At 37.2% G+C, this 72,089-nt stretch overlaps 2 protein-coding genes across 4 annotated transcripts; both read left to right on the top strand.

The window, feature by feature from the left end:
* Positions 1-13,802: 13,802 nt before the first annotated feature.
* Positions 13,803-40,161, top strand: ACMSD (aminocarboxymuconate semialdehyde decarboxylase). 2 transcript variants are annotated; one of them, XM_015812448.1, is made up of 10 exons: positions 13,803-13,859; positions 17,427-17,471; positions 27,026-27,122; positions 29,028-29,077; positions 32,774-33,010; positions 33,170-33,263; positions 34,169-34,264; positions 34,492-34,664; positions 38,356-38,454; positions 40,099-40,161. In XM_015812448.1, the coding sequence occupies exons 1-10, from the start codon at positions 13,803-13,805 to the stop codon at positions 40,159-40,161; spliced, it is 1,011 nt and encodes a 336-aa protein (XP_015667934.1). The 2 variants fall into 2 exon arrangements, with proteins under 2 accessions (XP_015667934.1, XP_015667935.1); XM_015812449.1 differs by lacking the exons at positions 13,803-13,859; positions 17,427-17,471; positions 29,028-29,077 and having other exon boundaries at positions 27,048-27,122.
* A 3,015-nt stretch (positions 40,162-43,176) lies between these two features.
* Positions 43,177-70,513, top strand: CCNT2 (cyclin T2). Of its 2 annotated transcripts, XM_015812445.2 has the most exons (10): positions 43,177-43,451; positions 47,452-47,533; positions 51,814-51,942; positions 55,862-55,922; positions 56,214-56,276; positions 61,389-61,434; positions 63,165-63,328; positions 66,990-67,060; positions 68,980-70,081; positions 70,180-70,277. In XM_015812445.2, exons 1-10 carry the CDS (start codon positions 43,177-43,179, stop codon positions 70,242-70,244), a joined length of 2,058 nt encoding a protein of 685 aa, XP_015667931.2. In that variant the 3' UTR covers positions 70,245-70,277. The 2 variants fall into 2 exon arrangements, with proteins under 2 accessions (XP_015667931.2, XP_015667930.2); XM_015812444.2 differs by having other exon boundaries at positions 68,980-70,513.
* The last annotated feature ends 1,576 nt before the right edge of the window (positions 70,514-72,089 follow it).

Here is a 72,089-nt window from a genome sequence, read left to right as displayed (position 1 = left end):
TGATTTACTTCATTTATTACCCAGCCATGGCTTATTTAACAATGGTCTATTAACTAAACCAGACTAGGGACAGATTGTTATAGAGAAAATGTATCTGTGTTATTGCTGAGAGTTGACACCAACTTAATGATACGTAATCAAAATTGATGAAACCACAGTTGGCTGGGTGAAATGATATAATGTCTAAAGTCTTTCACAATAGTTGAGAAAAAGCTGTACATATTTAGATGCTGATTTATAGTTTTAATCTGTGTTAGACTTAGTTTAACAGAAGTTAAACCATTATGTGTTTTGATTAATTTTGGCTAAATTAATGTATGAAATCAGCCTATTGAATACTATATTTTCAATAAACCCAATGCAAGTCTTGACTTAACAGAATGTATAAAACAATCACACACTTATACAGTAATTACATTCAAGCAATTTTCTTAGATTAAATTGATCATTTCTTCTGTTATATGCACTGAATCGAGCAATTTCTCTACCAAATGTTTAATCGTCCAATAGCACAAAGTTATCAAATCACAAATATATCAGGGTCCTTTTTTTCCTTTTTGGATAATCAAGCTGAAGAATGACTTCAATATTTATGACAGGAGGGTCACTTTAGAGTCTTATTGTATATTCACAAGAAGAATCTCCTAAATTCAACTTAAATCTCAGTGTTAACCTGCTGCCCAATTGGGTCCCAATCTCAAGTGCTGAAATAGGGAATCTTACAAATCAACTACAGCTTGGTAAAACTCCAAGCAATGATTTTATTAATGCTGAAATATTACATAATAATTCAAAATAGTTGACCCCAGTTCTTGCTTCCCGGTTTACTTATATCAATTGCACTGCACAAATCCAGAGGATTGGGATCTAGTCTTTGTAGTGTCTATTTATTAAAAGGGCACCTGCCTACTAATTAGCCTTTTAAGTATAACAAGCCAATCAGCCTTTTAAGTATAACAAGGCAAGCTCTATGCCAAACACTTATACCACAAATTAGTTGACTGGATCTACCTAAAGCAGGGGTCCCCAACCCCCGGTCCATAGACCAGCAAACAAGTGAAGCCCCATCCACGGGATGCAGGCTGCCTACAAAACCACACTCCCTCCGGGCCACAGAAAAATCTCTCTCCAAGGAACCAGTCCCTGGTGCCCAAAAGGTCGGGGGCCGCTGACCTAAAGCAGGGGTCCCCAACCCCTGGTCTGTGGACCAGCATCGGTCCGCAGCATGTCAGCAAGTGGACCACACAAACAAGCAAAGCTCCATCCTCAGGATGCAGGCAGTATTCAAAATCATACCCCCTCTGGTCCATGGAAAAACCTTTCTCCATGGCACCACCCCCTGGGGCCCAAAAGGTTGGGGACCTCTGATCTAAAGCATATACTGGCAGACGAACAAGCAGGCTTTAGGACTGGACATTCTATCTGTGGACATGCCCCTATACTTCAACCACATAAAAAGGAAAGGGACGTGAGAGTTATGGATGCAAACATTGGAATTCATATTCTGTACTTGGTGATTGCTCTGCTACTACCTTGTGGACCCCATCTCCGCCGAGGACCCCGCCATCACTACGGAGCTGGAGACGGTAGGTCCGCCATCACACGGGGGGCCTGGTGCTCTTGGTGGCTTTCTTGCAGATATTTCTTTATCAACATTCATTCTCTCTCTCTCTCTCTCTCTCTCTCTCTCTCTCTCTCTCTCTCTCTCTCTCTNGGCCTGAAGCCCGACTGGAGCGGGTCTAGATAGACCGTTTCCTCCAGGTGTCGGGGGAGCTGCCGCGCAACCACACTCTCCACAACCTTCGCCACAAAGCGAAGGTTGGAGACCGGACAATAGTTAGCTAATACATCTGGGTCCAGGGAAGGCTTCTTAAGGAGGGGCCTCACCACCGCTTCCTTCAAGGCTACGGGGAGGACACCCTCCCGCAATGAAGCGTTTATAATTCCCTGGAGCCAGGCTCGTGTACCCTCCCGGGCAGCCAGTACCAGCCAGGAGGGGCACGGATCCAGTAAACATGTGGTTGCATTCAGCCCCCTGAGAATCCTGTCCACATCCTCAGGAGCCACAGAGTCAAACTCTGCTACTACCTTGTGGAGCCCCCAATTCAAAGCCTCCATGCCTCAGTGCAACCGTTTGCTAAATTTGGATATGAATGAGTTAGGTGCATTTGATAATATTAGTCAGAATGTATTGTGAGCCTGGATTTAAACTTTTGAATGTTTAGGTGCAAAGCGTCTTATGGTTCCTTTCATTCTTTCAAAATCCTGAGGTTTAATCTTGTCTTCTTATAAATTGCACACATGGATCTGCTTCATAACAACCCTCTTTCATATGGGAATAGCAGCTAAAATCTTAAGGGAATGGGGGCATTTTTAAAAATATATATAAAAAGTATGCTATTTCTGACATGTGGTACAAGATGGTAATACTAATCAAATGCTGGTAGTCCTTGACATATGACTGGTCACTTAGCAACCATTCAAAGTTATGACAGAACCCTCAAAGGCTATTTACAACCTGGTTTTGAAGTTCCAATGTTGACCCTCCCCATGGTCATGTGACTACAGGTGACCCTCCCCAAGGTCATGTGACTGCTGTTTGCAGCACCTGCAATCCCATGGCTGCAATTGATTACTTTTGTCTGAAACCATTATTTATTTCTGGTTTCTAGCCAAAACCAGGCCATAGTGAATAGTTGGTTCATTTGATGATATAACGTCTGCTTTATGACCACAGCATTTTATTAACAACCATTGCAAAAAAGGTAATGATAATGATAACAATAACCTTTATTGTCATTTTTTCCCTGTGGGCACAATGGCACACATTAAAAATGAAATTTAGTTGCTTGCTCTCAAGTATACACATACATAACACACATTTAAAAACATACTATATATAACATATGTTTAGACCTACACCCTTACATATAAGTAACATATAAATATTAATCACTGTCCATCTTGAATACATAACAGAAGGAGGAAGCTTTAAGTTCACAAGGTTAATACTGTATGGTACAAAACTGTGACTGAATCTGGATGTTCTGCTTCGGATACCATGGAGCCTCCTCCCAGAAGGTAACAAAGAAAACAGGTCGTGAAGAGGGTGTGTAGTGTCCCAGACAATCTTGCAGACCCTGCTCAAGCAACGCTTCTGTGCTATGTCCTGGATGGAAGGGAGGGAACTGCAAATGATCTTTTCAGCCATCCTCACCACTCTCTGCACTGCCTTCCTGCCTGAGGCAGTGATGCTTCTAAACTAGACTGTGATGCTGTAGAAAGTGGTAAGGACAGGGGAAGGAAGATGTGCTTTTCTCAAGTGACGCAAAAAAAATGCAGGTGCTGCTGTGCCCACTTCATCAGTGTCTCGCTGTTGAATGACCAAGCCAGCCTATTAGTTAACTGCACACCCAGGAATTTGATGCTGGTAATTATCTCCACAGATGAATCATTAATGCACAGAGGAGTGTGGCTGTGCCTGCCTTTTCTGAAATCGACAATGATCTCTTTGATTTTTCCAGTATTTAAAACTAGGCTGTTTTCCTTATATCAGTTCACCAAACCATCAACCTCGTTGTGGTAAGCATCCTCACTGTCATCATGAATAAGGCCCACTACTGTTGTATCATCTGCAAACCTAGCAAACAGTCATGGGTCAATAGGGTGAATAGCAGCAGACTTAGGATGCAGCCTTGTGGAGAACCTGTGCTCAAGAAAATGGTGTTAGAAATATTTGTTCCAACTTGCACATATTGGAGCCTGTTAGTAAGAAAATCAAGAATCCAGTTGCACAAAGGAGTGTTTAAGCCTAAAAGTCCCAGTTTGTCTATTAGATGCTGGGGAATGACTGGGTTAAATGCTGAACTGAAGTCAACAAACAACAAACGCACGTGAGTATTTCTTTCCTCTAAGTGCCTCAAGCTCAGATGGAGAACCGAAGAAATAGCATCCTCCGTGGAGCGATTTGGTCGGTTGTAAAGTCATGTGACTGCTTTAAGAGATGCAAGGCTCAATTACAGTCATAAGTCCATTACTACTTGTAATAGCTTTCTTATTTCAAAATGAAATGTTCTATCTAACAATGTTAAAATATCAGATTCTTAATAATGTGGGGGGCCCTGGTGCTCTTGGTGGCTTTCTTGCAGATATTTCTTTATCAACATTCATTCTCTCTCTCTCTCTCTCTCTCTCTCTCTCTCTCTCTCTCTCTCTCTCTCTCTCTCTCTCTCTCACTGTGTGTGTGTGTGTGTGTGTGCACGTGTGTGTATATGGCTCAAACATGATTTCTTTGGATTGGCACAACAGATTTGTAAGCCCACCTCTAAATGTAGCTTATTAAAGAAAACAATGGCAAGCCATTTCCCATCTTGTTGGTAAGATGTATCCATAAAGTCACTAGGAGTTGAGTTCAACTTGAAGGAAACTTTACTTTGTAAAATTGAATATAGTATTCCATCAGTGGCTGGATTCACATAGTAGTTTATATCAAAAGATATGATTTACATACTATAATACCTGGGTTTATGCACCATGTTGTGGTAAAATTGAATTGCATAATGAATTAGCACAAGATAGGAAGCCGATGTTGTCTGATCGGGTACTTTTTTCCTCCTTAGATATATTTTTAATGGTGCACTAGGATCTCCTTGATTTAATGGCATTGACTTTGAAAACAAAATTAGTATATCATCTGTCTCTGAATATGTAGCTTCCTTTCTAACTCATTCTCTTGATTCTGTATTTCTTGTTTTGTCAAGCTGCCTGTTCTTTCCTCTCTTCCTCTTGGCATCACACTTTTTTAGAGCTGAAAAAAATAACAGCAGAAGTGCCACAAACACGGATTGTGTGACTTGGGCAGGCAACACTCACCCGCAAAACCTAATTTGCAAGAGATTAGTTGAGACCTAATTTGCATTTAATTTAATGTGAAAATATCATGTGATGTGTACCTGTGAGAGCATTTTTTAAATTAACAAGCTTTTTTTAAAAAATAAATTAAACAAGCTGGCACAGGACAATATCCCAAGGGTGAATTAAAATCAGGAATGAGGCAACTATTCTTAAATATGCTGTAGATGTTATTTATTTTAAATTAAGCAAATACATCTATGTCTTGGACTTCATCTCATTTTTTTCCTCTTTTTATTACTGATACCCCGTATATATTTTTAATGAATGTGTAATTAATCCCAGGAGAAATCTGCAGCAGCTGGATAATGCACTACTTGCCCTACATTATTACACTTAACAAATGCAGTGTATTTTTAAAAGTATCCAATGCTATCATTTACATCAGGGTGTCAAACCGCCGGCCTGGGGGCCAGATGCATCATGGCAAAACCACGCCCACCCCATTGCTGGCAATGGGGAAAAAATTGTGATACGTTGCAACATGTCATGTGACGTTGTAAATTTGACACCCCTGGTTTATATAGCAATCCTGTCTCCCATTTCAAAGCACTCAGACTTTACGGCTCAGAAACCTCCAGTACTCTCAGAGCTATTCCCACTTAGCAGGTGAAAATCAAGACAGAGGAAGGAAAGAGGATCTGGAAACTGTGGCACTTTATCTTGCAAACTACCATGAAAATGTGTGGAGTCAACCAAATGGGATGCTCAGTGGAATACCAAAGTAAAGGAGAAGAGAATTACAGTAATAAATCATAGTACTACCATTAAGAGAATTATAGTAATACATATAGTAATATAATAATAAAGATTAGAATAGTGCAAGCAATGGTGTTTCCTGTTATACTCTATGGAAGCTTGAACTGGACTTTGAAGAAGTGGGATAGAAAAAATATTGATGCTTTTGAACTTGGAAAAGAGTCCTGAAAATATTCTGGACATCCGAGAAAACAAACAAATGGATCATCAAAAAATCAACTCTAAGTTCTCACTCAAGGCACAAATGACCAGACTCAAATTATCCTATTCTGTATCCATTACTCAATTCACTGGAAAAGACTCTAATGTTGGGAAAGGTGGATGGAAAAAGAAGATGAGGATGACCAGCAGCAAAGTGGATGGATTTGGTAGCAATGAGTAGGACCAGGTCAAGGACAGATTGTCATGGAGAAAATATATCTATGTCAGAGGTCCCCAACCTTTTGGGCACCAGGGACCGGTTCTGTGGAGAGAGGTTTTTCCACAGACCGGAGGGTGCGTGGTTTTGTGTGCTGCCTGCATTCCATGGATGGGGCTTTGCTTGTTTGTGTGAACCGGTTGCTGGCATGCCGCAGCCCAGTACCGGTCCACGGACCGGGGGTTGGGGACCCCTGATCTATGTGATCACTAAGAGCTGACCCCAACACGATGGCACATAATCAGGAATAAAAATAAAGACGGGATAGAAATACAATATAATGTATATAGATAAAAGACTGTGGTCAAAGACTGCAAAGAGCAGTTAAAATTAAAAGTGGGAGAGAAAATGCAAAATGATCTTGATGGAAACAAAAGTGGTTTTAGAAGTGGACGAAGAGACCACAAAATGCAGCTTTCAACAGAGAGAATGGAATTAAAAATAAGAGCAATGGAATGATTTGGGATAAAATACAGTAAGGGAATACAGAAGAAATATGTTAGAGACTTCTTTGTGCAACATAATGTTACGTTATGTAAAAGATTTATGAAATTGAGAAAATGGTTATCAACATTCATTCCAAGAAAAAAAAACCATGATAAACCAAAAAGTCATAAGCATACTAGGAATATTGAAACCGCTAAGGCTGCTGGTATAGATGCTGAAGTTGGGAACCATTAGGATGCTATCAATTGAAAACATTTGGGAATTTCTGTGCTGGGCAAAAATAATCAAAATAAAAACCAAAAACAAACAGAAAGACCATGATTATTTAATTGTACATAATTAATATTTTGAATATTAATATATTTACACATACACATACACACTTCCTTTCAGAGTAAAATATCAGCGTGGTTAGTTTATGGAGTGGCTATGCAAACTTTCACGATTATTTAATGTATATGAGTATATGCCTCTACACCTGACAATTGAAGGCATGTTGGTTTGTTCCCCTATAAAGACAAGAGTAGCAGAAGCAAATATAACATCCACAGAGGAACCAGGATGGTACAGTATTTGTCTGTGGTGAATATACTACAAGAAATAGGGGGGAAAGTGAATAGATGCTGCATGAAGGTGGACTGAATAGAAGCACAATGAGGTAATTTATTTTAGAGAATATGGATGAAGATTAAATTGTAAAAACAAATATATGAAACAGGAGTAACCGGATCAAAATGAAGGGAAAGACCGAGAAAATCATGGTTGAATAGACTTGATGAGATCCTTCAGTAGTTGGGCATATGAAAATGTGTATAGATGAGATGGAAACAAAGATAGTCTGCGAGGATAAAAAAAGTCTGGAGGGAAATAATGAGCAGCGTTGACAAGAAGCAAATATAACTGTATTTCCTTTTTTATATCTCATTCCTTTCTTTGGCTTACTATTTCCTTGGCCTTTTCTGTGCTCTGCATAACATTGGTTACCCTGAAAGGAAGTGTGTGTGTGTGTGTGTGTGTGTGTATGTGTGTGTGTGTGTGAAAATATATTAATATTCAAAATATTAATGATATACAATGAACTAATCACGGTTTTTCCGTTTGTTTTTTGCTTTTTAGATGATTATTTTTCCCTAGCACAGAAATTCCCAAATGTTTTAAACTGATGGCATCCTAATGGTTCCCAACTGTGTGTTGTGGCACCCCGGAGCATCACACCAAAGTCACTAACAGTTTCATTTATTAAGTAGCAAAACATCCCATGGCAACCCTCAAGAGTTTACTAGGGTGTTGCAGCACACAGTTTGTGAACCGTGGCCACTTTTACAGATCTGAACAACAGGCAACTTTAAGCTAGAAGGACACTGAACTTGCAAAAATGTGTGGTGGTCCAATCTGTTAATATGCCAGACATAATCTGTAACTAGTCAGATTACAATTTTTTTACTCCTATTTTAATTATTTCATGTATTGCTATTGCATTACTGGAGGAAATGCCATTTGGAAGTGCCATTTGTCCAGCTAAATATCAAGGCAGAAATTTAATTACTGTTCATGCCACTAGATGGCATTGTCCATTAACCTTGAAGAAATTTTTGTGAATGGCCATTTTTTCATTACTGAAAACTTCAGAAGCAATAATAATGAAAACAGAGGGTTCTTCACTAGAATTTGATTGAAGACTGAATCATAATGAGAATAAATGTTAGTACTAATAGAACAAAGAATAGCCTATATCAGTTCTTGCCAAAAAGTTGAAATTCTACTCTCCCCCTCCAGAAACCCTTACAATCTCAAACCCTTGTTAAGTGTTAGAATAATTTAGTAACCCCCTCTTCCCATTGTTAGATTTTTTTTATTGTATCAAGGTATCAAGCTACTCTCTACATTTAGCAGGAATTACATACCTCGTTGACAAGGTATGGGTCCAAATATCATAAATAAGAGTTTTTCAACCGGATTCTTTCAAGGTTTTAGTCTTCATTACTATTACATTCTGTTCTCTCTTCCATAAAGTTATCTAATTAACTCCTAGATAATGTCCAATCAGCAGAGTTTATTTATCCCCTGGATAAAAAATAAAAGTATAATCAGAAGATAACTCCAGATGTAGACTAAATTCATAAACCACACTAATCTACAAATAAGTGAATCATATATTGGCTTTCTCTGTTGTGTGCGTCGAGCATGTTTGCAATTTACAATTTATGAAATAGCATATATGATGAATATTTATTTATTTATTTATTTTCTATATAATCTATCCATCTTCTCCAAACCAGTATATATCTTTCTTGTGAATAATCCTTCACATAGGCTGAAATCTTAGCCATTTCTGCTAAATTTGAAACTTTAAATGTCCAATCCTCTATAGTAGGCAAACGATCCGTTTTCCAACATTGAGCTATTAATAACCTCGCAGCAGTTATCAAATTCAACATCAATTCCATTTCTTTTTTATCCAAATTTTCCATAATACCCAGCAATGAATATTTATTTTTATCCCACCTTTATTATTTTTATAAATAACTCAAGGCAAAAAAGTGCGTAATACTCCTTCCTCCTCCTATTTTCAGCACAACAACCTTGTGAGGTAAGTTGGGTTGAGAAAAAGTGACTGGCCCAATGCCACTGAAACGGGGTTCATGCCTAAAGTGGGACAACAATTCACCATATCCTAGTTTCTAGCCTTATACTTTAACTGCTAAGAGAATTGAAGGGAAAAAAATATTATTCTTTATCTAATAACCTACTGCTAACAAACCATGGCTTAGTGCATGGGTCTCCAAACTTGGCCGCTTTAAGACTTGTGGACTTCAACTCCCAGAATTCCTCAGCCACCATGGATGGCTGAGAAATTCTGGGAATTGAAGTCCACAAGTCTTAAAGCAGCCAAGTTTGAAGACCCTTGGCTTAGTGCAATGTTTGTAGTTCCCGATGCCGATAGGAAAGAGTGGGCTTTTCCTGTCAGACGTAATAACTCTTTCTTTCCATACTAATACTAGTAGTAATCATAAATGCCCCATTCTATGCTGCCTTTCCTTCACAGCAGATAATCAATGTTATATATCCAAATATTTATCCAACACTCAGATTGAAAGTGAGCCATGAGTCATTGACCCACAAACCAATCCACTACATTTTTCTCAAGAGTGATGTGCAAATCCAGCCTATGTGGTTAGTTTATGGTGTGGTTGTGTGAATCCAGAACACTGGGCTGTTTTATAACATGTGATACTTTTAGGAATTAATGAATGTGGCAATGGGAATAGGATTGCACTCATCCTCAGATTATGAGTGTTGTCTAGTTTAAATCCTTAAAATGGATTTATAAAGTTCAGCTTCTACACTTCTCAGTCCTCTTACAATATTTCCAACTGCTAATGAACTAGATGAGGCATTTCAGTCTTATTTATTCTGAATCCATGCATAAACGTTCCTAAATTTTGGTGTTGTGGCTCTTAAGAGAGAGCTTTTCTACATCTGGGAATCAAGTACCAAGCAGAACGTTCTACAAGATTGATCTTCCAGGTCAGACCATTGCAGGTGTACCATGTTCTTTATGCACAGTGGGGCTTAAAAGTTTAGGAATCCTTTTTTAATCAACATTTCTGCATAAATATGATTTAAAATATCACCTGCTGTCCACACAAGTCCTAAAACTAAATAAAGAGAAGCCAGTTAAAAAATGAGTCAAAAATATTATACTGTACTTTTCATTGATTTATTGGGGAAATGGATTAAAGCTACACATTTGATTATTGCAAAACTATATGGGCAGCAATAACTGCAATTAAATGTTTCCAATGGCTGTTGATCAGTCCTGCACATTGGTTCGGAGGGAGGAAAATTTCTTTCATTCCCATTATTTTCCACAAAATCCCTAAGCCACAAAATTGCTGTTGGAGAATACAGTTAAGGGCAATCTGTTGTTTTCACCCTTAAGCTCAATCAAAAAAGGATAAAGATTTTTTTTTTCAGACCTGACCCTTCCAGTGATATCCTATGCAACCCTCTGGCTGATTGTGAAGTTGAATTGTAAGTCATCCACTGGTGTAGAGGCCAATGAATGGATAACTGAGATCCTTCTTGATGGACAGTTGCTAGCAGTATTTTTTCTCCTACATTATAATCCTTAACTTAGAACAGTTCATTTAGTGATGATTCAAAATTACAACAGCACTGAAAAAAGTGACTTATGACCGTTTTTCACTGTTATGACCTTTGCAGCATCCCCAAGAACTTATGATCAAAATTCAGATGCTTGGTTCATATTTATGACGGTTGCAGTGTCCCCTGGGTCCTGTGGTCACCTTTTGTGCCCTTCTGACAAGCTAGGTCAATGGGGAAGCCAGATTCACCTAACAACCAGGTTACTAGCTTATCAACTGCAGTAATTCACTTAACAATAGTGGAAAGAAAGATCGTAAAATGAAGAAAAACTCACCAAATATCTCGCTTAACTACAGAAATGTTGTGCTCGTTTGTGGTTGTAAGACAAGGACTACCTGTAAATCATTCCATTCCCCAACAGTCAGTTGGAACTAAAGAAGCTTCTTGGATGAGAAGTGAAATGTTTTCAGAAGAAAAAACCAACAAAAGTCCAGCTGCCTTTTGGGGGGGGGGGAAGCACCTTCGGGATTAAAATCAGTGGCTGTTCCTGGAAGGGCTTCTCCAAAATGATGGGATCAGTGATTGATAGCACTGATTTCACAACATCCATTGGATAAAAAAAATCAATATCCTCTCAGCCGCAGCACTGTTTTGTCAATGTTTTTGTATTCTTTCAATCCAGATTTGATTATAATTTGTTGAAAAATGTCTTTAGGCAGCACAGAGTCACCTTTTTTCTGATGTGAAGTCAAGAGGCTGAGGTTGTACAATGCTACTATCCTTGGCTTTTTCTCCATAGCAACAACATTTACCTAGCTTCTATCAGAAGATTCTTTTGTGCCTCCCTTCCGTGTTTTATCTTTCTCAGTTACAAGCTGGAGCTATTATGCCTGTACAGCAATTTGCCAGTATTTTTTTTCTATCTCTTAATTACTTCATTATTTTTCATTTGGCATTGTTCAACAATGAACAAAGGCCTCAGACTTTTCCCAAGACGAACCTGTGCTTATATTTGTGTTTGCTAAATAGAAGTCAGAGCTAGCAGTCTAGATTGGGATCATAGCTTGGGAAGGGAGAGGATTTAACCCTTCTCCAAATATATCTATGCACAGAGAAATATTTTATGTTAATAATTTTCTGTGGGCACATCCACATAGCTGTGTTTATATGGAGGTAGTCCTCAATTTACCACCATTCATTCAGTGGCCATTCAAAGTTACAACATCACTGAAAAAAGTGACATTACCATTTTTCACACAACTATTTCAGCATCTCTGCTGTCATGTGATCAAAACGCTTGGCAACTGGCATGCACTTATGACAGTTGCAGTGTCCCACTTTTTGCAGCCTTCTGACAAGCAAAATCAATGGGGAAGCCAGATTCGCTTAACAATCATGTTACTTAACAACAGCAGTGATTCACTTAACAACTATGACAAGAAAGGTTGGAAAATGGGGAAAAATTCCTTAACAACAGTCTTACTTAGCAGCAGAAATTTTGGGCTCAGTTGTGGTCATAAGTGGAAGATTACTTGCACTTTCCTTCCGTCCTTCATATGGGAAGAAAGCATGTCAGGATTAGGATTTTTGCCTCTAGAACCGACATTTTTGCAGCAACGCGAGTCTTGCTGCATAGAAAGTGAAGAAATCTTAGGTAGAAAGGGGAAGTCATGAAGGTATCATGAAGAGATTTCCTTTATTTGAGTAGGCTGATGCCTTTTGCTAATTTCAATCTTGGTGTTAAATTTGTTCAAATACAATGTCTGATCTTTTGCCCAGAAATTGGCTGAAAAGTCAGATGATGAGAGATGGGGAAGGAGTTGAATGGTGGAGGGTGTGATTTCCTTCCTACATATTAAAAGTGGTATATTTTTTGCCCACCTCTAACCCAAAGAAATGATCTTATTCAAGGATGGAGTCATACAAATTCTTTTTTTTTTATTTAAAATGCATGTCATTCTGCAAATGGACACTTTTAGAAAGTACAGACATTTAATTGGCTTTGGGCATGGGTTTTATTTATTTTATTATTATATATCATGTTTTATTTTGTGAAAAGTGTTCTTACTGTATAGGGCAGGGGTAGGCAACCTTGGCTCTTTTATGACTCGTGGACTTCAACTCCCAGAATTCCTGAGCCAGCATGGCTGGCTCAGGAATTCTGGGAGTTGAAGTCCACGAGTCATAAAAGAGCCAAGGTTGCCTACCCCTGGTATAGGGATTGTACAAAAGGGTATTCTTGTTATTAGCCTAATGACTGCCATCTTGCTTCTGTACACTGCTTGCGTTAGGGACGCCATTTTGTGAAGGCAGGAAGATCACATACACAGACCCAGAGACAGGGGAAAGAGCGGGAAAGTTATGAAAGATGATTGATTAATATTCAGTGTGCCAACAAGTGTCACCTTGTGATTGGTTGTTATCTGTATAGAAACAGAAGTGCCTAACTGACCACTGTGTGGCACTTCTGAACACAGCTGCCAGTGTTTCAGAGAGTGTTCCACCCAGCAACTTCACTTGGCCAAATAAAGTTCTGTTTGACTTGGAAGCCTCCGCTTGAGTCTCCTGATTTGCCCTCTTGGAACCTCAAGTTCTTCGGGTAGCTGCTGACCCTTACAACTGTTTGCTCTTGCGTCCAGAGTAGATTTTAAATCTATTTCACACTTCATAATTTTGTATTGTGTTTGTTATTTTAAACCACCTGAGATTTTTTTAAAAATGAGACGGGGCTTTAGATAAATTAGCAAAACCTAAGAGATTAGCAGCTAAAACCTCCTTATCAACTCTATGGAATTTATGCCATTGGTTTACAACTTTGTCTAAAGGCTGCCCAGCTTGTAAACTAAGTGTATACTACTTTGTCCCGCAGTTGAACCTCTCAGGCAGATTAATCTAAGGAAATTTATGCCTGCGTGGCTCAGTGTTGCATATAAAACTCCTTGGCTTTGCACACCCTTCAGCAGCTTGGTATTGCACAGTGCAGCTCTCCTGAAACTCTGCCTGATTGGTTCATTTAGGTAGCCACCCCAACAGGATGGTTGGAGGACCTGAGTAGCCACTTAGGTTAATCAACAAATACCACACAGGCATGAGTGAAGTTTAAAAAGTGAGGAAAAACATCTTTATTGCCATCTAATCCTCAGGTGAAACTGCAGAAATGAAAATTGACATTCATTGTCACATTCTGCCTAAGGAATGGCCTGATCTGAAAGAGGTAACAATGGAGCCTTTGGATATTTGGTACAAAAACTCTAGGAAGTCTTCTAGTTCCTGATTGTTCTTGATGGTTTCACTAGTACTTTATCTTAGCTAGTTCCAACTTTTAAATATTTCCTTATATATATATATATATTCCTTTAAGACTGAACTCCATTAAATGAGAAACTAGGGAGATATTCATTTCGAAATGCTTCTGGTACTTTAACACTCTATGTTCAATATTTCGAACGGTGGTGTACATTTGAATTTATTGAAAAAAGGCCTCCTACTAACTGCTTGGTAAAGCAGAAAGTTTGGGTTCATGTATGTATGTGCCAGCTCTTTGCTAGAAAGAAAAAGGGGAGTCAGAATATTTATTTACTTTCAGCAGTTACGTTCCACTATATTCAAATTGTGACCATTAATAATGTGTAGTTTTAGTTTTATTATGGCCAAAAGAAAATGATTTGGGATGAATGCTGAATTTGAATACTATACAAAGAGAGATTTTGCTAATGGAAAATCCTTAGAATTCTTTTTAAATTGCTCTGAGTATATAAACATCTTTTTTAGTTTTATTCAGAATCAGTGAAAAGCAATGAATTGCTGTGCAGTGCAATTGAAAGACAATTTATTTGCTGGATCATATAGTATATTTAGCATTGCAGCTAGCTTCAGTAAATTTAGATGGATTTAGTTTATCCGAATGATACATTGATATTAACAATATAAATAAAGCTTTGAGCATAATGTGATCTTTTTTAGAATAGATTGTGATGCATTCATGAATGGCAGCATCTGTGTAATTGCAAAAATGAAAAACCACTTTTTTCAAATTAACTCTATTTACTTATATCCCTCGTGTTTCAAATTGACAAGCTTTATTTTGTAAATCATGTCTTTTACAAAGCTTCAAATTGCTTTTGAACAATATTAACAACATTTTACACTGATTGAATTAGCCAAATAACCTCAAATAAAAATCATTTAATTGTGAGTTTGACATGCTGTATTGCAATCCTCTTATTTTTCATTTCAGTATTACAATTACCTTGAATCTTTTTTCTGCCATAGGAAATTATAAATGAGATTTGTAAAATATGCGGCAATTAAAACATTGGCTAATGGATTATTTGTCTTACATAGTTCAAAGCAACTGCATGAAAATATTTGATATTATGAAAGATGGACCATTTATTTGTCTGAAGTGGCCACTTTTTCTCAAAAGAAGTTATTTTAAAATGTACCCAAAGATGAAAACAAAAAAGTGTCCAAAGGAAGCAATAAAGAAATCTAAAAATTTAATCATTAATTAATAATATTATTATAGTATTCATTTAAGATTTTAAATATATATATTTAAAGTGGGAAAGATAAGAAGAAAAACCTTTGAAAACAGCTCAGTTAAAATGAACTTGTTTGGTGATTGTTGAGAAAATAACTATGAAGGGTGTTGGCTGTGGAATTGAATGGCCAGAACAAGAGGGGGGGGAGGCAGATGAGGAAATAGCTCTTGTCTTCATATCTTGCTGTAAATTTGTCAAAAATATTGCCTGCCATTCTGGTATAAGAATAGATCTCTAGGTTCTTCAGCAAACTCAAGTTCACCTCCCAAAATATTTGAATATGGAGCAATGATACTGGTCGTATAAAATTTCACAAGAGTGTTTGATAACTCAATGACCTGCTCTTATATTCACGCAGCTCAGTTAATGAACATGTCGCAGTTGCTAACATCTCACTTCTGCACCTTTTTAAGCCAAACTCAAATATAGATTGACGTCAATCGAAAAACCACATCGCAGGATTTATGCCAGGATGTTGTTACTGATTTCTTAAGATGCCTCTTTGTGAACCTTTTTATGCAGAAAGAAAAAAGGCTGAGTACTTTTTCTCTTTGTGATTATGAGATAGTTCAAGCTGAACGAAAGTGAAGTAAAGGAAAAACTGGCCTTATTCCTGCCGTGGTATTTTCTGCCATCAGAAGGGCTACAATCCTCTTTGGGAGAATGAGGAGATATTTTGCTTGTGTACTTGAAGCCTTTTGCTGCTCTTTAAATATTAATAGACAAAGGTGACCTTCATCCTTACTATTGAAACATCCAGGCCGAACAGCGGATCAATACGTGACTGCACTAATTATTAACAAATTCTGCTCAGCTGAGATTATAATTTCACTGTACCTTTATTTTACGTCTGGTTACATAATGAAGACTGTAAGGTGTTCAGAAAAATCTGCCCTTATTGAGAACTTCATTATATGAGGGTTGGGAAATCAAATAGTAAAAGATGTACCAGGGGAAGTAAATCTGTCCTTCAATTAAGTTATAACAAAATGATCTCAATCATTTTGTATCAGGAAACCAGAATATTGACAGTTTTTTTCCAAGACCACCTTATATAGAAATACACTGTACTTTAAAAATGAGATTCATTCCACTCCATTGATGAAAAAAGGAAAGAACCCAATTTTAAAATCAAAATGACACATAGGGTTGGGCATTCGATCATTGGTTTTGTATTAGCTTCCTTTTGGTTTCAATTCATTACATAGGTCAATATCAACTTTGAAAAAAAAAGTTAAATATCTTGATATGATATGAATATTCTATTATATTCTTCGAATATAAAATTTCTTATTAAATGAAGGTTCTATCAAACCTGGGGTGCATAGAAAAATATCATTTTACTTCTTTTTCTGTCAGGTTTATATTTCTTCTTTTTTAATCACATTTAATATATATATACATTTAAACAGCAAAATACCACAGTGTTGTTGTTTTTTTCTCTTCACTTCATATAACTTGTCATATTTCTCCTGGTGTATTTACAGTGCAAAACATTACAGTTTTGGTGTAATATAGTATTTGCTATTAAAAATAATTGGTTTTTAAAAAGGAGATATGAATAATTATATTCCATTTCAATATAATTAGAATAAATAGTTTTGTATTTAAGTATGCATGTGGAACTGATACTTACTTACAGTTTGACTTTAAGCAATGAAGAATGTTCTATAGCAACTTACTCATACCTAAGGATCATTCCAGTTAAAGTTAAATACATCGGGAGAATATGACACTGCTACAATACATGTAGTCCTCGACTTACAACAGTTTGTTTAGTGACCGTTCAAAGTTACAACGGCACTGAAAAAAGTGACATGACCATTTTTCAAGTGACCTTTGCAGCATTCCCATGGCCACCTGATTAAAATTCAGCTGCTTGGCTATTGACTCATATTTATGACAGTTACAGGGTCATGTGATCACCTCTTGCGACTGTCTGACAAGCAAAGTCAATGTGAAAGCCAGATTCACTTACTAACTTAACAACTGCAGTGATTCACTTAACAACTGTCGCAAGAAAGGTCGTAAAATGGGGCAAAACTCAGTTAACAAATATCTCAGCAACAGAAATTTTGGGGTCAATTTGGTCGTACATCAAGGACTACTTGTATATTATACAGTCTGAATATAAAAGAAATGATTTGCTTGGTTTTAAATTAACATGACTTATTTAGTGGATGATAACGTATGATTTACTTTATGTATATTTGTTAATTCTGTCTTCCTTTTCACAGAGATATGGCTATGGAGGATGGGTTCAATTGGAGAAAGACCATAAGGTAGGTTAAGTTTGTGACTGATGATAATATATTGCTAAGTAATAATTATTAAGATATATATTTGAATTTTGGAAAAAAATATTCTTTTAATCATGCTGAATCAGGCCAGAGGTCTACCTAATTCAGCATCAGATTTCCAATGCAGCACTTCTAGGGTTTCCAAGAAGACTATAAAATGGTATTAAATACAATATCAGTTCCCACCTCTAGAGATACTTAGTGGAAATAATAGCTTGGAACTATACTGATAGATACATTAAGATAATAGACACCAACAAGTCTGACACTAAATGTCACTACTATAATTAATTTAGTGCGAACAAGTACTTGTCTTCTGATATTCTGAATCTGATGACAATTAGCTGTATTTGAGTCACACTATGGTATTATAGAAGTTCCTTTGGCTGTTTAGATTTTGTTCTTGATAAATGTATTTATTAGGTAGGAGCAGTGAGGATCCCAGAGTAAGAAGGATCACTTTAACAGATTTGCTCACCTGTTGCACCATCCCCATGATCACATGATCCAAATTCGGACACTTGGCAGCTGGTTCATATTTATAACAGCTGCAGCGTTATAGGTTGTAATATGGGGCAAAACTCACTGAACAACTGTTTCATTTGACAACAGAAATTTTGGGCTCAATTGTAGCCATAAATTGAGGACTACCTGTAACATAAAATAATGTAATATAAAATATAATTTTATACGGTCTAAAATGTCTGAACTTTTTGTGATGGTTGTATTTGATTGTTCAATTTTAGCTGACATAATTTCTTTAATTGTTAACTAAAGTTGACTGAGAAATGTAGCTGAGAAAATATTCTTCACTGATATTGCCCAAGAGAAATATAAACAGCAGAACACATTGAACAAAAATTACAAACGCGTGACTGGTGTCATGAATATTAGTTACTTGTTATTCCAAAAACTAAAAAATTGGAGGGATTTTTTTTTAGAACCTGCCCAAACCTGGAAAAATGAATATGCATATAATTTAGGAGCACAACATTATTATAAAATTACATCTGTGACCTAAAAATTATACTTACTTTATCTTTTCATGGAAGCAATCATAAATATATTTGTGAGAACTCTTCTTTCTGTTCCCATAAACATACAATTGTATGTCAGAAAGCTGAATTTTCCTTTATAAGTATGCACTATTTATAGTTCTTTTCCCATTCCACAGACTGCCCAGCCTTGCTCTTAATGGACCAGAAAGCAAATAAATAAATAATCTATGGAGGGAGTATGACGGCTATTGATTGTTGATATTCTTCTCAATTTTCTCTAGCACTTATTCTCTAGAGGAGAAACAACAACCAATGTATGCATTTGAACAAATATTACATTGCAAATGCTAAGAAGCTTGTTCCCATGGCTTTTGTCCTCTGAATCTTTGAGCTATTGTAATACACGTCTTCATAACAACTCTTATTTGAATCTCATTTGCTGTAAGGTCATTTCCTCCTAGTCACTCATAGGATTTTTGAGAATCAACCAACAGTCTTTGTGCCACTAATGAGGAATAAGCTTTATATTACTTCACTGATGGTTCATGGTTGTGACTCAAAAAGCTGCTATAAATTATTTGCGGAAGGGGGGTGGTTTCACCTAAAAGACATGTCTGTACGAGCTGAAGAAATGTATTTGCAACATTCAGTAGAATATAGTTTAGAACATGCCCTAGAGTTATGTTTGTCTATAAATGAAAGAAAATCAAAGATATATGAGTCTTATATAGGTTACATCAGTCTTGAAAAGTAGCAAAAACAGAGTTCTACTATTGACATCAGGAGTGTTTAGTGCAACTGGGGCATCTGTTTGGACTCACAATTCCTGCTTGAAGGACAGATGGCTGCTGTGGCCAAGAGACATTTGCCCAATTGCTTCTCCAAAGCAAATTATGAGTGTTCTTGGATCTGAAAACCCTTCTCACCATCATTCATGCCCATCTCCTCTCTGGATAATTGCAACTTGCTCTGTCATTGAAGACCATCTGGAAGCTTCAACTGATATGAAATACAGCTCCTCAAGCAGTTGTGGGAGTTCCAGAGTTTTTCATGTTAACTAGAGCTGCACTGGTTCCTGCTTCAGCTTCTGAGTGCAATTAAAGGTGCTAAATGTTACTTTAAAGCCATATATAAATCTCAGGGCATAGCTATCTATGGGATTGTCTATTCCTAGCAGCAGGGTAAGCTCACTGTGGCTTCCTTCCCATAGGACTGTCATCTACTGATGTCAAGCCTTTTTGTTGCCCCACTTGATTTGGAACAGCCTACCACCCAAGATCAGAGTAGCTTCTATCCTGTTTCATTTCAGGACAACTGTGGAAACTTTCCTAAATAAAGTCCTAGGAGGGGACCTAAGAAAAGTGGAATCTGATCTCTGGTCTATGGTTGGGTTATTTATTATTGATGGACTTTAATTCCTTCATCAGTAATGTCTGTTGTACTAAATGGCATGGAAATCCAAAATAAATAAACAAGGGAATAAATATTTTCTACAGCAAAAAACCCTAGAAGAATGTGCTGGATAAAGAAGGACCTGAACTGGTTAAATAGCAATGCTTATTGCATCCACATTTGTGCACAGAGAAATCTAATGTTGCTAGTATAATTATTTTCTCTGTTTCCCTCTGAAAACCAGAGTGACTTGCTGTGACCGAAGGTCTTTAAGGAACTTTTGGATTCTAGTGGTTTGTTATGCAATAAACAAGCAAATCATAACATTGTAGATAAAGAACAATTATAATTATATGGTACCTTCCTCAGCATTGAGGCCAGATTAGAAACATATAAAGTGATTAATGTGCTTGGCAATTTGGCAAACAGTTGATGGTGGATTAGATCCAAAGTTAAGTACAAACAAGCAAACAAAACCCCACAGATTTTATTTATAATGCATTCCCATCCAGAATGCAGTTTAGTAATTATTAATAAATAAGAACTAAACAGTAATTAAAAGAATATTTTGGAATAGGGTGGCCTTAAGAAATCTAATAAATAAATGCAAAAAGATAATAATATAAAATATCCATATATATCATTACAATCACAATAAAAATAATAATACAGGTAGTCCTTGATTTACAACCATTCATTTAGGGATCGTTCAAAGTTACAACAGCACTGAAAAAAGTGACTTATGGCTGTTTTTCACACTTACGATTGTTGTAGCATCCCGGTGGTCACATGAACAAAATTCGGACACTTGGCAACTGACATGTTTTTATGACGGTCGCAGTGTCCCAGGGTCAGGTGATCCCCTTTTGCGACCTTCTGACAAGTAAAGTCAGTGGGGAAACTGGATTAACTTAACAACCTTGTTACTATCTTAACAACTGCAGTGATTCACTTAACAACTGTGGCAAGAAAATGGGGCAAAACTCACTTAACAACTGTCATAAAATGGGGCAAAACTCATTTAACAACTGTCTCGCATAGCAGCAGACATTTTGGACTCAGATGTGCTCGTAAGTCGAGGACTCCCTGTGCTCAGTGATAAATGCCTTACAGAGAGCAAGGGAGCACTTATTTAATGGAGGTGTATTCTTCTGCCCTGAGCTGTGGTCTCAGTCCTACAGAGGTTCTGCTCTAAAACTAAAACTAAAATTCCATGAAGCAAAGTCAGGCGGGCCAAGAAAGGTACTGTACAGATTTTTTTTTTCTGGCAGACTAAATATTCAGAACTCACATAGCACTGAACAGCTTGGCGCAGCCCCGAGCTCACACTGATTTAGGGACAGACGATGCTGCCAGAAACCTAGTTTTAAACAGAAAGCAGCATGGTTCCATCATTTCTGGAGTTCAGAAATGTATTTATTTATTTATTTAAATCATTTATCTAGCCATCCATCTTTCAACCAACTCTGGGAAGGCTCCCAATCCAAAACTAACAGACATGTAAAATCATTTTGAAAACTATAAAGCTCCACCAGTTAAAACATGAAACATTAAAAAGAAAAATCTACTAAAACAAGTGTACCGTACTTCAATAATTGTCACTGGTTTCACTAGGAGTAAGAGGGAGAGTGCCTAGTATATTCTTTTACAGAGAGGCTAAGAATGATAACTGAAAACAAAGGTGAAATTCTTATTCAGAGAGTAATTCTTGATTATTATTGCCATTTTAGCCAAGAGATGCTTACAACTGGGTTAAGGCAGACTGTTGCATTATGAAGTGAGAAATGTTCCTATTCTTTAGTTGCCCCGTTAGTCCAGTGTTTCTCAACCCTGGCAGCTTTTAGAGGTTTGAACTTAATTCTTGGAACTCCCAGAATTACCTAGCCAGCTAGACTTATTTATTAAATAAGATTTATTAAATCAAAAGTTATTTGTATGAAATATATGAGAACCACTTTGGTTTAGTGGTTACAGAGAGAAAGCAGGAGACTGTGAATTCTAGTCCTGCCTTAGCCATGAAAGCCAGCTGGATGACTTTGGACCAGTTACTCTCTCTCAGCTCAGCCCACATCACAGGGTTGTTGTTGAAGAGAAAGTAGGAGCAAGAAAGTGTATTGTATTGCTATTATCCTTCTCATCTTCTCATCTTTTCTCATTCTCTCATCTTTCCTGCTATCTTCTATTGTTACCTTATGATTCATCACTTGTTGTTTATATCTCATGATTAATGATTTGTAACTATGATTTATATTCTATTACTTATCACTTATTTTTATGTACAGTGAGAGCTTCTGCACCAGAGACAAATTCCTTGTGTGTTCACATTTGGCCGATAAAGAATTTTAATTCTAAGCTATTTGTAAAAATAATAAAGGCAGGAATAAATAAATAAGTAAAATATGCTTTAAAAAATTCCATGAGCTTCAGTTTCCCAGCACCTAATTCTGAAATTGTTCTTCTTATTTCTTATTTTCTGTTCTGTTCTGATCAATGAAAGTAAAAACAATATTGGAACATGCTGCAGTAGAATTGCTGGGATATTAAATAAATGGATTTAGCTTCAAAAAGAAAATACCTTCATGGAAAACTCATAAATAGCTTGCAGTGCAAAATTAATTTTCTTGGATCCATTGATTCTGGCAAAGCTTTGAAAATTGGCCCCAAATTAACATTTAACTACAGATCTGACAAGTCAGTTTTTACTTTAAAATATCTGGATGATGAATTTCCATATTGAAGCTGATAGTATGAATATGATTTTTGCAACTTTCACAATAGGCAAAGCCCTGTCTGTGCTATTGATTCAAGCAGTTTGTTTGGGCATATACTCATTCTACTATTGCAGTGGTGGCAAACCTATGGCACGCGTGCCACAGGTGGCACGCAGAGCCCTCTCTGTGGGCACACGCACCGTCGCCCCAGTCCTAGGCCTTTAGCTGGGTTTTATAAAACCTTTTCACTTTAGGCCTCCACCGCCATCTGCAAAAAAAAAAAAAGATTCAATCAATTTCAACTTCTTGCGAGAAAAAAAAAAGATCTCGCAATGTTGGAATTGATTGATTGACTTTTTAGTCCCACCTAGTCTGCCGTTACCACTGCAGCCATGCCCACCCAATGGGCCACACCCACCCGGCACCCGACGATCCATAAGTGGTTTTTGGGTTGCAGTTTGGGCACTCGGTCTGTAAAAGGTTCGCCATCACTGTACTATTGTATGCTCATCAGGAAAGGTGTTTTGGCTCATTGGAGATTCCAACTCAAGGATAGCTCTGTTAAACATTAGAAAGACTACTGTTTATCTTGCTACAGCTGGCATTTATGTATGAAGGCTTAAGAGAATCCTTGGAGCAATTACAATCCTTTTAGCATTCAGCACTATAATGGTTCCATCTTAACAGCCTGCCTGAAAAATAACCGCATAGGTTATTGCACATATCAAAAATATTCTCATTGAGCTTAACAAAAATGAATCCTCAACATCTATTTTTATACAACCGAGTTATTTTGAATATCCTTTCCCCCCGTAAATACTTTCTCATCTATTGTTATGTAACAGTCAACAGAAAGCTCACATCCATTATTCATAGCCTGTAGAAATAGATGGTTAAAATTTGCTCTCCTTGCACTTTGGAAAATCAATTCTACAACAGTGTTTTGCCAGAGAACTTACATAATGGCTGTGTAATTATTTCCTGTGATATTTGGAACTATTTTCTTAAATCATGACAGTCACATTTAGGGAATGGGAAGGAGGATTTTGAGGTTCTAAAATGTATTAGTTATGAAAAATATATAAGCCCATAATACATTCAGTGTTAAATCCAGCTTTAGGATTAAGAATACTTAAGAATCCTATGCATCAAAATATGTAGAGATGTGCATTCAGACCCTTTAGTCCAACTGTCCTATTCTGATTCAGAAAACTATATAGCTAAAGAATTTCCTCTGCAAGTGATTATTTTTAACCTAAGAAATGAATTCAAGCTTATATTAAAAACTACTTTTTCTGATTTTCAGGGTATGCCTCTAAGGTCCAAATGCTACCTATAGGCACAGAATGAGACTGGAACTGGACTTATAAAAGAAATATCACTGCCTTCCCTGCCAAATTAAATGACTTCCTATTATTCATTTTAAATACTGTATACACTTTATACTAATACTGTATATTAGGCATGTTTCTTTTTTGCAGTTTTACGTGAACATCTCACATGGATTTTCTTAACTTTAGGCACCCTTTTGTAATATTTAGATAGTCATAAAACCATAAAATCCTATCCCTCCAAGGTTTAGAAAAGACTCTGAAGATCATCTAGTCTAATGCTTTGCCCAGTGCAGCAATCCTCTATTGAAACATTCTCAACAGATGGCCATCTAGTCAGAGGGTCTAGTCAGATAAAAAATCTCAAGCAAAGGAGAATATAACATTTTCCAAAGCACTCTGTTCCGTTATTAAATATCTCTTACTGTTAGATTTTTCCTGATGTTCATCTGAAATCCACTTCCTTCATATTTAAACCCATTGTTTCTTCTTTTCTGGAACAATTCTAAAACAACTCTACCTCATCTTCTACGTGGTAACCCTCAGATACTTAGAAAACTATCATTGTTTTCTGTATTCTTTTCTTCCCAGACTAAACACACTCAGCTTCTCCAGCCATTCCTCATAGATATTTTTTTCTGACTTTTATCATCCTGACTGCTGTCATTAAGACATGCTCCAGTTTGTTGGTGTCTTTCCTAAAAGGCAATGCTATATTCTAGATGTGGTTGGAACAGTGCAAAACTGAAAGGCATTATGACTTATTTATCCTATAAAGGAGGGGTCCTCCACCCCCAGTCCATGGACCAGTATCTGTCCATAGCCCATTGGGAATTGAGCTATGCAAGCAGCGGGCGAGTGCACAAAACTCTATTTGTGCAAGTGGCATGCATGTGCGCAAAATCATCCCCTCAGCCATCCAATAAGTTCTTCTCGCTTGGGTACAGTTTCAGCCTGTTTCACCCAATTGAGGCTGTCAAAGCCTCCAGACTCTGGGCAGATTGATAGTACCTTTTGTGTGGCCTGGAACTCGTGTAGTGTTATTCATCTGGGTGTCTTCCTTGTCCCGCAATCATCAATGGGAACTACCTACTGAGAGAGAAGGGCAAAACCATTGTAAAAAAAGTGTCTCCAAACAATACCTGCAGGTGGTCCTGCTGGATACCATGGTCGATGCTACAAGTCCTCTATCCATTGAGTTCATTTTACCAAGGACCAACTTTGTTCTCTTTTTATCCCTAGCTAAAAAACATGTTTAATTCCTTCAGATTTTTTTTAGTCATTAAGTGATTCCGCTTCTAATATTGTAAAACTTGCTTTATTATTTATCAGGCTTCATTTTTTTAAATTTAATTCAAAGCAATAAAAAGTAAAACAAGTGATTTTTCCTTAACATTAATAGAAAAATATCATTTTAATTATTCTAAAACCTCATGACATTTTTAGAAATGGACACTAATTAACTGAATCATTGATATTCTGGTGTGTGGGGCTACAGTGAAATTGCAAAATCTTCCTATCTTGGCTGCTTCTGCCAAACCAGTTTTTTTTTTTCCTACAAGATCACACAGCCAGATTTATTATTATTACTATGTTTTGTCACACAGTCAACCAGATGTTCAGACTGGATTTGGCATTTTTGTCCGCTTATCAAGGCCTTCCCAAGGACTTGAGATAGGCAATGTGGATGTTTGATGGTGCTACAGATATTGTTGCAGGATGACAGCTGTTCTGAGTAAAACTTCTTTGTGCAATTGATTGATGGTGAATTTGTTAATGCCAATTGTGTTCAAGTGGTGCTATAGCTGTGGTGGGATTGCACCTAAGGCATCTATTACTACTGGTACTACCTTTGCTTTTTTTAACCACAGTCATTCTATTTCCAAGGATCTGGGATAGGCAGATATTGTTGTTTGATGGTGTTAAAGGTATAGCAGAATGTAAGCTGCTCTAAGTAAAACTGCCTTTTGCAATTGACTAATGATGATTTTGTCCAGTGCTTTTTTTGTAAAAAAAAAAAAAAAGGTGCCGGAACTCACACACTTCATACAACCCGCCTTGCCTACCCTACAAGGTTCCATCCCAAAAAGATTTAAAGAACTCCATTCTGGGCGTTTTATGAGAAAAAAAGCTCTGATTTTGTCAATGCTGATGGTATTCAAGTGCTGCTCCAGATGTTCTGGGAGCACTAGTAATAATATCTTTGCTTAATTTTGCCATGTCATTCTACTATTGGGCAATTTTCTCCAGTTCTTTCTCTTTTGTTCTGCTGGCTTCAGGTGCTGCAACATTCACTATCCAGATGTTTTTGTCTTTCTTATCAACAAATATTATATACACAAAAATGTGAAATCCCAGCTGCCAGTTCTTTAGCTGGTGTTGGCCTTCATTTGCATCAAGTTCTTTAAGGTTGTCATGATGTAGTATATTTGTGGATCCGAGTAATGCAGCCTTTAGTAAATGACTGATGGAAATTTTATGAATGTGCAGATTTTCTAAGTGCCATTCAAGATTTTTTGCTATGCATTCAGTATGCCGAAAACCACTGGGGTCACTATGGTTGGTTTTTATGCCATAATCTTCCAATTTTGATTTTCATATCTTAAATTGTGACCTTCTCCAATTCTTTGTCTTCCATTCTACTATTTCCTGGTATTATTATTATTTTATCCTACATATACATACATACATACATACATACATACATACATACATATAATATATACATACATATATGCATAAGGTAAAGGTTTCCCTGTCCAGTTGTGTCCAACTCTATGGTCACTACCTTAACCATTACATGAAACTGGCTCATGTTATTATATAGTTTCAAAAATCTGTGGCCACATGGGAGAAGACCATACACATTAGGACAATATTACTGTAGCTTTACGGTAGATTTCTTATATGAGACACAATACCAGACAGGTATCTAATATTAGCTCAGTGTTACAGGAGAAAACTATGTTGCAAGAGCTCGCACACTTTTAGGAGAAAGTCAACAAAACCCTTTATGTGCTTTAAGACAATTTGTGAAATGTCTGAAGTAAATGAAAAAATGTGCTAACATATTGTGCCATACAATATATAAATGTATATTGCAGGGGGAAGCCAAATTGATGAAAGATGGAAAAGTTTTCAGAGTTATCCAAGAGAACTGTTGGGATCCAGAAGTTCGGATTAAACAGATGGACAAATCAGGTACCCTCAGCTTGAGTGTGTAGAATTTAGATACCAGTGTGCTATCAGCAGTTTTAATGAAACATTCCTAATTAACCTTTAAAATATATTTATGTCAAATCAGTTAAAGATTATCCACAAAGGACAACAAAATTATCTGCAACATCAAGAGGAGATTCTTTTTTTTAATGTCATGTCTGCTGAGGCTGATAATCAGGAATCCTCTTATACATGTTATCTGGGCATTGGTAACACTCAGCTCTATTTCTCCATTAACACCTATGCATGTTCTGAACCAGTCTCCAGTGGTATGATGGATAAGGGGCAATAAACTGAGGATGAATCCTGACCAAGACATATCAGGTAGATAGCTAGTTCTAGGTATAGATAGTTGGAAGATCGGCTGCATTTTTGTCCTCAGAAAGAAGAAAATAGTTGAAGGGAGGGAGAGGGGTTCTAGAGTATAAGAACATATGCCATACTCTCCTGGATCAGACCCCTGACTCTAACTAGTCTAGCTGTGTGTTCTCACTGGCCAGCCAAAGAAGGACCCTCCTCTCCCACCCAATGGCCTTGCAAGGCAGATCCACTTACAACAAGGCTAGCATAGACTGATCCCCATTTTTTAAAACTTTCCTGAGCAACATCTCCAATCAATTGCTTCAGCATATTTGAATGGGCACTATCAGGGATCCCGATTTAGAAGCATCTCTGTATTTATGGAGGAATAAGGTTGAAGATCAAATTCATAATGTTCTGAATTACAATTGGATAAAATTCCCAGAACTCAATTCATTTATATTTTTTGCTGCATTGGCACACCTGGGATTCTAGAAGTGAAGTATATTCTTTTTGTTGGCTGATTTGGATCACAAGATGTCCCAACAAGAGACAGGATATCCTGTGACATCAAGAAAGATTAGAGCCAGCAACAGAAAATGAATTATTTTAAATAATATCTTGCTTTGTCTATTTGTGTATTAAAAAGGTTGGTGAATATATTATTTGAAACTTTTATGAATTTTAACAATTGGGAATGTTTTTGCATTGATGAATTGATTTATTTAGTAAACTAATTGCACTGACTCTCTAAGGTATCTGAATGTTCCTTTTCCCCATAAATGTTATCTTCTTTTCCTCAAACGTTCTTATTGATAATACTTCTTCAAAAATTACATTTCAAGTATACAGCTCTTCTTGAATTTTATATCGGTTCATTTATTAAACCACAATTTAATTTATACTTCCTAATGGTGTTGCAATTTAGGTTAATTTAGGTTAATTTGGGTTGATCAACATTTGATCAGTTATACTGTGACTTTTCTATCCACACTGTAATATTCTCTGCTTAGAGTTTTTCCCTGATTTTGTAGGATAGTAGTTGGAGTGATTAAAGGATTCATGGTTTTTATTTTGGAGCTATTATTTTGTCTTTAACAACAAGTATAATATCTATTCAGAGTCTTTTCTGAGGATTCTGAGACTCTTAAATACATGCTATCTGTACTTACTCTGTGAAGGATGGCATTTGGTTCTTTCCTCCAAAAGTAACATTTTGCCTGCAAGTTTCACCTAACACCACCAAATTCCTGATTGCCCTGACAAGACGGTTGTGGAGGCTCTACAGATTTCCACACACTCCCTTCAAAAATGTAAGGATAAATAGTGAACAGGGTCCATTATTTTCTAAGTCAAAGAGATTTTTGTAACTTATACAACTGATGGCCATCAGTTGTTGGAAACTAAAAAATAACTTAATGTCTACCATTGACAAGATGTCTTTGGAAGCAATTCCTGTCACCATATATGGAAAAAACTGTAACAAAAAAGACATGGGTGCTGATTCAGCATTTTTAAGGCTCTCTCATTGCTAATGGATAAATCAGTTCATTATTTAAAGTCATGTATATCTTTTCTGTTCCATAGGAGTCTCCATTCAGGTACTTTCGACGGTTCCTGTCATGTTTAGCTATTGGGTAAGTCAATAGAAACAATTATTTTCATTTGTGCTGCAGCAGTCAAAAGCTACACGTGCAGAAAGAGAGGCAGTGGCTTTTGTAATCAGCCCCCTCTTCCAAACATCGGTTTGACACTCCCTCTCCCAAGTCTCTTCTGATACTGAAAAAGAAATACAGTGCTCAATGTCTTCAATAAATGGGGAAAAAATCCATGTTTTTGGAAGACTTGTAGCAGCTTGGCAGAACCTGCAGTATGGAAGGATGGAGTTTTCATTTTATTCTCCCAAAAGGCCTCATATCCTGCCCCACTTCTTGACCCTTGGAGTAGTGTCTTGTTATTACACATTGCCACCTCTTGTCTTGTAGGGGTGCCTCCCCAGGCACTTTTCCTTCTAACCCTGGCACATGAGGGAGAAAGGAGTACTTACCTTGGCAATTTACAAGACAGAAGTGAAAAATAAATAATTGCTCTAAGGCCAACTCTTGGCCATATAGTGTCAAAGTATATAAGACTAAGGATCTTAGCCCTTCTCCCTTTGGAAATAAATTAGTTTCAGAGTACTGTATAGACAAAATTATTATTATTTTTTAAAAAGACAAACTTATAGAAAAACTGTACTTAGTTTTACATTTTAGAAAGCAAGTAATCTATGCTGGAGAAGATATATGCAGTGGCGTAGCATGGGTTGTCAGCACCCGGGGCAAGGCAAGTAATTTGCGCCCCCCCCTCCACAGTGGGTGGTGACCCGGCGGCTCAGATCGGATTCGCACAGGCAGGGGCAGAGAGCTGCGAGTGCGAGCGCGCCCCCCCCAGATGTTGCGCCCGGTGCGGCCGGCCCCCCCTGCACCCCCCACGCTACGCCTCTGGATATATGAAGTACTTTTTTTCAGTCTGAAGATCTAGCAACTGCAAATAAATGGAACATAAAAAGAAACCAATGGAACATGTAAAAATAAATTTTGTACAAGATGATGCTGATTTGCTGCCAATTAGAGTAAGCTGACTTGCAATATATTAATGCCATAGGTTCCCCGAAGGTTTGGTTCCAGCTGACAGAAAAAGGCAATATTTTAAATTTATTATTCATTTTGAACTTTTTTTTGCCATAATGAACTGGATTTAGCTGCTTGGGCCATCCCAAAGATGGATCAGAATTAGGGATGTGCAAAATTCTTCATTCCATGGATAGAATGTTCTAGGCAACACTAGAACATTCTTTTTTTTTCCCCCAGACTATCATTTGCTCCATTTGTTCTGCAAATAAAAGGTTTGGAATCGTAAGTGGTTCATAATGTTCTGAATGAGAATAGTTTGCACACAATTATTCAGAAATATACAAAAGCCAATAGTACTAAGAGTTGTTGAATAGTGCCCCAGCAGCAGGAGGCATAGTGTATCTCTTAGCAAGTATTGCTTATAAGCAGCCAGTTCTTATTCAAAACCAGTCTTGAAGCTAAACTGGAATAATTGGTTCGATTCAAGAAATCTTGGAATTGGTTCACTAGTATTATGTATTCTAAATACCTCATCCAACCATACAATTTTGATATTGCCTGAGACTTGTTTCCAGAAGAAAGCAATGACAAGCATACTGTATTCTTTATTGTTCCAAACAAAACTACATGAGCATGAATTCACAAAAAGGAGATATCAGTACAATTTTCACAGGAGGGTACCATTGGTTAAAGTTTTAGGAAAATTCACCCTCCCTAGTTGTAGCTAATATTTCAACACCATGAAGAAATTTGTTCAAGCATGCAATTTTGATTTAGCAGAAATAACCTTTTTTCCTCCTTTTTTAACATGATGGACAAATGAAATGAATTAAAATCTTCCCACATTTAAATCCAGCTGACAATTAAAATTGGTATATACTCTTCCAACATAATTTTGTTGGAAATTACAGCCTCCCAAAATACATTTTAACTGTCATGGCGCCAATTCTACACATATTTACTCTTTAATTACTGTAGCTTCAGTCCTTAAGAGGCAGCAATGTGTTCAAGTATTAGCGCCGCCAGGAGAACTGAAATGATTGCAGAATTATAACTAGGACTGTAATCCCTTAGGTAAATTCTGCTCTTCCACTGTGCAATAGCTTTAACAGATATTGTTCCTGCAACAGGACTTTGCGTTAGAAATGTGTTTTTCAAGGGAATTGAATAAACGCTGCATCCATATTTTGTTATCCATGTTTTAGCCATTCAAAAGAGTAGTTATCAACAGTCTTACTTTGAAAGTATCAAACAGGGAAATGTCCAGGCATATTATCCCAGATTTATCTGCCACATTTGAAACAATTAATGAAAACCAATCAGGACTTTAGCAGAGATTCCCCCACCTGTTGGAGACATCTCTAACCCTTGAGTCACTCAAAGGCTGGCTAAGCAGTATGGAAAGAAATCATATTTTGGTTTGGATCCAAATATGCTACATGTTTGGATGTGTGTGTGTCATGGGAGAAAGCACAGAAAATAAAAGAAATACAATAATTGTTGTCTTAACCAATGAGCATATTCCAGTGGTTTTTTTTAAAAAAAATCTCAGAGCATCACCTGTGCCAATTTCTCAGGAAACTCTTCACTAAGAAACATTGCTGCTAATGGAAGTTACCATGCCAACAGTGTTCAGTTAGCAACATCAGTTGCAGCAAGCAATTCCTCTTGACGTCTAAAGCATCTACTTCTGTTCCTAAAGCCCAGCGATAAGTTAAAAATTACAAGAGAAAAAAATGTTAGCATGCGAAGGTGACTGTTCCAATAGGGATCTTTTACAGTATCATGTCTACCCAAAATAAAGTCATTATCTACATAATATTCCATGATGGATAATAGTTAACTGCACAGGTCATGGAGTTGGTGATGATGATTTGTTAGACTTTTGAATGTTTTTGCCTTGCTAGGAGAATCTAAGCGTGCTGCAGACATGATAGGACCATTAGTAGCTATTTCACATATTAAGTAAAGTGTCCCTTTCTCCCTGGATAGGCTAGCTACTTTCAAACATTTTGTATGATTCTGCTTGGCAGTCACAGTTTAAAACTAAAGCAAGAATGTACTAAAAGAGCAGAATTAATAGTGTCATATTCGGAAGTTTTTTTAATGAATTAAAACTTATTCCTTACTTCAAATTATTGTACTCCTGAATTACTGGTCTCTAGTAATTTTCCATACCAGCGTGCTGAAGACTGTGCCACCTATTAATTATCACAACAATATTTAACTTAGCAAAGAGACAGATAGCAAAAGCAGTTAAGTGAGTTTTGCCTCATTTTATGATCTTTCTTGTCACAGTTGTTCAGTGAATCACTGCCGTTGTTAAGTTAGTCGCTCGGTTGTAAAGTGAATCCCCATTGACTTTGCTTGTCAGAAGGTCATAAAAGGTGATCACTTGACCCCCAGGACATACAGGTCAATTGCCAAGTGTCCAAATTTTGATCACATGACCATGAAGATGCTGCAACAGTCGTATGAAAAACAGCCATAAGTCCCTTTTTTCAGTGTCGTCGTAACTGTTGCTAAAAAAAATGGTTGAAAGTTGAGGACTATCTTTACATGGGTTAATTGTTTCATCGAGTAAAAATACTTAGATCCTTTGGTTCTAATTAGGTATTATTTTCTAAAACTCTTTCTAGTTAAGGTTATTCATTCAGCCAATCCTTTCAACCTGAAAATGATGTTTTAATTACTCAGTCCTCTAATGATTCTTTCCAGGCAAAACCACAGGATACTCTAGACTTGTGTCAATTATTAAACAATGACTTAGCTGCTACAGTCAAGAGGCATCCCAAAAGATTCGTTGGACTTGGCACTATCCCCATGCAAGCTCCAGATCTGGCCGTGAAGGAACTGCACCGCTGTGTGAAGGAACTTGGATTTCCGGGGGTGCAGATAGGAACCCATATCAACAACTGGGAATTGAGTGCCCCAGAACTTGCTCCCATTTATGCTGTAAGTAAACATGTTCTGTCTCTCCTACCCCCCACAAGTCCTGTAATGAAAACGGTAAAAAAAAAATTCTATCTAAAAAACTTCAGTTTAAAGGCCTGAGATATCATCCCTGTTGTCCTCTATTTAATAATCTTTTAAATTCTCTCTTGGTGATTTAAGGCTGTTGAACAACTAAACTGCTGCCTCTTTGTGCATCCTTGGGACATGCAGATAGACAGAAGAATGTCTAAATACTGGTTTCCCTGGCTTGTAGGTAAGTAATTACTGTACAGGGTTGGCATTCTCTATGACAATTATTTATTTTATTTATTGATACTGGTGCAATCAAGAGACTTTTTTTTAAGTCACTTATGCAGACGGGAGGATTAGAAATATACAAGGATATTTTCTGACAGTCTCATTAAAGTAGGTACAAGAATTACATTTATGAAGAGGGATTAGTTACAGGTAGTCCTTGACTTACGACCACAACAGAGCCCAAAATTGCAGTGGCTAAGCGAGACAGTTAAGTGAGTTTTGCCCCATTTTACAACCTCTCTTCCACTGTTGTTAAGTGAATCTGGCTTTATTAAATTAGTAATACAATTGTAAACTGAATTTGTTTAAGTTAGTAATATGGTTGTAAAGTAAATCTGGCTTTCCCACTGACTTTGCTTGTCAGGAAGTTACAAAAGGTGATCACATGATCCTGAGATACTGCCACTGTCATAAATATGACCAGTTGCCAAGAGTGCGAATTTTAATCACAGAGTCAATGCACTTTTGGTAATATTTCACTTAAAGCTACATGGGACTGAGTACCTCTCTTATCACAGTTTGAAATACTGTATCCCACTGTGCTTTTCCAAGGAAGCTAGCACTCTCTGTCCTTTAGGACTCCAAGTAATGACACAAAGATTCTTATGGGTTGTATTGTGAACTCTCAGGGCTGACATCCATTGGTGCCATGTCAGCAGTTGTACAGCGTATTTCTGCTGTAATTCTAGAGCCCGAGTCCCCAGAGTTGAAATGGCCCAGAGTTTTCTTCTCTGCCCCTGCTCTTCTTCCTCTTCCTTGGTTGAAGATCTGTCCAAGAAAACTGCAAGAACTATATGGTATGATGCCATCATATTAGTACCAATCATTATTCCTGAATATGGAATTATTTCTTATTATTAGGCATGCCCACTGAAACAACCATTGCTATTTGCTCCATGATTATGGGAGGAACTTTTGAGCGCTTCCCCAATTTGAGAGTTTGCTTTGCCCATGGAGGTAAGTATCAGAGCCAAGGTAGTATTGTGATTATATTATTGGTGTAGAACTGCAAAATCTCTCAGCCATGACAATTCAGTTGATGATCAGTCCTATCTCTAAACCCAACTAACCACATGCTCTTGCTGTTGGAGGGACAATCATGGAGGGAAGAATATGCCACTTTGTACTCGTCCAGAAAAGGTAGAATATAAACTAACACATAAAACATATTTTACATTTTTTAGGTGGTTCCTTTCCTTACACAGTAGGACGTATCTCCCATGGATTCAAAGTGAGACCTGACTTGTGTGCAATCCATAACAACACTGATCCAAGGCAATACCTTGGTTCATTCTACACAGATTCATTGGTTCATGATGAGCATGCACTGAGGTTGCTGATAAACATAATAGGAAAGGTGAGTGAGAATCTACTACAAGATACTGTACATCCCTAGACTGTAAACACTATTCCACAAAAAAAGCCTTTGAGACTGCAGGCCAAATGAGACTTCATTCCATTCTTTCAATTAGCAATGGCATGAACATTTTCTTAAAAATGTAGCAGTAGTGGTATTTCTGATAGACTGACATCCTGATAGAAGTACAGAGCTTTAGTTCTGTTTTGTTTTGTTTTGTTTTGTTGGAGATTGAAACATTCTGTGTTTTATTCCTTAAAATAAGAATTTGACTACATCCTATCAGGAAAAGAGCAGGAGAACCAGTATTCTGTGCACGTGTGAATGGAAACAAAAGCAGAAGGATGTGACCTGAGATTGGCAATCCTTTTGACCAAAAGTACACAGGCTGATGTATTAAAAAAAGGAAGAGATACAGAACAAGTCCTTAACTCTTTATCTACCTACTGATCATCCTTATGATCTGTAGGTTATGAGGTGCTAAGAAACCTGTCCCCACAGGAGTTACACTTCCAACAGCTTTCACTTCCTACTGTGATTCCACTCCAGTTTCCTATGCCTGCAATTTGTTATGCTATGGCACCAGAGAACAGAGTTCCAAATCTAGATAAGGCTTGCAGTAATGGCAAAGAAGTGTAACATCCTACCCATCTTCAAATTCCCATACTAAGTTAGATATCGTAGCTTGCAGTTTACACTTAAACATATTCACAACATTGCTATGTGACTTATGGCTGGCGTAGCTTTTTGTTTTTGGTCAGTTACAGTTCCTTCTCTTGATTTATTCATTGGACAAAGATAAGCCAAAGATAAAACAAGTTGTCATCAGGAAGAGGCTGAATCTTCACCTCTCAGTGTTCTCTCCTTTCCCATTTTTTCTTTAATAGCAAGATAGTAGATAGCAGTCTAGTCTGGGTATTAAATAACTATTTAAAAAATATGTCCTTTCCACACAACAGCATAGCTAGCACACCAGTCTTAACCAGGTGCAAACCATTCCTGGCCATTAATGCTTCTCTAGATAGCTATAACACCATAACCTCTGGACAGCGAACACCTTGACCATTCTAGATGATAGCAAAAAATATTAAAAACTCTAGATCTTTTCTGCCATCTAATAGTGGCCTAGATTTTTGCAGCCCAAATATGTAGGTTTTGGCACAGGATCCTAGGAGTCCTGAATTATACATTTAGTTTTTCATATAAAACACAACACTGGTTAAAGTATAGTTACTGTACATGGGCTGCAAAAATTCAAATAACCTTTAGATGGCAGTAAAGATATATCTTTTTACCACTACCGTATTTAGTGTTCTTCCAGCTTTGTGCAGCCCAGATGTAGTAGCTCTAATTTACAGCCTGTTATGAATGCTCATATTCCTCAATACTTATGTCTATATTAAGTCTTTATTATCTTTATTCTTATTTGTTGTTATACAACAAATACAGTCTATAAGGACTGTTTCAAAACCGTCATAGTCTCCCTGGGACAATTGCATATTAATGACCCTTCAAGCCAAATATTTGGGTGATTTTCCCTATTCCCCTCCCAAATTGCAACATTAGAGCAGTGTAAATCAAATTTGCTGTAAAAAAGAATTCTATCTGAATATCTGCTATTGAAATGACTCACATTAGGGAACAAGCAGAAAGAAAGTTTGTAGCAATTGATGACCATAATGCAAAAATACTAGATAATTACAATAGTGTTCAATTATTCCTTGCATGAAATTTACAAGGGGAAAAAATTCACCATATCCTTTTTGGCAATTGCATCCTTCTCCCCCCCCCTCCTCCCCCTCCTCCTCCCGCTCTGCCTCTAGAACTGAAGTCCCCAACCTTTTGGGCACCAGGGACCGGTTCCATGGAGAGAGGTTTTTCCGCAGATCAGAGGGTGCATGGTTTTGTGTGCTTCCTGCATCCCACGGATGGGGCTTTGCTTGTTTGTACGGACCAGTTGCTGGCATGCTGTGGCCCGGTACTGGTTCACGGACCGGGGGTTGGGGACCCCTGCTCTAGAACACACCCATTAGTAAAGATTATGCATTACAAAGCCCCTCAGATCATATCCACGTTTGATTTTACAAATTAGTTTGCTTCAAGAAACTGCTTTAATAAATTTTGAAAAAGAATCACATTATGCATAAAGAGATGTAATAGTCTTCATCAGTCTTACCTGTCCTACTAGGTGCCACTATTCAAAATATTTCCCATCTTTTCTGATGTTTATTTCCATTTTGTTTGTTTTGTTTTACAATATCATCCCTCTACCACATACACACACACAAAAGCAGTCTAGCCTGAAGTAGGCATCTCTGTTATGACATAAAATAAAAGTGCTTAGATCGGAGGGTTTCTTTCAGAACCCTGTGGGGACCCCTACTGGAAATAGTATGCAATAGCAAAAAAGGAAATGTGCTTTCCTCCCTCTGCATCACCAATTGCAAGGACTGTAGAAAAACAAAATGTTTTTTTTTTACTCCCAGGTCCAATAAATTGGACTTTACTTCCAATAAATGAAACCCACATTTTTTTTTTACATTTTAGTCTATATGCCTAGGAAGTATTCTTCTCCAAGTTGCTCAGTATTCGTCTGTGTTAAAAGGCATACTTTATTCTCAGAAAACTCTGCATGATGGAATAGGATGAGAAGAAACACAGGAATTATTTATAATGAAGGAAAACATCAGTTCATTACTGATCATAATATAACTCATCTTCACTAATTTCTTCCTTTCGGGACAAGATATACTTTTAAAAATGAACAGGATTAAAATTGTAGATGGAACATAGATATCAAAACTATTTGTAGCCATTATTAGTGGCGAGATAGAAATATATATGAAAGGTTAAATTGATTGTCTTCAATCAATAAAGGTTTATCAAATTCTCCTTTTTTCCTTTGTATGTTACAGATATTCACTAAAATGCTCTAAAAGTAAACCAATCTTATTTTTTTTCAATTTCAGTATCAATTGAATGCAATTTCATTCAGGGGTATCTTGGGGGTTAAAAGTCAGCGATTGAAATCCTACTCCCTTTTTACGTGTGTTGCTTGTGTGATGCATGTAGAAAAACATGGTGGGCTACAGTCATGTGATCATGGCCACCATGTTGGACTTTGTCTCATCTCCTGCAGAAGCCTTTGGTTCAAATACTTTATTAATATTGGTCATCAACTGTATGCTGTCTTTCAAAACCAGATTCTATATTTTATTCAGAATTATTATCCTCATTATCATCTATCTTTTAGTAAATAAAAGTGAGAAATTCTTACTGAAATACATAAACTATTTACTTTTATCTGTAGAAAATAATGTAATTATATCAGAAATATCTTTCTCATCTTTTCTATTACTTTCTCCTATTGATATCTTATGATTATATCACTTTATTGTTGTATATACACTAAGAGCTTATGCACCAGAGAGAAATTCCTTGTGTGGCCAATCACATTTGGCCAATAAAGAATATTCTATTTCTAAATAAAGAGAATCCTTTAATAAGGAAAGAGATATTTATCTCTTCCAAGACTATTTAATGTAAGTTTGCAGAAAAGCTTACAAAAATTTAAAAAGTGCATATCTATTTATCCATCCAATTCCATAGTTTTATAATGATTCCTTAAGATGAAAAACAAACATCCCTTAAATGCCAACAGATCAATCAACCTACTTGTTTCTATTTTCAGGAGAATGTGATATTGGGAACAGATTATCCATTTCCACTTGGGGAACATGAGCCTGGAAAACTGATTGAATCAATGGAGGACTTTGATGAGCAATTAAAAGTATGTTATCTGATTTTGATTGTATGCTTTTATGTTTAATGTGGCTGTCAGTACTGTAATTTGTAGTTCATTGGCCTTTGTTTGAGGCTTATATGACATATCTATTATTTAAATGTAAGCTTTTAGTCAGACAGACTTCTTTTTAAGAAAAAAAAGTAGAATAAGAATAATGTAAATAAAAGTTTATGAGACAATTCTTTGCAAAAATTTACAATGGGGACAATTTTTACAAAATTTTGCTTTCAAGTTAGTTTTGATTCCTAGTTTCCATAGTTTCCATAATTTTTCTTGTTTGGAGGTAGTTTCTCATTGTTTTCTCCTAAGGTTGCAAAGGAATAACAAGCCCAAAATTACCCAGCTGGCTTCCATATCTAAGTCAGGCCTAGAATTCAGGTTTTACCACTCTTACTTCAGCACTTTAACTAATGGATCAAATTGATTCCCACACTGAATCATATTTTGAAATATTTTGAGATATTGGGAGTAAAGCTAATATGTGGTCATTTATATTTATAGGAAATCTGAAGGCAAGAATGGAAGAGTTTATAAAATGTTACTTTTTCATAATAACTAGTCCTCTGAATAAGTGAGAAATAGACTGTAATACCACCACCGATCCCAGTGCCGCAAATTAAAAAAAACTTAATAGGAAAGAACAGAAACTCCGTATAAAAATTCTAAGGTTATTATTTCAGTATTATGGCAGTGAGATTTTTAAAGTAGAATACCTGCCTCCAGAATAGAAGAAATGTTGCCTCTTTGGGCCATTTACAGTAAACCTGTTTTGCCCTACCATAAACTAGACATCCATTCAAAGCCTGGCAATGAGTCACCCTTTTTTTTATATCATCACCCACTGTCATTTTAAAAAACTGTAGGAAATTAATGTATTAAATTATTTTAATGTGTAGTGAATAACTGAGTAGAAAACTATCCAGAAATTCAAAAGCTATAAATGTGTTTGTTTGTTTTTATTTAATTTATATGCAGCCCATCTCACTATCAAGCAACATTTGACAATAGTATGTCAAGTTATGTCGGGAAGCTTTAAAAAAGTAATTAAAAGTTTCCGTGACAAAAAATTAAATGTTTATGATTCTGTGTTTGAAACAGTGGGCACTTTTTCATGAGGAGAAATTTAAATAGTAACCAGGAATCAACTATGATTCAATAGAGTTTTTACCTTATCTGTTAGAGAATCCATGCATTTTTTGCATCAATTTTACTTTTTGATATATGNTGTCCTTAACTTCCAGTCCAAGTTATCTCTCAGCATTAGTTGACAGAATAGGAAGGACTGAACATTTCAGTTGCAATGACACTGATATCTGATGATAATATATTGATAATCTGCTCTGCATCTGGAGTAGCATATAGTGATTAAAAATCAGATTAATCTGAGAATAAGATGAAGATACATTACATTTAGCAGATTTTTCAGGCATACTTATCTGTTTATCTATCTGTTCTCCCCACAACATTAGCATGTTCTGAGAGATTCTGAGAAGCAACTACTTAATGTGGTTCATTGTAATACATAATTAATTTATGAATTGATTTACAAACAGTAATTCATTGAGTATTTTGCACGTCTATGTAATATTTGTTCATGCTTTCTCAAAATCTTCATTCCTTTCGTTACAGGAGAAACTCAAATCTGGCAATGCATTTTCATTTTTGAATATTGACAGAAAACAATTTGAGTAATAGAAGAACTGCTGTAATTATAAATCAACACTTTTAGGTTCTGGAGGACAACCATAAACCTCATCTTCATATTTATGCAGTTTCATGCCAATTTCAGATAATATACATGTACTGAAAACGTGAATCCGGGTTATAATAAAAGCTTATAAAAGCTGTATGAGCCAAGAACTTTTTGAGAAGTTATATAGTTGTAAAAAAAAATTCTTGTTATATAGGGAATGGATCATTTCAACATGACATCAATGAATTATTATCACTTAAATTTAGAAGTCTGCCTGCCTTACACAAAGTTTACACTGTTACACAAAGAGTTGGAGGGTTTATTTATTTGTATCCTGCTTTTTTAATTTTAAAAATAACTCAACTTGATAAACATTTCCAACATACTTTCCTCCTCCTATTTTCCCCACAACTGAGAAATATTTACTGTAGTGGGTTGACCTCATACTGGGCAAACAGAACCCGTAGTAAGTGCTCCATAAATTACTGAAGACCTGAAAGTTTATATCTCAAGCTCACCTCTGACCTAATATCATTTCCCCTTTCCTTTCTCTCTCTGCCATGCACCTCCCCAAATCAGGCAAGACTGTTTAAGGAGTCTACAATCTATGACCACAATTGAGCCCAAAGTTTCTGTTGCTAAGCAAGACAGTTATTAGGTGACTTTGTCCTATTTTGCGACCTTTTTTGCCACAGTTCTTAAGTGACTCATGTAAGTTTTTAAGCTAGTTGGGAGAAGGGCGGGATATAAATCAAAATAAATCAAAATAAATAAAAAAATGGTGAATCTGGCTTCCCCACTGACTTTGCTTGTCAGTGGGTGATCACATGACCCTGGGACACTGCAACCGTCATAAATATGAACCAGTTGCCAAGCATCCAAAATTGGATCACATGACCATGGGGAGGCTGCAATGGTCATATGAAAACTGGTCATATGAAAAGTGGTCATAAATCACTTTTTTCAGTGCTGTTGTAACTTTGAACGGTCCTAAAAGAATAGTTGTACATAGAGGACTACAGGTAGTCTTCGAGACTTACAATGGTTCACTTAATGACCATTTAAAGTTACAATAGCACTGATAACAGTGGCTTATGACAGTTTTTCACACATCCGTTGCAGCATCCCCATGCTCACATGATCAAAATTCGGATGCTTGGCAACTAGTTCTCATTTATGACGGTTGCAGTGTCCCAGGGTCAAATGATTAGCTTTTGCAACCTTCCGAGAACCAAAGTCAATGGGGAAGCCAGATTCACTTAATAGGCGTGTTACTAATTTAACAACTGCAGTGATTCACTCAACAACTGTAGCAAGTAATGTCGTAAAATGGGGGGGAAAGCCACAACTTTCTTACTTAGCAACAGAATGTTTGGGCTCAATTGAGGTCATAAGTTGAGGACTACCTGTATCTGTTTTTATCCAAATGGCTGACTTACAGATTCTTTTAGGGATACATGTGCTTGCTTTGGCTTTCCATGTCCATTCAAAACGATGGAGACATATCCAGATTCAGCATTTTTCTGAAAATCAATGTTAGAACATTTTCCCCAAGTCATGACATTTAATTTGGCATTGTTGGAAGTCTTCATCATGGTTCATCAAGAAAAGTCTTCATCATGGTTCATCCAAGCTGGGAATAAACATGGCAACTGCTTTGGGAAGAAGGTTGTAATTTATTGGAGAGGAGAGCCAGACAGGAAGATGGTTCTGGCAGCAAGAGAAGTGAAAAAAGGACTGAGCACATGTAGGAAGTGGATTTTTATACTCTCTGGAGCCTTTTGTTTGGAGTTATTTCCTGTTCCTGTTTTGAGGCTATTTCCTGTGTCATGTATTCTGACCTGAGTTTGGGTGTGCCCTTTGGCCTTTGTGAGTTAATCCTACCATGTCCTGTCCCAGGTGGGGTATGCAGATTTTAGGTCTTTGTCCTCTTAATCTCCTAGCTCCCTGGATTTACATCTGCATCTCTATAGAGCTGGTTTCTGCTTGGGGGAGGCAGACTTGGGGCTATTAAGAAAAACTGGGCCTGCTTTTCTGTCTCTTTAAGATCCTTTGAGAAAATATATTTTTCTGCCCTTTTAATATTTCCTTCTCTGGGGGGCTGACTTCCCACAGCATTATGGGACTTTTGAATTTAGAGAGTTTTACAAAGCAGTTGAAATGAAAAATACCCACAAGGCTACTCTATGTAAGACAAGTCTGTAATAGGGTGATGAATGAGGAGGACATTTTACCATTATTTTGAAAGATAATCTAATGCAAGTTACAGGGGGAATGGTTTTTCAACAGAAGCACCCATCTAGCAAGAAACAAATGAGATAGATTAAATCAAACTGGGATCCCTTTCTGTTAATATTGAATTACACTGCTTTCAGCAAGACATTTAAATATTTTAATGCTACTAAAATGCACCGTGCACATAGACCAAAGCTAAGATGAAGTCCCCTATTTACTATTATGGCCGAGTGGACTCGCAACCATTCACTAATAACACCTTTTTTAATGGACTATTATTTTTGACCCGAGAAAAATCTATGGAGAGAACAAAAATTCCGAAGAAATCAGGACTCTTCTTCTGTATGCACGAAGCAACCGAGTTCCCGTCTCTTGAGTTTCTATTATACCAGGGGTCCTCAACCTTGGCAACTTTAAGACTTGTGGACTTCAACTCCCAGAATTCCTCAGCCAGCAAAGCTGGCTGAGGAATTCTGGGAGTTGAAGTCCACAAGTCTTAAAGTTGCCAAGGTTGAGGACCCCTGTATTATACTGATAAACAGCCTAAGAAAAAACTTCGGCGCACCCTCTAACGGAGAAAAAAAAACAGTGTTAGGGGGGAACGTCCTCCGAGTCGATAGGGGCACTATTTTAAAACTGCACTACGGTAGTCCTTCGCCAGCCTTTTCCTTTCGCTCCAACCCCCCCAGCTTGCAACTCTATGATTTATTAAAGCCAGAGTATTGCCGAGAGAGCCGGTTTGGCCGCGCTTTGTCCGAACTCTCGCGAGAGGCGCCGCCATGGAAGAGGAGGAGTCGGGCGCGCCGGCGGCGGGTGTTGCTTCGGGAGGAGGAGGAGGAAGTGTCATGGCGGCGGCGTTGGGTTCCGGACCTGGCGCGAGTTCGGGGTCGCGCGGACCTGGCGGAGGCGGCCTAGGAAGTTCGCGCTGGTTTTTCAGCCGGGAGCGGTTGGAGAACACGCCGTCGCGCCACTGCGGCGTCGAGGCCGACAAAGAGCTCTCCTACCGGCAGCAGGCGGCCAATCTCATCCAGGATATGGGCCAGCGCCTCAACGTGTATCCTTAAGCGGCGGGCGGCGGGCTCCGGGACGGGGCCGGGAGTGACGTCGGCGGGTGAGGGTGCTCGGAAGGGAGCCTTTCGGGGTGACGACGCCCGGTCCCGGGTCTTTTGGAAGGCCGGCGCGATGGCGAGCCTGGGAGGGCCTCGCCTGCTGTGGCTCCACCCCTCGGCCTGCGCTCCTGTCTGCAGGGGGAGAGTCGGGAAGGCGCCACAGGCTCCCCCGGGAGTGGAGGAGAAGAAGCGAGGCCGAGTTCGGCGCCTGTTGGCCTCCCTCGTGCTCCGGGGTGGTTTTAAATAAAGTTTTCCACGCAGACACGCGAGTTGTCTTGTGTAGCCCCGCTCTCTCGCTTGCACGGGTTGGCGTTGTAGCAAAGGGCTTTTACGACTGATTGCAAAGGATCGCGGTTGTATAATGGCTGCTAAGCACGGTTTCGGTATAATCTCAGACTTGTTCCGTCAGTATTATTTTATTTCAGTTTATTGTATTTCAGTTTATTGTATTTATATCCCGCCCTTCTCCAGGTGGACTCAAGGGCGGCTTACAGCCAGTTAAAAAACAGAGCAGTTGATACAAATATACAAAATTTAAAATAAATTAAAAGATATATTTAAATAGGCCTTTTCTTATTTTAAAAGTTGATTAAAATCCAATTTAAAATATCCCTAGGCCAGTCCTGCCAGCTGAAACAGCCATGTTTCTCTTTCAACCGGTTGCTGCTGGGTTTTTTTAAATTGCGATTTAACAGGGACTGTATTAATACATCTTGTTGGTTAAGCGAAGTTTCCCCCAAATGCTCTCTATATATCAGTTAGTCAAGCGTAAGAGATTTGATGCTTTTTCTTCATGTGGTGGGTAAAAAGTTTGGTGACAGAGTTAAGGAATAGACGGCAGTTTTTTTCCCCCACTCACTGGCAAATACCGTTTTTAGACATTGAATGTAATCGGTGGAAAAGAAATTTCATCCAGGATTTTTTTTTTAAAAAAATGGGAAATGTTTTGAATAAGAGTAAAATGTTTTAAATAAGAGTAAAACAATCTAGGGAAGTTAAACGTCATATAAATAAGGTTATTAAGTAGAACTTTTGATATTTTAGAGTAATGAAATTGAAAACAGCCTCTCCTGGTATTCTCAACAGTTTTTCAGGAGTTTTGAAGTAAGGAGGAATGACTGCTATCATAATTTCTGTAGTTCTGAATGCAGACTGAATTAATACCAAATACCAGAACATATTTAAGGAAATGTAATGACGATATCAGAGTACTTTCTGAGCTAATATCAAATCTAATGTAGATCAACATTTTGCTGAAAGAAGTATTAGCTGATAGCTGCTCTTTATCATAAAAGTAATCCCACTACTGATTTTTTATTCAATTTCTATAGATGTCCATTTCAATCTAGTTGACTCTAGTAAGCTTATCTCAAAAAGTTAAGCAGATTAGGATCTGGTTATTACTTGGATGACACTCTGCCAGAAAATCCAGAGTACTATTCTAGATTAGCAAGTAATAAATTCCCAGCAGAAGGCAGTGGCAAACCACTTTCATATTGCTGCCAAGAAAATTGCATGGACGTGTGTCCATGAAATCATCAAAGTTGCTTCAACTTGAGAGATTTCTTATTTCATAGAATCGGAGTTCTTACGGGTCATGTAATGCAAAACTGCACAGTGCAGATCCATTAGAGCATTTTTAGAAATAAACTTGTTATTTGACAATTCACATATTGTTTGTGAAATCTGTGAAAGTAGTAACAACTGAAAAAGAAAATGGACTTATTTCAATAAACATTGTGAATACTTAATGTTTAAAGTTAACACATGTTCTAGCTTTTATAACTCTGATGATAGTTTCTATAGTTATTTTAGTTTCTGGTACAAAAGATGTTTGCAGATTACTTCTGCGCCACATCTTGACTTAGCATGAATGCTGAATTTTAAAAGCCAACTTTTTGTAACAGACACTGAAGTTGTTAGCCTTTGAAGTGAAATAACCTGAGTTCTTAAACTAAACTAAACATTTGTTAGAAAATTATTTTTTCAATAGTGCCATTTTCAAAGACATTATTCTATAACCTGAGTACTAAAACTCAGATTATAGAATAATGTCTTTGAAAATGGCACTATTGAAAAAATAATTTTCTAAAAAATATTGGTAGTGTTTTAGTATGTAACATTAGCACAAACTGCATCTGCCTTTTAGTGGAGAGCAGCTGGCCCTTTAAATCACAAACCAGCCTTATCTGCCCAGAGGGAATTGCCTGATCCCTAAAAGCCAATAAAGGAAAAGGGAGTTCTGTCAGGTTTTCAGTAGGAAAAGGACTGGCACCTTTTGAGAGAGTTGGCTGGACTTACTCAGACAATGATTGGAAATTGAGTTGTTTGGCTGCAGCTAGAATTGTATTAGAATTAGGGCTTTAAATATTTGACTGTGTCTAGTATCTGTGGAATCTTATCTTCTTTTGGCACCTATAATAAAGTGGATTTATAGTTAAATCTTGAAGTTGTCTGCCTGCCTTCTATGGCCCACCTCAGCTTGGCTGAACTATTAATTCCCTGAAATTTCATTTGTTTTCCCTTTTGGTAGTTTAGCCAACCCCAAGATATGGTGAGGTTTTCCCCTTAAGTCCTCTCCTGGTTCACCCGAGGACTAGTGTGGAAGGATGAATCTGGTTTATAACAAAGACATGGTGGCAGGAACTTTTCCGGTCCTGTTCATCTCCAGGCATAGGTGACTAAGAACTGAAAGTGCTTGAAGGGAGGCCTAATCCAGTGATGGCGAACCTTTTAGAGACCAACCGAGTGCCCAAAAACTGGCCCCGCCCCTGCCCCACCCCCACCTGCCCGCAGGGCCACTCACTGCCTCCAGGGCCCACCGCAGATCGCCCAGGCAGCCCAGCAGCGCCATGGTGGCCACGCCCCACAACATCAACTGCATGATGGGGCGTGAGGGCAGAGTCTTGTCTACGCTGCCTGGCTGCCATGTCCTTGGCTGTGCTGCTCCACGTGGGCCACGCTTGTGGGACTCTCCTCCAGTGGGCTGCTGGTGAGGGAGTTGCAGGGGGAGTCAAGGCTGGAGCAATGGCACATGTGCCTGCAGAGAGGGCTCCAAGTGCCACCTCTGGGACCCGTGCCATAGGTTCGGCACCACTGGCCTAATCCAACCCCGAGGTTACTTTCCTGTTGTAGCCTGATTTTCTACAATTGTATCACCACTGTAACTTTCCATTACTTATTTCAAGAATTTATCGGACACCTTTTTATTCTCTAAATGGATTTTTCAGTTGGTGCATAGAAGACAGAGATTTTACTTGTGTGACTAAATATAACCATTAAATTGGATCCAGCTTTTATTTTGCCAATGTGGGCAGCATAGAGTTCCTCTCAGAATGTTCTTACTGTAGACGAGGAATACTGTAATGTTTGCATAATACTGTATACACCATTTTGGAAGTTCCCTCCCAAACCTCAAAGCAGATTTTCTGTGGACATAGGGCTCTACCTGGGGCAACAATGAGGAAGATTGCTGTCCTTTATTTTTGTCCAAACTTTGTGCTAATTCAGCAGTCCCCAACCTTTCCATCTTGGTGGCTCGGTGTGGGGGGGGGGAAGAGGGTAGATGCTTGCTTGCATCTCCATTTGCACAAGCAGCAGGTGCTGCCTGCGTGGCCCGGTTCTGAGTGGCCTGCGGCCCACTAGTGAGCCACGGCCCGGGGTTGGGGACCTCTGCCCTTATTGACCAGAAGACTTTTGCAGATAGCACTCTTGTGTTTAGAGAGATTTATCTTAACAAACTTCTTCAGTCCCATGAAAGTTATATTTGAATCAATAACTTTAAAAAAATCGTAATCTTTTTATAGAGTAGTTGAATGCAAGCTTTATTTATTTGTATTTCTATAGCCACCCAACTCAATAAGGTATCTGGCCGTGTACATTAGAAAAACATAAAATAATTAAAATAGGGGATGCGTATGTAGTATTTCCTTGACACAGTTTAAGATCTCAACTTACAATAAACACCGCAATTGTTTATATGCACAGGTTTTATATGCACCATTCATTCACAAAATTCAATAGAAATGTAAGTATATCTGAACTTGACATAACATGTAATTGGAAGTGGCTTTTGAAATATTATCCTGTGATTCGTGGGCTTTAGAAACTTGGATATGTTAGTCTTGTAATATAAACTATTTATAATACCTTCTTTGTGATAAGAAAGAATGTGTTCTGGACAGTTTCCCAGAGGAGTTTTTTTAAAGGTTTGTTTTTATCAGGATTACAATTTGCTAATATACATAATGGACAAACAAGACATATCAGTATGGGTTAATAGCTTTTTAATATATCTAATCACTAACTCATGTTGTCTTTGGTAAACTGAGAACTACAGACTGTAGAAACCAGTAGTCATGTGCTTGGTGACAACAAGCACTCCCTGGAACCAAAAAAATAGGTTAATTAGAAATCCAGATCCCAAACCAATCCAGATCCCATCTATATTCAACTTTGTGTCGATGCTATGGAAATAACAGAATATTCCATCCATGTGTTTCAGAAAGAAGCTAAAGCCTAACTCAAATGTACTTTTGCACAAAATTAAAAAGGGAACAACCTGATTTTGGGCATCATTTATTCAGCGTCATGAACTTAAATGGAGTTGTTTTCTCATGGGACACTGCTTATTGAGTCCACTAAAAATGAGCCATATTAGCATTTCCAGAAGTCCCAGGTTAGCAGTGAAAAGATAGAGGCTTTAGTTCAGACCAAACTTCAGATACCTTCGTAATGATAATCTCAGTGTAGCGTGCTTTTCTGAAATAGATGCACTTCGCCCTGAAGGTATTTTCTAAAAGCCTAGTCTAACAACAGCAGCAAAATATTCCTGAATGTTCTCTTAGACAAACACAATGGACTTTAATGTAATCTGGTAAAATTTAATTGCAGGCAACTTGATGTTTGAGATGTTCCCTTGTGTTTTTAAAAGAGAAGATCTCATGATACAGAATTCTACCTCTAGGGACTATTTTATTTTCAAGAATGGTTCTGGGCTAGAAAGCTGGAGTGGTAGAGTTATTAAGTGGTTTAGGTAGGTGGGAAGAGTTTGCCATCTAATAAATTGGAGTTTTGAGGCTAGCCATACCCTCCTCGTTTACACTACAGCAATTATTTTACAAGTGCTCATTGGTCAAATATTTTCTGCTTATAATTTAGTTAATAGTAAAGGACTGATGCATTAAAATTAAAAAAAACATGATTTGAATAAAAGAGTTATTATAGTTGCTGAAACTGACACAAACTTTGTTATATTTTGGGATCCAAAGTAGCTCATGTAATATAATGAGAAGTTCTTTGCCATTTCTATATCTGTAGTTCCACAGACAGGCTATGGAATTAAAAGAGCTAGGATTATGCATTTGTCTTAGCCACAAACAAATCACAATGCATTGCGTATGAGCCCACTTATGAGTTTAATTAAAAATTAAAACAACAGATGTTATGTTTTCATGAAAAAAAATCATTCCCTTTTTGAAATACCTAAATCTGGATGGCAGTGAATAGAGGCAAAACTTAGGGGCTATATTGTATAATCAGCTATTTAAAATTTCAGTAAAGGTAAGCACGGCTATAAGAGAAGCCGTGATGGCACAGTGATTAGAATGCAGTATTTTGCCCACAGCCAGGAGTTCAATCCTCACCGACTGAAGGTTGACTCAGACTTCCATCCTTATGAGGTTGGTAAAAGGGGGACCCAGATTGTTGCAGGCAATATGTTGAGTCTGTAAACCACTTAGAGAGGACTATAAAGCACTGTGAAGTGGTATATAATTCTGACTGCTATTGCTATTTTTTCTGTGAAGAGCAGGAGTAGCATGTTTTTATGGAATTAAAAACACGAAGTATCTTTCGACATAGAATTATTTTTTTGAAAAATGTTACAATTTAGATCAGTGTTTCTCAACCTTGACAATTTTAACGCATGTGGACTTCAACTCCCAGAATTCCACAGCCAGCATTGCTGGCTGTGGAATTCTGGGAGTTGAAGTCCACATGCCTTAAAATTGTCAAGGTTGAGAAACACTGATTTAGATGCTATCAGCAATAAATCTGCCTTGTATCTATGGTAGCATTTGAGGCAATATTTCTTTAAGTGAAACTCATGGGAAGTATATACTATATGTACTTTTGAAGATACCCAGTGTATAAGTTGCATATGACTTTAAAGCTCTTTAAATAGAAATTAACAAAAATTGAGAGCCAGTTTGCTCTAAATGGTTACGGTACCAGGCTAGAAACTGGGAGATTATGAGTTTTAGTCCCGCCTTGGCATAAAAGCCAGCTTGGTGATGTTGGGCAAGTCCCTCTCTCTGTCAGCCAGCCCACCTCACAGGATTGTTGATGTGGGAAAATAGGAGGAAAAACATTAGATATGTTAATTGCCTTGAATTACTTATAAAGTAATAAAGGAAGAATATAAGTAAATAAAATCAATGATAAATAATAAAAAGAGTTCATGAATAATAATCACATATACCTATTCCAGGGGTAGGCAACCTTGGCTCTTTTATGACTCGTGGACTTCAACTCCCAGAATTCCTGAGCCAGCATGGCTCAGCTTGGAAACCTCTCTCTTTCTCCTCAGCATGGCTGGCTCAGGAATTCTGGGAGTTGAAGTCCACGAGTCATAAAAGAGCCAAGGTTGCCTACCCCTGACCTAATCGGTCTATAGATTCTGTACCAGCTGGAATTGCTTGTCCATTTTCAGGAGGAAACTCTCTATAAAATGCATTATAATAGCTGAGGAAATATACCATAATATTTATCACATTTATGTTCAGCTGCAGTTATAAGCATTCTTGGTGGCTCACAACATATGATAGCAGCAGTTTACTTTAGCTAAATTCATACATTGAATTAAACGAATTTACAAATTTTTCATACCTTGAGTCCTTTCGATCCGTGTGTCAAAGAACCTGGATCCAACCATATTAGAAACAATTTTATTTAAAAAACAAAGCACTTTTTATATTTCATTCATGGTAAATTTTAAATGCATAAAGTTGAAATTAATTTGCATCCCACCTAGTCTAGTTATGGTCCATGATGCCTGGTTGACAATTACTGAATTAAATCATAATAAGGTGGTTGTTTTTTTATGTGAAACCAATCCTTGTGCTTTGTAAACCAAGACCTACAATTTGCTGTTAGGTGTAGACTAGGTCATGACAGCTTTTTAAACAATTTGTGAATTCAGTCAGCCTGAAGATTCACATATGATTCTAATTTGAGGAATTTATTGTGAGCTAGGGATGAGAAAACATCTTTTAAGGCTGAAGCGGTGCTGAGTTTTGGTTGGGTAGTTGAGGTCTAGTCTTCTTTTGTTCTGATGTTATTCCAGCAACTCAGGCTGGCGTCTGCAGAGGTAGCGGGAACTGCTTTGTCATATACCTTTTAGCAACTTGGCACAACTGCTTGCAAAACATCAGAACAAAAGAAAACTAGACCACAGTCACCCAGCCCAAAAGCTCATCACTGCTTCATTGGTGCTAGCCATGAAAACATACAACAGTATCTCTCTCAAGGCTGTCCCCTGATCTTCAGAGATAATCCCAAAGGGTTGAAAAAGAATCCAGTAGAATCAACGGATTAATATTATACCACTTCTAGCTGTAGGTTAGAGGTGGTATAATAGTTGGTATAATAGTATACCACCTCTAGCTATTGATTGATTTGCATTACAGTGTACTTCACTTTTAAGAGTAAGCCAGTGAAAGAATGGACTCCATGCTCTCTGAGCTTGGCTGCTTGCTTGCAACTTGCCACATGGTTTATGTTACCTAGTTGAGTAATGAAACGTCAGCAAGCAAGCTCAGAGCACCAAGAACTCCATAGTCTATCCATGAGATAAAGACAATTGTCTTCTATTAAGAGTGGTATTAGTTGGAGAGAGTTTGAGAAGGAATATTTAAAAATCCAAATTTAGGCACTTACTAGAATTTTTTTTCCCAGAGGACAAATGAATTTATTGGCTACAAGATGGAGGTTAAAATAATTTTGTCCCTTCACATGTTGAAAATCCAAATAAAGCCAGCACAGCATTGGTTCTAATTAGCATTGCACTGGGCACAAGCCAAAATAAGTGGGCCTTTTGATTCTTCACTTCAGTTGAAAATATTTGGAAGAAAGTACAATTAGCCTAATATTTTTAAGTGACAAAATAAGACATAAAATAATTCTCAATGTTTACAAGACAGTATTATTATACTTAGTTAAGTTTCTCCTAGTGACCTCTGTAGTAACAAATCTTGTAAAGGATATGCTGTAATGATGTTTTCAACAGAGTGCATTTTCTACCCACAGATCATCTCTCCTACTGCATTATTTTTGGCTGCGAAAGTAGAAGAACAACCACGGAAACTTGAACATGTTATCAAAGTAGCACATGCTTGCCTTCATCCTCTAGAGCCCCAGCTGGACACAAAGTGTGATGTATGTTTACATAGAGATTTAATCTGATTTCAGTCTATAAATCAGAGAGGAATTTGCCTATTGTTTTATTTTTCAAATGAGGGTTTACATGCTATCACTTACGTTGTTAATTAACAAAAAATATCTTTGTTTACTGTTTTTTCTTTTTTGAGAAATTTAAATACAAATGTAATGCACTTCTGCTTAACATTTTGCCATTCTTAAAAATTATTAGCAATAACCATCACAGTAATCATCCGGAAACTACTTAATATAGTTCTCATTGGGGGAAAATACCTACTAAGGGGAATCTTGTTGAAATGAGACAGTAATTATCATTTACATTTTCAGTGACAACTTATGAAATTGTAAAAAAAGTGAAATGTTTTTCCTTATTCTCTGCTTCTAGTTTACTGTCAATCTACATTAATACTAAAGTGTATTAGTTGTAAAGAAATGAAAAGTCTTCAGAGCATTGTGTGTTTTTCAGAATAATTTTTATTGAAATTTTAAAAGAAAAATACTAATACAAACTGAGAAAAATGTAAAAAGTGCAGAGAAAAAAGAAAAGGAGGAAATGGAGAAAAATATATAAAAAGTGAAAAAAGAAATGACTTCCCTCTTTATCAGGATGAGTAAAAGCAATTTTAGTAACCTAATATTTTTTCTAACATTTCAACCAAAAATCTCATTATCCCATAAGGCTTATTATTAGCAAATAATTAAGCCTCATCATTCAGTCTTATTCAGCAAATGCCCTTTAAGAACTACTAGAAATAGCAGTATAAGAAATAACAAGGTCTTTTAACTTTAACCAAGTAAATTAATTTTGTGCTCCTTTATTTTACACAGTATCTTATTTTTCTCTTAAAATACAGCAACAAAAAATCTTTTTCACGTGTCGTATGTCTATAAGCAAATCTTTAAAACCTCATTATTCAAAGTTAATTAAGAAAAATTCCATCAGGCGCTAGTAGAAATAACATTGAAAATTGTAATCTTTAATCCCTTCAATGTCCCACAAATTAAATTTTTTATCACCTTCTCTTCATCTTCTCTAAAGTTTAATACCAGAACTTATCACTTTCTATAAAAATATAACAAAATATATCGATATTTATTAAGTAATATCCCAAAAGCTGATTTCTTTTCTTTCTGTTTTATCTTTTCTCAGAAATTCCTTATAACACATATTTTGCAAATCCAAAACTAAGAAAGTTATCCAAGTTACTTTTCTGATTTGAAATCCACATATCCAAATCATTTTCTTTGTTTATTATTTGTGTGCACCTTTCAGCTATTAAAACTTCAGCCAGTTTCATTTGTAAGACCTGTATAGCATCTTTGTCAGCATTATTGTTTTGTATCCTGCTAATTTAAGTCCATATGCGCAACAGCCTGACTCATTCAAAAGGTGACTCTCTCATGCAAAGGCTCATGCATTCTTTTGTATCTTTTGTTTTGAACCTGTTTTATAATATCAAACAATCCTAAGAGAAAGTTCTGGTACAATATAGTTGCAATATATCCTTGAATTCTTCCAGAGTTGAAATACTTTTTTTTCATTAAGTATTAGGGGTTTTTGTCCTTTAATTTTAATATTTAGATATTTTTTGGTTGCTTCTAGTAACCAGCCTTCTTATATTTTTTTCTAATCCATAACATTTTCCCAGGGAAACATTTCTTATTCTTAAATTCAGAATCTTCATACCTTTTTAATAGGATTTTAAACAAACCACAGAAAGTATTTTTAAAATTATGTCAAAATCTTATTTCAAGTTAATCTTTCAAGTAAAAGCTTTCCAGAATTAACATTCTAATCACTCTTTTGTTGTTTGTTTCCAAATAAAAACATTTTTTTAAGTTTTAAATTTAGAGATGAAACTTCTTTCGCTGAGGATTGAAGGAAATCACCCAGTGTGGTAAAATCTGTCTTTCTGAAAGTTCTTAACATCTAAAAATCAGTTTACAAACCATTCCCAGTGAAAGTGATTAAGAAAGGACATGGTTGAACCCAGGGTCCATTTGAAGGCTTTGAACTGTGGCTTGGGCAAGCCTGATTCTTCTAGCTCCCATAACTGAAACCCAATGAAGACCGCTGTTTTACAGTCTCATCATGGGGAGCATCTGTATGGAGAACTATGGGCAATCCCAGGTATTCCCCTTCATCCAAAGAGGAATTTTGGGATCTCTGCTTTCATGGAGCATTTTGGCATTGCTTCCCCGGAAATGAATACTTCATTTAGCTGAACGTGATTAAACACAAGGAATTTATCTCCAGTACAGAAGCACTCAGTGTACTTGCAAAGCAATACGGAAAGTAATAGTAATAATAATGGTTGGAATATTTTTCTATTCCTCTGTAATACCTGAAGAAGAATGAGTTGTCATGGCTGTCATACAATGAGAGAAGCAGCAGAAAGTATAGTAGGAAATGTTGTGAACCCTAAATTCTACTTCATCCCATCGGGCTAAAAAAGTTGGAAAGTAATATTTGAAATAATGGCAGGTGACAGGAATCTCTGAGTGCAGTGCAGCTCTGCTGGGGCTTTCTAGGGCGTCACACTGCCGGGGTTTCCTGGGTGGTGGCTGCTTTGCGCTGCAGTGCAGCTTGGGGACTTTTTGTAGCCTCAGTCACCAAGAAGTCCCTTTGCGCTGTGCAACTAAGGCTTCCAGGGGTGGCTACTACAACTCGGGCTTCTTGGATCCCCAGACACACACTGTGCCAAAATAACACTGAGCTGCGGTATATTCTTTCCCTAACCTTGCTGACCTTGTGCACCACCACAACTCCCCTCCTCCACCTCATGTGAGACCTGAGCTTGGAAAACCCCCCCCCCCATGCCTTCCCCATTCCCTGCAACATCCCAGCGTTCTTTACTTGGGACTTCTCTACATCTCATTTAATGATCCATGTGTCTGGAATTACAACAGCTAGCACTGGATTGCCATCACTAAGTGATGCAATCCCGTGACATAGCACTTTACAACCGCATTATTTAGCAACAGCAATTCCACTCCCAATTGTGTTGGTAAGTTGAGCACTACTTGTACCTATTTGGAAAAAAGAATTTATTTGAATTAAAACTGTTCTGTTGTCCGTCCTTGTGATTTTTATCTGCCTCAGTTTTTGTGACCTGATCAAATAATGTACCTAAAATAAGCCCCTCGGTTTTTTTGAAATCAATCTTGGTGCTATTAACATGTTAAAACAATGGATGATTGGAGACAGAAAGTATCGTATTTTGCAGAGATGGCAAAAATATCCACGTACCTGAAGGATCATTCTCAGGAGAAATTTATCTCAATGTGGAGAAGATGGATAGATTATATTCAGAGAAAGTATGAATTGAAAAATTATCATGTAGCTTTTGATTAAAATTTTTAAACAAAAATATGTATATCAAATATTGATATATTTAAAAAATCTTTGTATGTATTTTAATGTTATTTTAGAGTCACAGTAAGTTTATACTAGTGTGTAGTAATAATGAGTAGTTTTGAATAGAATTGGATTATTGTGCGTTTATTTCCTAGATTAGCTTTGGGAAGTCCTGGGGGGGGGAGGGGGGAAAGGGGTAGGTTTGTATTATAGATTTATGTGTATATATATGTATGATTTTTTTTTAAGGAGGTGTCCGGTGGTGCCCCAACTGCACAGGACGGGATGGTTGAGTGAGGAAGGGAGGTAGGAAAGAGGGAGGAAGGAGGAGTGGTGGTAGTTTGGGAGGAGGAAGGTGTAAGTGGAAGAGGGCGGTGCATGGGGGGGGGACACCGGACACGTCCGTGAATATATTGATTAGTGTTATTTTCTTTGGTTGATATTGTGATAAAAGATCTATGTTTTTGTTTTTAATTGAAAAATTAATAAAAATTTATATATATAAAAAAACATGTTAAAATTATATTAATATTTCAGAATATGTTTCCCAATTTTTAGGCATATCTTCAGCAGGCCCAGGAATTGGTTATACTTGAAACAATAATGCTTCAAACTTTAGGTAAGCATAGTAAATGCATATGATTCTTACACTGTACTTCCAATAGTGGAGTGCCTATTCATTTAATGTTTAAGAGGAACCTTGATAACATAAGCTCTCTTTTTAAATATATATTTTATGTCTCTCCTTTCAGAATTATACTAGCATATTGTACAATTTTTATTAGTTCAGAAAGTGTTCAATACAATCGATGTATATTTTGAAACTTAATGAGATTATTGAATAAAATTTAAATATACAGTTATGAGAACATGTAATGTAGTTTGTGAAGTAACACATTTATTTTTTCAGGTTTTGAGATTACCATTGAGCATCCACATACAGATGTTGTGAAATGTACCCAGTTAGTGAGAGGTCAGTAACTATTTAACTAAATTCTTTTTTTCCATTGCGAGATATTGAGATGGTGTGACTTACTAAATTATTTGCGGAATATTATTCTTGGGAATAAAACACTAGAGTATTCAAATATGTTTTGGTTTACTTGGTTCAGTAAGTATGCTTAAAAGAATTATAAATCATAGGTGATTTTTTTTTTCAATTTTAAAGTTACAAAACTCAAAATTGACAGCTAGTTCTGAAATAAGCTTATTTAATCCAAAGTAACTTTAGGATACCAAGGTAAATTTACACATTGTGCCCATGTCCCACATATGGATATCCTGGTATATCTGACAACTGTGGCAACCAGTTTTTGGAGACTATTTTTTTAGTCTTTGTTTAGTCCTTCGTAACATTCATTTAATACCACGGGATAAGAAAATACGCTTCCAAACCCACTTTTTTATTCACCTGTTTGTTGCTATGTAGAAAATTTGTTACTGGAATTGTTTGCAACTGTATATATCTGTTTTGTAGTGAATTTCATTTTCACAACACTGTTTAGGTTCTTTTTCTACTCAGTTTAATTAGATTTGATTAATGTCTAGTTCAGTGTTTCTCAGCCTTGACAACCTGCTGGCTGAGAAATTCTAGGAGCTAAGGTCCACACTTCTTAAGATTGTCAAGGATGAGAAATACTGGTCTAATATGCATGTAGGGTCATTTTTTCCCCCAGAGGCCAGGATCCTAATATCAAACGATTAAACATGAAGCAGTCACTTTAGTTTAAAAACTGTGATTTGCAATTTGGTATGCTGCATGAAGTCAGCCAGTTAATCCAGGGTCAACAAAATGTATTAATTGCTCTAAATATTCGTATGTTTAAAAATAGCCATTTCTTGATTGTTTGTTCATTTGAATGTTAATCATTCTTAAGGAAAAAAGTACAGTTGCAAACAATTCCAGTAATAAATTTTCTACATAGCAACAAAACAAGGTGAATAAAAAAGTCATCTATCCTTAGTGTCTTATCACACTCACATATGTTCAAGTGATATCTGCATTAGAGGACTGCAGCTTTGTGTAAATTAATGCTGGATGGTGGCAGCACTGATTTATACTTGTTTTTATTGTACAGTAGATGTTATTTTGTGAATATTTTCTCAGAGGTTGAAATAAGCACCTATCTTATTTTGATCTTATTTAGAAATACAATAAGAATTCACTGATGTTTCTATTATTGATTTTGAAAACCTATCTGAATAGGTTCAACTAAACTGCCAAATCTGTCCTTAATTTGAAATAAATGGCATAGTCATTTGCAAGAAAGCTCTTTTTAAAAAGCAGCTCGTGTACTGATAACTTTAAGAGAATTTTGAGAGAGAAAAGATACTAACCCACTGCTTTTGTGTAAAGGGGATTTATAAAAGCATTTAGCACGGTCTCATTTCAAGTTTTAAAAAATCTTGTTCATCAGTTGCTTTTACTGAAGGGGAAAGGATGGTGCTTCTTTCCCTTTGCTATTTTTTTTTATTTTATACATCAACAAAATAATCTTTAAACTTTTAAAAAAGAGACAATTCCAAAAAAGAAAGAAATGTAATGTATGCTTTATATCTATCAGTAGACATTGACTTTATTTTCACACTGATCCCCCTTCAGAAGCATATGATAAGTTAAATCTTCCAATGCTGCCTAGCCAAGACTTTTATTTTGTTTACATAACCCCCATAAAAAAGCATAATTTTAATGGGGGTTTTCAAGTAAATGTGAATATAAAGTCTTTCACTGCACTAATATGAGCTGAGCATTGGTAGATTTCAGTTTCTGAACATGGCTAATACACGTTTTTTTTAATAATACAGCATGCCATGGAAAATCTTTAAACTATGGTGATTTCCTTTTAATAAGCCAGTTCATTTAATAACCCAGTGATGGCTCCCACTGAATTTAATGGGACATATTGCCAGATAATCATAGGATTATCTACAGGTCTACAGGTGTTCACTGCCCTTTTGCTTTTCTCTATACCCAAGCCTGGGCTTGAAATGCAATTGATGGTATTCTAACCGTTCTCATGTTATGCTGATTCCTTGTGACTGTTTTGGAATTAATGGAGGAGAATAACTGGAATAAAGAATCTAAAAAGAGTAGGATAGATACTGTGAAATGTTACATGTGTTGAGTGAAACACTCTGTTTTGAATTTGAAACAGTCTGCTTTAATTATCCAGTCTTTTTATAAAGTATTTTTAGTCTTTTGACCTTGAATTCTTCCAAAAAGATCCATATAGAATTTGGTCATGTTTGAGGCAGTTTATAGTTTTCGTAAGCAAATTGTGAGTATAATTTGTAGCACTTTGAAATAACATGTAGCGCTTTTTCCATACTATTGTTGAATGTCCTGTTTAAGACAAAATGGAAAATTCATAATCAAATGTAACTTAAGTTCAGTGGACATTAGCAACCATTAATATTTCTTTCAATTGTAAATACAATGTATTTATTTTATTGAATTTATTTGCCACCCATCTTACAATCACGCAGTTCTGAGCAGCTTACAATCTGATAAAATATAAAAGATTAAGAATTAACAGAAGAGCAGCTAAGATGGGAAAGTCGTACAATGGAGTAGGGAGGTGGGAACTTGGATTTAATCTAATAACCACCTCCAGGAAAACACTTCCCATTTGGACTCCAGGCCAACTGCCAGAACCAGATGTTAAGGTTTTACCTTACCTCGAGGGGTCCTGTGTTGCTGTAGAAAAGTCTCTTCTTCTGGACCTAGCTGACAGGGTCTATAGCAGGGGTGTGACACTGCCGGCCCACGGGCCAGATGCGTCACGCAGAAGCCGCACCCACCCCATTGCTGGCAATAGCAAAACAGTCCCGATACATTGTGCGACATCACATGACGTTGCGAGTTTGACATGTCTGGTCTATAGCATGTCCCTTCTGCCGGCACAACTGTTCATTGTTTATTCTTTATAAGAGTCATCTTATAGGGGAGATGGGTGAAATAAAAATTTAATAAATAAATAATAGCAACAGCACTTAGACTTATATACCACTCCATAGTGCTTTACAGCCCTCTCTAAGTGGCTTACAGAGTTAGCATATATTGCCCCCAACAATCTGGGTCCTCATTTTACCGATCTTGGCCAAGGATGGAACGCTGAGTCAAATTTGAGCCGTTGAGGATCGAACTCCTGGCTCTGGGCAGAGTTAGTCTGCAATACTGCATTCTAACCACTGCGCCACCATGGCTCTTTTAAAACACCATACTCTTAAATTCATGTGATTTTCATATTGTAAAATTTCCAAAACCCAGTATAAAATATTGGTTATTGTCTTACACAGACATAAATGGTTTATATCCAGATTATTTAAGAGCTATACTATATTATCTTTCAAGTGTATTAATATCTGATGTAGAGGCTCTCTTCTAGGCTTCATGAAGGGAAATATAAAACTCCTGAACCTTTTCAATGACACATCAATTATTGTTACTATTATTTCTGTTCTATCCATAGCTTAAGATTTTTTTACTTGTAGATCCTTACCTTGCCTAAGGACTTTTTTGTCCCCTTTTTTATAATTGCTTAATACTTTGACATGTTTTTAATTTGACAAGCATTTAATGTCACTTTTCAAGTTTATTTAATTTTCTCTGAAATTTTACCAATTACCCATATTAAATGTTTCCTTAACGTAAACAGCAGTTCATTTAGTGATCATACGAAGTTGCAACCTCACTGAAAAAGTGACTTAGGATTGTTCTTCACACTTACCGCCATTGCAGAATCTCCAAAATCACACAATCAAAATTCAGACGCTTGACAACTGACTTATATTTATGACGGTTGCAGTGTCCTAGGGTCATGTGATCACTTTTTGCGACCTACTGACAAAGCAAAGTCAACGGGGTAGCCAGATTCACTTAACAACCACGTTACTAACTTAACAATTACAGTGATTTTACTTAACAACTCTGGCAAGAAAGGTCAATAAAGTGGGGTAAAATTCATTTAACATTCTCTTACTTAGCAACATAAATTCTGAACTCAGTTGTGGTTATGTAAGTCAAGGACTGCCTGTAAAAGGTACATATAAAATATTCACATTATTTTTTAGTATGCACAGAATTCATGAGGAACAAACTATTATGTTTGCATAGCTAGTTATTCCATCAGTCCTTCCCTCCACCTGCTTGAAGCCTGCTCTGGTCACTCAAAACTCAGGCAACGGAGAGGGATCTTTAGAAAGAACGAAGAGAAGTGCATTTTCATTGCCTAAGTCAGGGGTAGGCAACCTTGGCTCTTTTATGACTCGTGGACTTCAACTCCCAGAATTCCTAAGCCAGCCATGCTGAGGGGAACGGGAGAGGTTTCCAAGCTGAGCCATGCTGGCTCAGGAATTTTGGGAGTTGAAGTCCACGAGTCATAAAAGAGCCAAAGTTGCCTATCCCTGGCCTAAGTAGAAGTCTGTTTGCAACATTATCCTTATTGCTCCTTTAGGGGGGAAAAATCCTTTTTACATTAAATATAATTCAGAGTTAACTTAACATTTGAAGTTAATTACATTAAAGTACACTTCAGATTGAATTTAAACTGGAACACCCCAAAATGTAGCCTTTTGTGAGACTGCTCCAGTAGAAGTAAGGCATCGAAAGATCGGCGTGTATAATCCTGACTTTTATGTTGTATTTCAATATCCACTGAATGCACAAGGGCATTTTCCCCACCGCTGTGGCAGAAAACGTCCTTTGAAAGCAAAAGGGGAATCTTCTGTTGAATGGACGGTTTACTCTTCATTCCTTATGGGCAACGCTTGTTCTGTGGGTTGAATAATATAAGCAATGACACAATTGACGCGTCAGCCTGAAATTAGGCAAATATTCCACTTTAGTGGATTTACCAGAAACAGATGTAATTTGTCTTAGCCGTAATGTGAGATAAGAGAGAATATGTACTTTTGACATCAAGTTATAAAGAAGCAATCAGTTTTCCTGAGGAAGGATGAAAATGTTGTGCGGTATTGGGTGGTTTTTTGTTTTTGCAAGTGGGACGCTTTTGAGCATCACACAGATGGCATTTTAATAATGAAATCATAGTTACTGATGGCTAATTATTTTTCTCTCTTACAGCAAGCAAGGATTTGGCACAGACATCCTATTTCATGGCTACCAACAGGTTGTTATCCTGAACCTCTTTGTTGCACTGTTGTAGCACACTAGCTTCCTTTACTGCAGGGCCCCCTACCTGTGTCTAACCCTTGTTGCAACAGGCGACTGGGCTGTCTACTGTGGTGGTACCTTCCTGTTTGCAGTGCGGTGTATTGTACAAGGGCCTAACGGCACAAAGGGGTTAAATGCACGATGTGAAGTGTAGTGGTGCTTTCTGGTGGCATTTTCGCGATTGTGAGTGCATAAGTCTAAAATTGGTAGCCTGAATAGCAGCTAAAGATTACAGAGAGATAAACTTAACCTAGAAATCCGAGCTTCTTGGTAAGTACAAAGCTGTTTCTAGTTTACCCTTGTAGTTAATGGCAATTTTTTTTTCTTAATAAAAATATCAAGTTTGGTTTTTTTTTAAAAAATATGAAATTAAGGCATTAGTTAAAATACCTTCTTAGATACATTAGAACCAGCTTAAATATTTCTCGTTGCAGAAGCTATCTGGTTCTGTAATGTAGTTATTGTCTTTTTTTTTTAAGCCCTATTTACTACTTAACTGGGCAGATGCTGCTAGTGAGTCTTCAGACTTGAATAAAAATAAAATACCAGTGAAAATCAATGGTAAGCCTATAAGAAGAGAAATGCAGAGCAAGGCAGCTATTTAATGCTAAGAAGCACAGCATAAAACACAGAGCAATACATTTGATAATTTTGTGGATAAAAGATTTTTAAGAATTGGGAAATAGTGGAGTTTCTAACTTAGTGTTTCAATCTTGAGACAGTGAAACAAGAAAACAAAAGAGAGCTAGTAGTGGACTAGCATGTATGTAGCAGAAATTAAAATGGGATGAAGAATTTCATCTGGAAAATTACAAGAAAAACAACCTGGGGGGGAAGATGCGACATCCTAGGAACTTAGGATTCAATTCAGATATTAACCTTAATTAAAAAAAGGGGGAGAGAATCAGCAAACTTCATTAAAGTAATTGGGGTGAATGAAAGTGTGGATCCAGTGTTAAATGTCACCGGATTATCTTAACAAGTTATAGTAGTTGTGTGACTGAAAGGTGGAAAATCATGGTGACTTCTCCAGAGCTATGTTTGGAATGCTTGGAATGACAGATATTATTTAAAGAATAAGATTAATATTATTATGTAAAAATGCATGAACAGATATGTACATATACACATAATTTGGGCAAAAGAAATTCACTGGGGTTGATATATAGTTGCTATTCTAACTAACCTTTTTCAAGGCTGCTTTAGAATATAAAATTGGCATAAATTCATTATTTCTTAAACAATAGCAATTAATATATGCTGTATTTCCAGGGTGGATTTGAAGAGAAAATTTTGGTTTTTCCTTACTCGTTAGCTTATTTATTACCTCAGTAACTTTCAAAATAAAACATCAAATGCAGTAAAACATCAAATGCAGTAAAATCTAGATGACCTGATTTTTGCAAAAATGTTATATGCATTAATACTTTGGCTTTTTAAATATTGAGATATATGTTTTAGATGTAAAACAGAATATTTCCATGTGTTTAGCACGCGAAGCACTAAATTCTGTACATATCTTAGATTTTTATTTTTTTTTTAAAGTCCAAAATTTTAATCTTCAAAAAATGTTTACAGCCCACAACAATTTCCTTGAATATATGTTGACAAATTCTTTCCTTTTGTTTTTTTATCTTTTCCATGATTGGCACTTGTTCCTCCATTATGAAACATTCCCAACCACAGCCTGCACCTTACTACATTTTGTCTTCAGTACAAGCCAACTGTGATAGCATGTGTATGTATACATTTGGCATGCAAGTGGTCTAACTGGGAAATCCCTGTATCAACTGATGGAAAACATTGGTGGGAATATGTAGATGCTTCTGTAACTTTAGAATTACTTGATGGTAAGTAATATCAACTTTCCTATATCTTTTTAAAATAATTAACTGCTTTGCTTGTGATAAGCTGTGTTAATATTAACTATATTAAGGTGATATTGACTAATTTATACATGTCTTTAGTTTCCTGAAGGTTTGATCTTTCAGAATGTAATGTGAGCCATCTTACTAGAATTTAATTAAGAATGTTCAGGCTTCATGTCAATTCAGCTGTTGGGTTATTATTGTGCAATGGAGTTTTCCATCATCATCTATGCTGTCTTTAGATTTCATACCACAATCTTTCTGGAGCATTTGGGGAAGGGAGAGAAAATATTCTGCCAGATGATGTGATTTCATCAGTGAGATGATGGTATAGATACAGTTACAAAACTAAATCTGAAAAAAAAACCTCTTCTGGATTTAAATTATATGAAATACCAGATTCAGAACAAGCCTATTAGCCAAGTGAAGAGGTACAGAAAACTTGAACTTTATGATAACCATAACCATCTAATGGTCATCTTTGAAGTTCAAAGTTTAGTAGATACAGATTTAGCAAGAGGAAGTAAGTTGCAGTCATCTGACCTAAAGTGTTTTGGTATTCTAATTGAAAATAATGCGAGGAAGGTCAGTCTGGCTCTCTGTATTTTTCATCTTTTGCTGACCTTTTCAGTTAGTTGTCACCTCCAGCACAAGAGGACATCCTGATAGAAAATATTAAATTAATTCTAGGCAGTCCATTAAAATGCAGGTTCTCAGATGGTAAGTTACCACTTCCAGGGTGATCACAAGCACTTACTGTGTATGGATGACTTTGCTGAACTGCTGGTGATGGACAAAGCTACATGGGTCACAGAGTTCTCTGTGAATAGCCTTTGCACTCAGAGACTGGCTTCTGCAGCAGCCCCAGCCATTCATCTAAGTTTATCTAGCAAGTAGCAATAGTGCTTAGACTTATATACCACTTCATAGGGCTTTACAGCCCTCTCTAAGTGGTTTACAGAGTCAGCCTATTCCCCCCCTCCCAACAACAACAATTTGGGTCCTCATACCAACTTTGGAAGGATGGAAGGCTGAGTCAACCTTGAGCTGTTCAGAATCGAACTCCTGGAGTAAGCAATGAGTTAGTCTGCAGTACTATATTCTAACCACTGCGCCACCACAGCTCTTATTAGCAGTAGCAGTTCTATCAGTGCCAGTTCACACAAACAGAACTAATTGGAAAAATTAACTTGGCCAAATAGGCCATTTGGGGAGGAAAAAGGGTTTTGGGAGGTGTGGGCTTGTAAGGGTCTGTTTTCAAAAGCAAGAAAATGAGGAATATGGGAAATTACCTTACTTACTTACTTACTTACTTACTTACTTACTTACTTACTTACTTACTTACTTACTTAGAAATTTTAACAATATAAATTCAATACAAATATTAGAAAAGAAACAAAGAAAATAATAAAGAATAGTATATTAGAAAAAAAGAAAATCAGAAATAGAAAAAATTGTTGTATGCTACCCAGGGTCATTTTTTATGTGGTGGGGGTCAAGCTGTGTGCCTTTAGCTTGCCTACAGAGCGGGGGAGGGGGGATGGAGAGGGAGTGGAATCCACTGGTGGTTTATCATCGTGAGAAAGCTAGAGAAGTGAAAGTTCTGTTTTGGCAAACTGAGAGTGACTCTCATAACAAACGTTGGGAATTCTATTGGACAATGTGACCTGACTGGTCAGAGGAGAGAGGAGGAGAGTTACTCTTTTAATTAATCGCTTCCCACCTTTTTGTTAGAGCCAGCTTTCGCTTTCTAAGTTGCCGCTATGATTCAGCCCATTAAAGATAACATTAGAGCAGAGGTCACCAACCTTTTCATGCTGGCGGCCCGGAGGGAAAGGGAGCAGCTAGAAAACTGGCGCACATGCATGCATGCAGAAACGAGGCCATGCGCACCCACACGGGGCTAGTGGCTCTGTTTGCGTAGGCGGGCAAGTGCTAGCCGCTGCCGCTAGCCCCGCGCAAATGGGCCATGCAACCCACACGTGCTCTAGCGGCCCCATTTGCACAGATGCTAGCTGCTGCTGCTAGCCTTGTGCACATGCGCAAATGGTCCACGGGCCAGCCTGTCCCTACTGGGCCCTGGCCAACTGGCCACCGGACTGCAGCCCATAGGTTGGGGACCCCTGCATTAGAGGACTTTTTGACTCCGTTGTGTTTCTTGGTGGGGATTTCAGGCGGACGTTGACAATGGACGGTCATATAAATGTAATAAAGAAACCCTGTCTCTCTCTAAGGTTATGTCATAATTTTATTCTTTCCATTTGCTACCCTCTTCTCTTTCTGTCTAATTAAAATCACTCCCTGTCCTGATAGACAAGATTGTTTTCTTATTTATTTTACATTCATATATTTGGAACTTTTTCCTCTGGAATCATCAACTGCAGATTCCGTCTAGAAATTGTAATTCAACCTTTAAACAATAATTTGAACCTAGATCATAAGGAATTATATTATCCAGTCTTGTCTCTCCATGAATACAAAATGGATTCAGAGGCTGAGAGCTAACAAATTTCTTTAAGCCAGCATTTAGATTTAGAGACAGAGACATTTTTCCATGAATATATAATTCAATTTTTTTCATTCTTCATATATTGATAGATTTCAGAGGTTTAGGACATAATTTAACAGAATATTGACATTTTAAACATTAACTGCTTTTGAAGAATCTGGTTCACCGTATCAGTAATTCTTAACCAATATGTTATTAGAAGTGGACAGAACCATAGCACACATACCAAAGTTTGTTGAAACTTACTACATCTTTAGCATAAAAATAATGAATCAATTTTCTAAAACAACATTCCTGGACACAGGTACTAATGTTGCATACATTTGCTGTTCTGTTGTATACTACTTCAAAATTTTTATTTTCTGAAGTCTACAGAAATCTAAGTAATTTTTTTTTATAGTTTGTAGTGTTTGAAAAAATACATTGTGTAAAAATGAAGAGCCTTGTTAATACAAAGCAAACAGTAAATGCAATGCTTATTACTGAGAGTACATTTTAGCAGTGATTGTATAAAAAGACATAATGTCCTGCTCCCTGTATAGCATTAGGACACAACCAATAATTGGGCTCAAACATCAAGCTATGATAAAACGAGTGATATTAGGCCTTAAGGTGGTGTGATCAATGTTTGAACCATGAGGACTTGCAGCTCCACCTCCCAATCTTTTGGGGAAAAATGATGATATGATACTAATGGAAGAAGAATAACCAACATTTTAGAAGCCTCTCAACAATTATCGAAATTTTGCTTGAGGGAAAGTCCCACAAGAACCATTTTCAGTGACTCTCTGAAAAATAGGCTAACATTGCGCCAGTTTTGAAATCTTGGGGTGCAGAAGGGAGGACTGATATGCGTTACTTGTTGTTCACTTTTCATGTAGTAATTATTAGGAAAAAAAGTCCCTTTCATTCTTTGCATATTCTTAAGCATCGTTGTATGTAAACCTTAATGGGAGGAGGTAACAGTTAACAGCAAGTCTTAAACATTAATTTGTGTATGCTTTCTTTGTAGAAATAGAAACACTTTTCATCACTTATAAAATTGTCCTACTTTTTTTCTTAGACTGAAAATGCACTAAAAGTTTTCAGTTAGTAATTCAAATATATTAATCTTGCATCTATTTTCTTTCACAGAGCTAACTCACGAATTTCTTCAGATACTGGAGAAAACTCCTAGCAGACTAAAGAGAATTCGAAATTGGAGGGTAAGAATCTCTCTTGATAAAGACTGTTAATAATACAGGTAATCCTCAACTTACAACAGTTCATTTAGTGACTGTTCAAAGTTACAACAGCACTGAAAAAGTGACTTACGACCATTTCTCACACTTGCAACCATTGCAGCATCCCCATGGTAACATGATTGATATTTGGATGCTTGACAACTGACTCACATTTATGACGGTTGCAGTGCCCTGGGGCCATGTAATCACCTTTTACAACCTTCTGAGAAGCAAAGTCACTGGGGAAGCCAGATTCACTTAACAAACCATGTTACTAATCTAACAACTGCGGTGATTCAGTTAACAAATATGGCCAGAAAAGTCGTAAAATGGGGCAAAACTCACTTAACAAATTTCTCACTTAGCAACATAAATTTTGGGCTCAATTGTGGTTGTAAGTCAAGGACTACCTGTATGTTGATATGTGTGCCTTGATTTTCTGCTTTAGCTTTCTTGAAATATTCTGGACAAATCCTAAATAGAAATGTTATATATTTTCCTTCACTTTCCTTTTTTCTGTAATCCCCATATATCTTTTAAATTGTCTGCTTTCTTGTTGAGAGACCTGCTGAGCAGACTTTGAGGGTCTGTCTCCTTCTCCCAGAGTTTCATTCTGCAACTGGAATCTGCTTCTATTTATAGATACATGGTATTCCACCTTAATTATTAAAGTGAGCCTTGATGTTCTTAAAACTATTTGATTTTCTGGATAAATCTGTGTTAAATAAGTACAAAGCAAAAATGACAGTGAAATTAAATGATTTATTGCTCTTCATTGATGGGGTATCACTCCAGACCGGGCCACCTCCTACTGAAGCACAGATTCCTTAGTTCTTGAGGGGGACTTTTTAGATCACAAAAAAAGAAGGAATAGATAGATCTGTCTTTCCTTACCTCCAGTCAGTATGGCTTATGAATTGAATAGCTAATATGGTATCCCAGGAAATGGTTTACTGAACTGTTTGGTTTTTTTAAAAAAAATATTGGTTCAGAAGCTAAGTAGAGTTGAGGTATACAGGGTTGGGAAATTTTCAGGAAGTGTAGGCTGGATTGGTAATTTGAAGAAAACATTCTAAAAGAATATCTCCTTTGGAGAAGGACTCCATATTGCTATTAAACAAGATTATATGAACGTGTCCATGTAGTCTAGCTCACTAGGAAGGAGAGTTTACTGTATAAACAGATTTGTGCTGACACCAAAGTAAGAGGGCTGGTGGATGATATTTGGAAATTCTTTTATTTTCCTATATTTTCTAAAATGCAGGATTTTTGGATGGGGCCTGGGAAGCAGTGTAAAAGATAGTGTGAGGGGCTATGGAATGAAATGGGAGAGAGTACAAATAATGTTTTCCAAATTTGGATCCTAGCCTCTCTGTTCACAGCATAGGTCAGTGATGGCGAACCTTTTAGAGACCGAGTGCCCAAACTGCAACCCAAAACCCACTTATGCATTGTCGGGTGCCGGGTGGGTGTGGCCCATTGGGTGGGTGTGGCCCATTGGGTGGGAGTGGCTGCGGTGGTAATGGCAGACTGGGTGGGACTAAAAAGTTCAATCAATTCCAACTTTGCAAGATCTTTTTTTTCCTGCTAGAAGTTGAAATTGACTGATTGAACTTTTTTTTTTTTTTTGGCACATGGCGGCGGAGGCCTAAAGCAAAAAGGTTTTATAAAACCCAGCTGAAGGCCTAGGACTAGGGCGACGGCGCGCGTGCCCACAGAGAGGGCTCTGAGTGCCGCCTCTGGCACCTGTGCCATAGGTTCTCCACCACTGGCATAGGTAATCATTACGCTTCCGCACTCTACTCTCTTTGGGGTCTGGGTAACCCCCATAGAACTTGAAATGTCCTTAGAGATTGTACAGTTGAGAATAGATACTAAGTTACTCATGTGTTCTTGCACAGGCTAATCAGCAGGCTGCTAAGAAACCTAAAGGAGATGGCCAGGCATCTGAAAACTCTCTTCTCGGCTCCTCTTTGGTTCAGAATTCCATTTTGGTGGATGCTGTTGCTGGTATATCTGCAAATGCAAGTTTCCAGAAACCATCAGCGTCCACATTTCCTGCCCCAGTTCCTTTGAACTCAGGAAATATGTCTCTTCACGATAGTCAAGATAATCTGGCAATATTAGCTGCAGGAATGCCAGGTACCTCATATAATTTGTCAACACACCAAGAATGGCCTCAACACCAAGAACAAACGAGGACAGAACAGTTGTATTCTCAGAAACAGGAGACTTCATTGCCGGGCGCTCAGTTCAATATCAACTATCCGCCGAGCTCTTCGTTGCAGTTGCATTCCGGATTGCATCATCGAGCCGACAAACTCTCTGAGCACTCTCTGGTCCACAAAGCGGGAAACAAACATGGGCAGATTGCTCCTGCCCCTGCGATAATGCCTCAGAAAATGTCGCTGGATAAATACAGAGAGAAACGTAAGCTCGAAACCTTAGAACTGGATATCCGAGAACACTACATGGCATCCGAGCCTCCATATAAAAAGCACACCCAACCCCAAGCAGCCAATAGCAGTTCTGTAACTTCCCCTATTAAAATGAAAATTCCCCTCGGGGGTGCAGAGAAACCTGAGAAATACATGCCAGACAAAAAAGACAAAAGTGGCTCCCTCAAGCTGCGAATACCCATTCCTCCCACCGAAAAGAATGCCACTAAAGAAGACCTGAAAATGAAAATCAAAGTCTCGTCCTCAGAGAGGCACAGCTCGTCGGATGAAGGAAGTGGGAAAAGCAAGCACTCGAGTCCCCACGTTAGCAAGGAAAAGCACAAGGAACATTCCATGAACCGTCACCACGGTGGCAGTCATAAGCATAGTGGCGGCGGTAAACATGGTAGTGATGGATTAACCCCAGCTGTTCTGAGGAGTCCTGTTGGTTTGAGCTCCGATGGCAGCATCGTCTCTAGTTCCGGCTCTTCAAGAAAGAAGCTCTTCAGCAATGACGCTTCTCACAACCATCATTCCAAAATGAGCAAAAGTTCCAAAAGTTCAGGTAGTTCATCTAGTTCTTCCTCTGTTAAGCAGTATGTATCCTCTCTCAACTCTGTTTTTAACCTTCCCTTACCCCCTCCTCCCCATGTCACATACCAGGTGGGCTACGGACATCTCAGCACCCTCGTGAAACTGGACAAGAACCCAGTGGAGAACGGTCCTGATGCCAGTCACGAGTACAGTACAAACAGCCAGCATATGGACTACAAAGACACATTCGACATGCTGGATTCACTGTTAAGTGCCCAAGGAATGAATATGTAATCAGTTGTTTAGATTCCTTTTCCCTTTTCTTAATTTAAGAATATTAGACAGGAAAAAAAATCATCATCATCTAAGAAGAGCAAATCCAGCAGCTGTTGTCCACTTTATATATAGATATAGATAGAATATATATATGTAATTTATACATATATATATATGTATATGTATATATATATATATAAGTACGTGCTGCTTTATCTTTCACTCTGAAGAGATTAGTAAATGAGCCTGTCTCCACATAATGATAGTGTTATAAATACTCTAATGATGCAGAAGGTGCAAAAATCACAGTATTTCCACAACCACAGTTAAGAACAGTAGATTAAATGGCTGCTTTTTTTTAGCTGTATGGAATGCCTCTTGCATTATTTATAATTGAACTATGCCAGCCACGATTTTTGTTGCTTAGTGAATGAATGAGTGTAAACCTTTTTTTTTTTTTTTTTTTTGGTGTATTTATACTGTATGTATGATTTGCATGTTTCAAAGAAGGGATATATAAAGTATACTGACGATGTTTACAACAAAAAAAAGTGGAGAGATTGTACATACATTTTTGTATGTTTAGATATATACCATAAATAACTCAGGATTGGAGCTGCTTGTAAGTATAACCAGTGTACCTAACTTTTTCCCCTTGTGTCAGCATCGATAAGGAAGAAACTTCAGTGGCACTTCGTGTTAAACGTTGGGCCTTATTTTGGGAGCCACTTCCTGAGCGCCATCCACTGCCTGGGGAATCATGTGCTGGTGGGAAGTGGATGAACAACCCTGGCAGGAGGACCCCTGCCACGCAATGTGAAAAATGGCATGGGCCTCAATTTGTCATAAACCAGTCGAGTGCTGAAATGTCAGTAACTTTCAGAAGGGGGAATGAAAATTTTAAAAAAAAAAGTTTATATATAATCTTTTGACGTGAAAGTGCATTTAAATGTTTGGCTTGATGCAGTAATAGACACACAGAGCTGTTAATAATGGTTACATAGATTAACGTGATTTAAGAGCTGAAATACATAAAACTTCTGTAGTGACATTAGTACTTTCTTTTTTTTAAAGAAAACTTAAGTTATTAGTGGACAGGGATCACTGTTTTCCATTAGCATTTCATACAGAACGCCACATTTTGAATTTAAAAAGTGTGCTATGTGAATAAAATGCCATTTCTTTTACAGGTGGAATACTATCTTTGCAATAAATAAGTACAATTGTTGGTATACCAACTTCTCTCTTATCTCGGACAATAAAATAATTGTCACGTGTGCTACATGAATTGTACTTGTGATTGTAGTAACGAAAGTGGAGGTTGTTTTTTCAGATCTGAATAATCACTCTCCAATTAAACCACTAGTATACATTTTTATGGCTGTGTCATATTACTGTTTTCATTCACCTGCCTTTTTTTAAAAAACAAATTACTGTTGTAAATGTCGATGAATTCTTGTTCCAAGCTGATGTCCCATTTTTACCAGCTGTGACTCTTTAAGTGCATGGAAATTACCTCAGCGTAAATTCAGTACAGTAGCAACTGTTACTTACTGGGTGTAAAATCTAAAAGATTTTGTTAAGTTATCCTCATATCTGAGAGGGATCCACTATTTGGTAAAATCAGTTCTTGCACAGTTTATGCTCTAATTGGTTACAAACATTTCAGAAAAAGTCTGAAGTTTTAAGCCCTTTAGCTACATTAAAAGTGCTTTAGATAATTGTTGAGCATGTATCCAATTAGTGGTTACAATATAATGTAA

Source organism: Protobothrops mucrosquamatus, unplaced genomic scaffold (assembly GCF_001527695.2).
Source record: "Protobothrops mucrosquamatus isolate PMUCROS unplaced genomic scaffold, P.Mucros_1.0 scaffold84, whole genome shotgun sequence".
Taxonomy (NCBI): domain Eukaryota; kingdom Metazoa; phylum Chordata; class Lepidosauria; order Squamata; family Viperidae; genus Protobothrops; species Protobothrops mucrosquamatus.
The sequence above is the reverse complement of the archived record's forward strand: the minus strand, read 5'-3'. Positions and strand labels throughout refer to the sequence as shown.

Bases quoted from the DNA above. Each gene is read 5' to 3' on its own strand.
- CCNT2 (XM_015812444.2), top strand. From the start codon at position 43,177: ATGGAAGAGGAGGAGTCGGGCGCGCCGGCGGCGGGTGTTGCTTCGGGA. The intron at 47,534-51,813 runs GTAAGTATATCT...TTCTACCCACAG, and splicing joins TCACAAAATTCAATAGAAAT to ATCATCTCTCCTACTGCATT. The intron at 55,923-56,213 runs GTAAGCATAGTA...TTATTTTTTCAG, and splicing joins AATAATGCTTCAAACTTTAG to GTTTTGAGATTACCATTGAG.
- ACMSD (XM_015812448.1), top strand. From the start codon at position 13,803: ATGAAAATTGACATTCATTGTCACATTCTGCCTAAGGAATGGCCTGAT. The intron at 34,665-38,355 runs GTGAGTGAGAAT...TTCTATTTTCAG, and splicing joins TGATAAACATAATAGGAAAG to GAGAATGTGATATTGGGAAC. The intron at 38,455-40,098 runs GTATGTTATCTG...CTTTCGTTACAG, and splicing joins ACTTTGATGAGCAATTAAAA to GAGAAACTCAAATCTGGCAA.